The 72089-nt window shown below is 48.5% G+C and overlaps 1 protein-coding gene across 1 annotated transcript; it reads left to right on the top strand.

The window, feature by feature from the left end:
* The first annotated feature begins 22465 nt into the window (after positions 1-22465).
* agtr1a (angiotensin II receptor, type 1a) lies at positions 22466-68731 on the top strand. The gene is made up of 2 exons (XM_048542451.2): positions 22466-22753; positions 67328-68731. Exon 2 carries the CDS (start codon positions 67338-67340, stop codon positions 68493-68495), a length of 1158 nt encoding a protein of 385 aa, XP_048398408.1. The 5' UTR covers positions 22466-22753; positions 67328-67337; the 3' UTR covers positions 68496-68731.
* Positions 68732-72089: the final 3358 nt, after the last annotated feature.

Genomic DNA, 72089 nt, shown 5'->3' with positions numbered 1-72089 from the left:
AGAAATGTATTCAAATATGAAAGATGCAGCTGTGGAGAGAAAGCAGAAATAATGTTTTGGGGTCTGGGATTCTGAAGAAGGGTTACTGGACTTGAAGCAATAATTCTGCTTTCGCTCCAGTATTGCTGGACCTGCTGCGTTTCTCCAGCAATTTCTATCTTTCTTTCAGATTTCCAGCATCCACAGTTCTTTGGTTATTTTCTGTCAGTGATGGGGACAGCATGTTAGTTGCTCATCCCACTCTTCCTTAAAACAATCGGAAAATCAAATCCTTTGTGACTTCCTGTGTGTATACAATAGAGCACAAGTGAATGGAAAATTCCTCACTTATGAAACAACTTATTGTACTAGTGTGTACTCTGTAATTCCAGTCAGTAAACAGTAAACAGAAAGGGAAGAAATACAAATGTCAGGCCTGGAGTTTACGACCAATGTCAATTAGCAGTTCATCAAACACTCTCACTTTATCTGTACTTTATGACCCTGGGAAAAATATGAAGAGTGAGAGATGTGACGTCTGCTAAAAATTACAAAAATTCAGTGCATTGGGACAGAATGCTTTAATCCCTTCCGATCTCATAATTTTTGAAACATTAATTACAAATTCAAGATACAATCAAAGAAGGTGATATCCTTTCTGAGTACCCTAGTCTTTGCAAAATAAAACTGCAAGAACTGCAGATGCTGGAAATCAGAAACAAAAACAGAAGTTGCTGGAAAAGCTCAGCAGGTCTGGCCGCATCTGTGGAGAGAAATCAGAGTTAATGTTTCGGGCCCAGTGACCCCTCCTCAGAATAGGAGTTCTGAGGAAGGGTCACTGGACCCAACAAATTAGCTCTGGTTTCTTTCCCAGTCTTCATGCTTGTACGAAACAGAGAAATTCAGGCCATAGTTATTTAAATTGTTATGCATGGATACTTCTCTCTCTTCCTTGTTGAATCACTTTCTGGTTAAAATGTTTAATTGTGCTCAATATCATTTTATAGGTTTTTACTTTGAATTCAACAAAATACAATTGAATTATGCATGTTACATTTTAAATAAAGATGCAGATAAAATCTAAGACCATAGAAAACACTTTAACAAATGAAATTTAGCCATAAACTAAAAGCCTCTGATGATTCCTTGAATGAATAGCTCTGACAGATGTGAGGTACAGGGAATGTGATAGCCAAGTGGTATTGCAATTGGGTAATTATTCCAGGTACCAACATTAAAGTTCTATGTTTGAATCCCACCACAACAGAGGGAATTTAAATTCAATTTGTTCTTTTTTTAGAAAGACGCCTGGAATTAAAATGGTGACCACGAACCTGTCACTGATTATTGTGAAACCCATCTGGTTCACTATGGTAACAAAGTGTGGAGCTGGATGAACACAGCAGGCCAAGCAGCATCTCAGGAGCACAAAAGCTGATGTTTCGGGCCTCGACCCTTCATCTCAGAGATGAAGGGTCGAGGCCCAAAACGTCAGCTTTTGTGCCCCTGAGATGCTGCTTGGCCTGCTGTGTTCATCCAGCTCCACACTTTGTTATCTTGGATTCTCCAGCATCTGCAGTTCCCATGATCACTGGTTCACTATGGCCCTCTTATGGAAGGAAGTCTGCCATCTTTAACTGGTCCAGCCTAGCAAACTGTTTAGTTGCATCAACAGCTCAAAAGAAAAGAATCAAATTGGACAGACCACCTGAGTTTGACTAAAGCACTCGAAAGGACACTCATAAACACAATCCTCTCACCTCTGTAAGTCCTCTTACTGACATCCGCAAATGAGTGCCAACACTGGGAGAGCTGTCTTATATACAAGTCAAACAGCAGTCTGCTGGTCATGTTTATGGAATCATACCTTACAGACAATGTCCCAGACATCACCATCACCGTCCCTGGATGTGTCCTGCCCCAGCGGCAGGACAGACCCAGCAGAAGTAACGACACAGCGGTCTACAGTCAGAGGAAGCTGCCTCAACATTGACTCTGGACCCATGAAATCTCATGGCATTAGGTCAAACATGAGCGAGTAAACCTTCTGCTGATTCTCACACACTGCCCTCACCAACGCTAAATCTTACCCTCACTGCCCACATCCACACTCCCCCATTGCCATTCTTGGATGACAAATCAGTATTCTCCATGTTGAACAACACTTGGTGGAAGCTCAGAGGGTAGCAGGGGCATAGAACATACTCTGGGTGGGGGATTTCAATGTCTATGATCAAGTGTGGCTCAGCAGCAGCATTACTGATCGAGCTGGTTGCATCCTAAAGGACATAGGTGCTAGAATAAGTCTGCAGTGTGTGGTGAGGGAACCAACAAAAGGGAAAAATAGATTTGACCCCATCTTTACCGATCTGCCGGTTGCAGATGCATCTGTCCATGATAGTATCATAACTTGATCACTGCACATTCCAAGTGGGAACAAAATCTCTCTTTCACCTTGAGATTAACCTTCGTCGTGTTGCCTGGCATTATCGCCCATGGTAACTGAGAGACATTGAAAAAAATCTAGCAATTCAACATCCGTGAGGCACTGTGGACTATCAATAACAGCAAAATTGTACTCCAGCACAATCTGTAACCTCATGGCCTGGCATATCCCCCACTCAACTGTTACCATCAAGACAGAGGATCAACCCTGGTCCAAGAAGACTGCAGGAGGGCATGCCAGGAGCAGCACCAGGCAAATCTGAAGATGTGGTGTCAGCCTGGTGTGGCTACCACACGGGGTTACTGAACAAGCAACAAGTGATGGACAGAGTGAAGCAATCCCACAACCATCGGATCAAGTTTAGGCTCTGAGGTCCTGACACACCCAGTTGTGAATGATGGTAAACTGTGGAGTAGGGCTCCTGTGTTTATGCTTTTTTCTTCCACTTTACATTTACCTTCCTTCACTACAATCAGCAGCAGTGAGGAATACCAGTGCACATTTGAGGGAGCCCAGCATATACATCGTGATGGTCTGTGAGTGGGCCCAGTGCAGATGGTGTGGTGGGCAGTGAGTGGACCCAGTGCAGATGGTGTGATGGTCAGTGAGTGGACCCAGTGGAGATGGTGTGGTGGTCAGTGCGTGGGCCCAGTGGAGACTGTTTGGAGGATGAGGATGGCCCCTACTTCCTTTTCCAAGGTGGACACATGGCCTGAAATTGGAAATAGTAGCTGCTACTTTGGCAGAGGCAACATCGGTGAGGCCGGGCGAAAGACAGTGCCTGATGATCAGTCGCTCCATCATTGGTTGGGTCTGGCACTGGCTGCAGCAAAGCAATGGCAAAAGGGCATCCCACCAACATCGGGGAAGTGCCCAGAGCAAGCATTCTGTTCTCACTTTGGCAGGTCGGACGCAGGCAGCAGTGAGGTGGTGATGGAGGAGAATTTGCCCAGTGATGAAAGCTGGCATCTGAGGATTGGCGACTTCAACATTGGTTGGGCTCAGTGCGGGCAGCAGTGAGGAGGGATCACAGTGTGGGTGTTGTTGATGAGGAGCTGGCTTAGGGCCAATGAGTTCTCATTAAGCTGTATCTGGTTTTATTTTCTTATTCTTAAAATGGTGCCAGATTTTGGTGACAATGGAAAAGCTTTTCAGTCTCCTACTGCTTTTCTCACTGTAAAATACAGGTGACAATAAAATCATTCATTCATTCATTCAACAACTCACTGGAGGAAGAGGCTTCACAAATATCACCATGATCCCAGCACAAGCTTCAGCCAGAAGTGCCTAGTGGATGACCCATTATGACCTCCTCCAGAGATTCCCAGCATCACAGTTACCAGTCTTTACCCGATTCAATTCACTCCATGTGATATCAAGAAACAGCTGGAGGCACTGCATGCTACAAAGGCACTGATCCCTGAGAACATCGCAGCAATGTTACTGAGGACTTGTGCTCCTGAATTTGTGGCACATCTAGGAAAGCTGTTCCAGTACAGCTGCAACGATGGGATCTGCCCAGAATGTGGAAAATTGCCCAGGTATGTCAATTACACAAGAAGCAGGAAAAATAATTAACTCAGCCAATTACTGCCCTATCCGTCTACTTGCAATAAAATGTTAGAAAACGAGATAAATTTAGGGAGGGAAGGTGAAAGCAGCAGTCCTTGGCTGTGTTTGACCAAGTGAGGCATCCAGCATCCCTCAGCATAATGGGAGTCAGTGGAACAAGGAGCAAACCTCTCTGCAGGTTGCAGTTACAACGTGTGACACCTCGTTGGAGTAATGCACTGAAAATGAAGCCCCACTATCCCCAAAGTCACCACAAACATCAAAGATTTTTAAAAGTATCATATAATCCCTATAGTGTGGAAACGGGCCCTTCAACCCAACAAGTCCACACTGAATCAGTAAAAATGGGAACTGCAGATGCTGTAGAATCCAAGATAACAAAGTATGGAGCTGGATGAACACAGCAGGCCAAGCAGCATCTCAGGAGCACAAAAGGTGACGTTTCGTGCCTCGACCCTTCATCTGATGAAGGGTCGAGACCCAAAACGTCAGCTTTTGTGCTCCTGAGATGCTGCTTGGCCTGCTGTGTTCATCCAGCTCCACACTTTGTTATCTTGAAGTCCACACTGAATCTTGGAGCATCCCACCCAGATCCATCCCCCATAACACACCTAATCTACACATCCCTGAACACTATGGGCAATTTCCCATGGCTAATCCACCCAGCCGACACATCTTTGGATAGTGGGAAAGAACTGGAGCACCAGTGAAAACTTCAGACTTCAAACAGACAGTCGCACAAAGCTAGAATGGAACCTAGGTCTCTGACGCTGTGAGGCAGCGGTGTTAATCACTGAGCCACTCTGTAATCAGAGTCTATTTATTTGCAACGAAAATGAATTTGTGTTATGTATAGAAGACTGCTCTGTATTTTGTATCAATCTGTGTCCAAAAGTCAGATAAATTGGATAATTCTGCATACAAGTTCCAGGGGTGGCACAGTAGCCCCGCACTGCTGCCTCACAGCGCCAGGGACTCAGGTTCAATTCCACCCTCAGGTGACCATCTGTGTGGAGTTTGCACATTCTCCCCATGTCTGTGTGGGTTTCCTCCAGGTTCGCTGACTAATTAATAAAAAGTCACTGTTTTCAGCAACTGCTGAAGGAAAAGTAAACTGTTTTCCTTAAGGCTTAAATTGGCTTTTATCACAGAAAACTGAGAGCTCCTGGCCTGCTGGAGATCTCATGGCTTGTCCCTGTCTTACTCACAGCCCTAATCTGTTCAGGTATCCAACAACCAACCATATAGACGTTGGCAGGAGAAAGGCCATTGTCCAAAACAACTCATCACTAGCCCACAGACCAATCAGCTATCTGGTGCTGGCTGATTCTTCATTTCTACACACACTTAGCTCCAGCCCATCTGCACCATCTCCTACTACTGCTTGTACCAGCAGCTGTGCATACAGTGTTTACAATGAGAGTCCAATGACTGGCTTTCAAAAGCAGGCATTAATCCTCCTGCAATATTTCATTTTTAAATCAGTTCTTTTCTCATTTCACAAACTAAAATCTGAAATATAAAATATAACCATTCTTTACACATGGCACAGTGGAAGGTGGCTATGGTTGTTGTAAGCCAATAATTTCACCTCTAGGATCACCCTGCAGGAGTTCCTCTGAGTAGTGATCTCAGCCCAACAATTGTAAATTGATTCATCAATGATCATCCCTCCATGATAAGGGCTGAAGTGGGAATCATTTTCTGATGCAGCAAAACCAAGACAATATTCAGGTTTGGGCTCAGAAATTGAAAGTGACATTTGCCTTGTGTGCTACTATTCCGTAGAAAATGATCTGGATTCATCATATAGATACTGTGGCTACAGGAGCAGGCCAGAGGATTGGTACCACAAAGCCATTCAACTCCTGACTCCTCAAAGCCAGTCCATCATCAAAAAGGCACAAGTCAGGAGTGTGATGGAATACTCTCCACTTGCCTGGATGAGTGCAGCCCCAACAACACTCAACACAGAACAACATCCAGGACAAAGCAGCCCACTTGATTGGCACCATATCCACAAACATCCACTCCCTCCACCACCGACGGTCAATAGCAGCTGTACTATCAACAAGATGCACTGCAGAAATTCTCTACCCTAGCATTTTCTAAGCTGCGATTACTTTCATCTAGAAGGACAAGGCCTGCAGATACTTTGGAACATCACCACCTGAGAGTTCCCCTCTCAGTCACCCACCCTCCTGACTTAGAAATATATCGCCATTCCTTCACTGTCGCTGGATCAAAATCCTGGAATTCCCTCCCCAATGGCATTATGGGTCAACGCACAGCAGGTGGACTGCTACGGTTCAAGAAGGCAGCTCACCCCCACCTTCTCAAGGGCCGGTAGGGATGGGCAATAATCATTTGACTGACCAGTGATGCCCACATCTTATCAATGGGGATAAAAGGCTGCTGCCAACTCATCTCCATTCTTCACCTTCAACAGGGTTGGGGGTGAAACCTCGGGCCTGTTCTTTCTGATTTTGAGGACCAGTCTAGCAAAGTGACATAGGGCAGAGTGAGGGTTGGCCATACTATAACTGAAACCCTGCTTTAGCATCCGTCCAATGATTCCCTCGTGCGTGCACCTCTTGCACTCTGCCTTCCCTTGGGACAAAGCTCCGGATGTGCCATGGTAATGTAGCAGAACGGGGTCCAAAGTTCATAATTCCTGTGTTTACGCTATGTAGAAAATCAACATTTCCTGGACAGCAGGCACAATCCTCCTGCGTGAGTTGAAGGCAGAAGGAATTGCATTTATATAATGTTTCTTGTGACCACCAAATACCTCAAAGTCCTCTGTCACCAATAAAATAAAGCACAGGCACAATCTTATGAGGGAATATTTGCAGGTATTTTGGGCTCAGGAGCACCCACAAGCAGCAATGAGCCAATAAGCAGAGTTAGTGAGGTTGGTGAAGGATAAATCAGAATCACAGAATTGCTATGGTCTGGAAGAAGGCTGATAGGCCCATCGTGTGGGCACTGGCTCTCCAAACAAGCGTCATTACCTAGTGCCAATCTCCTGCCTTTCCGCCCATACCCTCACACATCATTTCTATCCAAATAATCACCCAGTACCCATCTTTAACGTTTCAAATGAACCTGCCCCCACCATATTTTCAGGCAGGGCGTTACAGACCCTAACTACTCACTCAGTGATAAAGATTCCCCACACATTGCTCTTGCTACTGGAAAGGACACTTGATACTGTAGTCCTGCTCATCTTCAAAAATGAATTGTTTACATCCATGCTGCATGTAATATCTACTTGTACTATTTTCTGGGCAATAATTGACACATGCATGTTTAAAATTCCAATCTTAATTAATCTGTGTATTTATCTCTTTGTTTCAAATCGCAACATGATTGCAGTCCATCAGCATAAACTACATTGACCATAATTACATCAAACGGTGCCCTAAATATAATACAAAAACAGAATTAAATTTCTTGAAATGGTGTTATATTTTAGCAGAGAAATACTCTTTGTCTGTCTAAGGATGAAGACAGTATTCCTGCCTCCTTTGTAGTTCTTCCGTTCAGCTCCTACTTTTGCCTCATCTTCCAGTATTGAGGAGTTCTTCACATCTGCCCCTCCTGTATGAGCCTCTCAGAGACTGTCTGCAGTATACAGCACTTTGAGCAATGGCTTTTATCCGAGCTACCTTCTTCAACTGCCTATTGAAGGTACCAAGGATCAGATGGCTGGAAAAAATACCAGGAAGAGAAGAGCTCACTTGAGCTGATATGCCAATGTTGTGGACCAGACCAAACTCCCTCAAAATATATTAAGAAGATAGCCTGGACCCTAACTCTTCCTTATTTTAAAGCTCATATAATGTGTTGCATTCCAGATGCAATTTGATTGGTCAAACTGCTTGAATTTAAGCAGAACACTTTATTTTCATACGACAGTTAAAATACCGATGAAACAAAAATAAAAGAAAAGAATTGGCCTCACTGTAACTCTATCGAAACACTTAACAAAATAATATAAAAATTAGCCACAACTAGTTAACTGTTCCAAGCACGTAAACACACACTTGGCAAAGGCAAATTCAGTAAAATTGATTGTCTCACATGCAATTCTAGCAGTAGGAAAAGAGGCTCAGCTTTTAGTTCTCACAGAGAGAGGAATAAGAACTTTCACTTCCACCTTCAAGACCCCAGTGAGTGTTGGAAACTAGAAATAAAAAATTCTGGTTCTGTGGGAACTTGACCACCCCTACCCCTCCCATCCCCGCTGCTTCTAATGTGCCAAATTTTTCAAAAACCCTAAAGCCTCACAAGCTGTTTACTTTATTGGAATAGACAGCTCTACAACTCCGTCTCAAACTTTCTTCATTAAAGGAGAACATACATCTCTTAGAGCCATAGTATTGTCATTGCCAAGCATCCACACCATTATGAGCTAGCCAATGAGTTAGGCTGGATGTGCAGCCAGAATTCCTGATGTTTACCCACTTTAGGGAATATTCTACAGAGAGCTCAACTCTGGGCTGTGCATTCACAGCAATCAAAGGAATCACCATGGCACTCTGAATGGTTCACTTAGCAGTTTGATATTGAGCTTAAATGTTAGGGGAGGCTGGCCCAGGATCTCTGCACATGATGCAGCAAAGTTAAAAAACAAACTGTACAGCCTTCTATAAATCACATGTATCTCGGGGACAGAGAGAAAACACAAGGAGTGTGGGCCTCCAGCTCACGACGTATCCAAAACTCACTGGCTGCAGCATCCTGTTCTGTTTGCAGTTGAATATTCTGGATGTAGATCAGCATGTACCCACCAAAAGTCCCCAGGTGATAAACCTAGTCATCTTCACTTTGAAAGATGAACAAGCGAAATGGAGCTTTACATCTCTTCTTTCTACCTCCTCAGGAAAAAAACTTTTTGTTCATGCTGCAGTGAAACTGCTGAGAATGCCAGTGTTATCTCAGTGATCTCAATGCATAGTTTCAAGGCTGTGCAGAACTGGATTGAGGAGCTGATGTGACAAGTCTTGCAATGAGCTATATTTCACTTGGATCACAGGCACTATTTTGCAGTGTAAAATATCAGATGGCAATGATGTTGGCTTTTTGTGATTTTAAGTTGACAGAATCTTCATTTTTCTCACTGCCAAAATCAATGGAAATGCAACTATTTTGATGGAAGTAAAAATGGATAAATGTGTATTTGTGGCTGACTCAGAATTTTCACCACTGCACTAACTCAAAATCTACCACATTAAGTTTTGATTGTTCAGTCTCCCTACATGCACAGTTTCATTCATATTTGCTCTGTTCTGTTTTTTTTTCTCAAATGGCTTCTCAATCTTTGAGGTATTTGGACTTCAAAGCTCTGCAACTATATTTCTACCTATTTATCAAATCAAAATCTTTGTCTGGTTGATGTTTCACAGTGGAGAATAAAATTGAAAAGCATTTTGTATCTATTTCTGATCCATTGCAAAAGTGTTGCTTTGACCAATGTCGTAAAAGTGATCACTAAATGACAGGAACATTACAGAAACTGACATTAAGATGATCAAATTCACTTAATTTGTCCACCAACAACGACAGCTCTTATCTTTACTCCCAGATCCTGGCTCTCACAGCCAAGCAGAAAGCATATAATTTATTAAATGAAGTCCTCTTAAGGCAGCTATTCAAGAATAAATTGCGCACAGACAAAGATTTAGGTTAGATAAATTGGTAAATATACAAATGCAGAACTTCAAAGTCCAAGGACCTCAAAGATTGAGAAGATATTTGAGAAAAAAGACTGAGTAGGTAGGAATAAAATTGTGCGTTGTAGAGAAACTGACCAATTAATGTCTAATACAGAAGACTTTGATTTTGTACAATAATGAAAAATGTGGGAAAAATCAAGAGAAATGTATATCAGCCTGTCAATTTAACAACAGGAAAGGTCAACTTGATGTTCCGCATTTTAAAATTTTACACTTTACAGGACTATGACAGGACAGTTACACTAGTATTATTAATTAACAATAATATAGACAATATTACTAGTAGCATAATTTTCACTTGGAGAGCTGGCACAGGCGTGATGGGCTGAATGGAGTCCTCTGTGCCATAACATTTCTATGATTTTGAATCATTTATCCCAATCAGCTTTCATGCAATGCTCATCAACTTTAGCGTTAAGGTCAAGAATGTCACAATGGTTTCGATTAATTCAAAAAGTGTTGGCGTTATTTCACAAGAAGAGTAGCAGAAACTCTTTTCAAGGTTTCCAATACATCTCTGTTAAATTAATGTCAGTGGATTGGCCGCAGCCCAAAGAATATCCTGGAAAAATGTTCAAAAGAGCAGAGATTTTCAAATCAACCATTTTCAGTCATGTTCTGGACACACTTTTGGACCAGATGAGACTTGAACCTGGGTGTCTTCGCTCAGAGGCAGACGCACCACATGTATACCTCAGACTCCCTGTTCAAGCAAGTACAATGTTTTCCAAACAACCTCCTCAGAGATGTTATTACACAACTCTAGAGCAGATGCGACTTGAACCTAGCCCTAAATCCAGGCCAGTGTCAGAGGTCAAATGACACCAGGTCATAATCCAACAGGTTCATTTGAAATCACATTCTTTCAGAGCATAGCCCCTTCATCATGTGAAGTGAGAGGGAAGCACACCGAACACAGAATTTATAGGGTAGAGAAAGATCAATGTCAGAGAGATCAAAATACCATACAAATGGTGTGAGTGAAGTTTCAACAGGCTGAATACTAAGTCCCTGCAGGTGATCCAGAGTGTCAGATGGGGGGAGTAAAGTGTCAACAGCTGAATAACAAGTGAAGGGATGACCTATAATCCAATTAAATGAGGCAGAGAGATAATTACAAAAAATTAAAAATAATGCGGTGCTGGAGGCGAACCAAATGACTTAAATAACATGAAAGGCACAAGAGTCTCATGCCAAGGGTATAATGCTGAAGTTTAAGCAAGACTTCTTTGCTGTGCAGGACCTCCAACCAACACTATACACCAGATACACTAATAACATTTTGTTCCTTTGGACTCAAGGCAAGGAATCACTGAAGCGATGACATAGTGACATCAACAAGTTTCACCTCACCGTCAGACTTACCGTGGGCTACTCTTTAGAATCAGCCCCATTCTCGGATATCCATCAAGGACATGCACCTCTGTACCTCTCTCTACCACAAGACTACAGATAACCTCATGATGTTGCACTTCTCTAGCTTCCACCTGAAACATGTTAACAAATCCATCCCCTATGGACAAGCCCCGCACATACACAGGATTTGCGCAGATGAGAAAGAATGCAACAGGCTCTTGAAGGTTTTGAAAGATGCCCTCATAAAAGCAGGATGTAATGCTCAACTCATTGACCACCAGTTCAGATGTGCCACAGCGAAAAATCACAGCAAACTCCTCAGGAGACAGACACAGGATATGACCAATAGGGTATCCTTCATCATCCAGCACTTCCCTGGAGTGGAGAGACTGCGCCATGTTCTTCACAGCCTTCAAAATGTCATCGATGAAGATAAGCACCTAGCCAAGATCTTCCCTTCACCTCCACTTCTTGGGTTCAAACAACCACCAGATCTTAAGCAGGCCAACATTCACAGCAAACTACCAGCCTTCAGGACAACATCGACCACAACACTACGCAACCCTGCCAAGGTAACCTCTGCAAGACATGTCAGATCGTCAAGATGGACACTACCATCACACGCGGGAACACCACCCACCACATAAACAGCAAATATTCATGTGACTAGGCCAATATTATCTGCCTCATGCACTGTAAGCAAGGATGCCCCAAGGTATGGTTTATTGGTGAGATCATGCATACACTAAGACAACAGACCTCAGTCAGGTATGTTCCCTCCCAGTGGGGGTACACATCAGTGGCCAAAGACGTTCAGCGTCTGATTTTTGGGAAAGCGTGCTCCAAGGCAGCCTTTAAGATATGCAACAACATAGAATCACCGAGCAGAACCTGTTGACCAAGTTCTGTGCTCATGAAGACAGCCTCAACCATTATCTTGGGCTCATGTCGCCCAATATGTGACCCCACCACATTGCTATCTGTAAAACTTTCCTTACCATCCAGTTTTGTCACCATTACTTTGATAAATTGTTATGATCTCTCTAGCCTATGTACAGTTTTAGGTTACTTATTAGTTTGGTTAGACTTTTAGCTATCTTGTACCTATCGTGTTATTCCAGTCATTTGGTTTGTCTCCAGCATTACCTTATTTTTAATTTTTATAATTATCTCTCTGCCTCATTTAATCAAATTATAGGTCATCCCCTCGCTTGTTATTCAACAGTTGACACTTTACTCACACCATCTGACAGTTTGGATCACCTGCAGGGACTTATTATTAGACACTCCACTCACACCATTTGTATGATTTTTTTTATCTCTCTATCTTTGACCTCTCTATCCTTAAATTTTGTGTTTTGTGTGCTTCTCTCTCACTTCAACTGACAAAAGCTTGTGATTTCAATTAAGCCTGTCAGACTGTAACCTGGTGTCATGTGACTTCTGACTTTGTCCACCCCAGTCTAATATTGGCAACTTCACACCCTGGGTCAGAGATAGCAACACTACAATTGCTCCACAAGAACTCCCATTGAAGACAATAAGGCAAATAAGAAATAATGAACATGCAATGACAGACCTGACTTCCAAAATCATGTAGTTGAAAAGAAAATAAAGAAACTGGTGTTTGGAGCAACCTGGCAATGATGTAAGGAAGTTACTCCTCACAGGACATAAATAGCACAGTGGAGGCAGAGTTAGTTGGTGCATGATAGGGATTGGACACAGAGATGGTAAGATCACACATGAGAGAGAGAAGGAAACATATCCAAAGAAGCACTGTCATAGAATGTTTAGTTTTAAACAATATCGCTGATGTAATATGTCTATCAATACTCGAACAGTAAGATCAGAGCCTGGTTTGTCTCTGATTGTCATGCATACTTAATACTCAGTTGTAATAAATGGCAATATTAAGAAGAAACACCTAAGCTCAATCTTTGACCTTGCCTCATCTTCAGCAGGTGTATGGAATTGTGGAACAGATCTGGAATAATGAACAGACTTGAGGGGCTGTTCCTATGTTCTTATGTCCTCTGTTCCTTGATTGGTCTGCCTGGAGCCCAAACTAATAGAAATATAGAAAATAGAAGCAGGAATAGACCATTCAGCCTGATCCACCATTCAATATAATCATGACTGATCATCCAACTCAGTCCCCTGTTCCCAACCCTTTGATCTCTTTAGCCCCAAAAAGTGCATCCAACGCCTTCTTGAAAATGTTCAATGTTTTGGCCTCAATTACTTTCTCAGGTGAAGAATTCCACTGGCTCACCACTCTCTGGTTGAAGAAATTAGCTCAGTCAACCACACAATTTGTTAGTTTAGGTGAGTTAGTTAGTTGACGTGGTGGTCGGTCCCTGAAATGTTTGTATAAGGCTACAAGGATAACAAAGTGTGGAGCTGGATGAACACAGCAGGCCCAGCAGCATCTTAGGAGCACAAAAGCTGTCATTTCGGGCCTAGACCCTTCATCAGAAAAGGGGGATGGGGTGAGGATTCTGGAATAAATAGGGAGAGAGGGGGAGGTGGATCAAAGATGGATAGAGGAGAAGTTTAAACAGCAGAACATAATCAAAAACATGTTAGGTAAGTACAAAAGACAACAAGATTTTAAACACACAGCAAAGCAATTTTTCACCCTGTTCTCGGACTTTATTTATTATATTGACTCAAATCCAGAGAAATTACACCCCTACCTCTACTCTTTCATTTCTATTCAACTGTTTATCTTTTACTCAATTATAGGATATGGATGCCACTAGCTTTATAATCCCTAGTTGCCCCTTGAGAAGGTGGCTGTGAATTACCTTCTTGAGCCGCTGCAGAAAACTGTGAGCTGTGGAAGTAATTGGATGATTATTTTTCAAATCTGCTGACATGAACATTTCCACAAATTTGAGGGCCGAAACTTTCTCAGCTTCAAATGCTAGAGAAATGGAGAGTTAACATTTTGAATCTGATGTGACTCTTCTTCAAAGCTGGATTTCTAACCAAACTTTCCTGACAGTGAAACTTCGCAAATCATGTGACTAGGCCAATGTTATCTACCTCATGCGCTGAGGTTACATGTCCCCTAAAGCACCCAGAACTTCTCCTGGGAGAAAAACTGACCTTACCTCCAACACAAACTTGATGTCTTAAAGTCATAAAGTCACGGAGTCATCTTATGGAAACAGACCCTTTGGCCCAACCAGTCAATGTTGAACATAACCCCAAGCTGAACTAGACCCACTTGCCTGTCCCTGGCCCATATCCCTCCAAACCTTTCCTCTTCATGTAGTTCTCCAAATGTCTTTTAAACATTGCAATTGTACCTACATCTACTCATGAAGTTCATTCCACACAAAAATAACCCCCTTCGTAAAATATTTGCCCCTCGTATCTTTTTTAAACCTCTCTCCTCTCACCTTAAAAATGCACCCCCTGGTCTTCAAATCCCCCATCCTAGGGAAAAGACAACAGTCATTAACTCTATCTAAACCTGTCATTATTTTATAAACTTCTTTAAGGTCTCCTCTCAACCTCCTATACTCCAGTGAAAAAGTCCCACCTTATCCAACCTTTCTTTATACTTCAAACTTTTCCATAGCTGGCACAATCTACTGAATAGAAAATATGCTCAACCTTATATTCTTCTGAACTGCAAACAAAATTAATAGCCTTACAGATTTACCATTCCTTTTGTAAACCCAATAGTAACCTTTTTTTCCCATTCATACCACAGAGGCCTTCCATCACCAACTCTTGGATGAATAGACACTGTTCTATAATGACTCCCTGACATTGTTTTAATTTTAAAGAAAACCTCTCAAGAAGTATTCTGCCTTGATGTTGAAATCTAAAGGCCAGAAACGATGGGAATACATAATTTGCACACCTTCACCAGAACAAAATTAGGACACGCAAGAGACTAGAATTTTCCAGGAAAGGGTTCTAATGCATTTCTGGTATTTCAAAAACCCTCTGTTACAACAGGTACACCTTTATGCATGCAAACAAAGCATTTCCCAGATGAAAGCCCAAATCTTTGTAGTAATTGAGCGATAAAGTGAATGAGATTCATAGGACAATGCATCACCCAGCTCCCATCCATATCTTGTGAAGATGAGGTCAGTAAAAGGTCACATTTTTATGACCACAGATAACAGCCAGGACATGCCCTATGCTAAGGTTAGTTTGGCATTTCAAAATGAACAGTTCGTTGAGGGATCAGCGAAGGCATAATTATTTAATCCTGTTTCATGACTGGCTCTGCTAAGCAGTCGAGTTTAGGGACAAGCAAGATTGCATGATCTGGATAATTAGATTATTTGTTCTGGACCTGTGGCTTACTGCTAAGTGGTTTGTCATGGTTGTAAATGGTTGGAAGTGATAACAGTTGCCTGTTTACAATTTGTGAGCATCATTATCATAGTCAGGATGCCTGTCTCGGAAGCTGTAATTATATTGTGAATTAATAAATCATTTTGACAAGAGAATGGAAAGGGAATTGCCATTATCCCAGTATAAACTAGTAGTTATTGAAAGGGAGGTACCAGCACATTGCAGTACAGACAAAGGAGGTCTCTCTTTCCTTGTTGTGTGTTAAAACAGACTTTTGCAGGTCAATTTGCTTTCTTCTGAGCTGACTACGTGCTCAGAAATGATGAGCTGGCTTTTGAAGTGGGCATTGGGAGCTGGCTGTAGGGTCTGTGCAACCTCTGCACTGCCCCCAAAGCCAAAACCCAATTTATCAGAGTGCTCCACAGTGCCTCCTTCTGGAAGGTAGCTTTATAACTCACCATGTCTGTGTTCAGTGGTGGGTTGGCTCACAGAGCAACTGATCCAATTAGAGCACCCATTGACCTTAGCCACCAAAGCAAAATGTGGGCAGAGAGTGGCAGAGCAGCTTATGAGTGAAAGATAAGCTCCTGATTTTGGGTCCCAGTCAATGGAAGAAAGCACGGCTGGCTAATGCCATAAGTGGCATCCAACGGCCAACTCTAGATAGACCGCCGAAACCATCACTGTTTCTTGCTGTTCCCATTCCCTGTGCTCAAATTAAGGTCATATTCTACAAATTCAATTCCTACCACTCTTTCTCTGAGCTGGTTACTATTTTGCAGTGTGGATTTACACCAACATTTATGACATGCTATGGAGGGAGTGCACAAAGTTTTACCAGACTCCTTCCTGGGATGGCAGGACCGGCATATAAAGAGAGGCTGGATTGATCAGGACTATACTCATTGGAGTTTAGAAGATTGGGGTGAGGGGGTGATTTTTCATAGACACTGTAAATTTCTAACAGGACCAGACAGGGTAAACGCAGGAAGGAAGTTCCCGAAGACAGAAGATTGTAGAACCAGGGGGTAGGTCAGTTAGGACTGAGATGAGGAGAAAGTTCTCCACCCAGAGACTGGTAAGCCTATAGAATACTCCGCCACACAAAGTGGTTGAGGCCAAAACATTGAAGGTTTTCAAGGAGTTAGATATCATTCTCAGGGTTAACGGGATCAAACAGTATGTGAATAAAACAGAGACAGGAGATTGAATTGGATAATCGGTCATGATCGTATTGAATGGCGGAGCAGGCTTGAAGGGCTGAAATAGCCTAATCCTGCACCTTTTCTTTTGTTTCTTCATTTCTAAGACCTCAGGATGTTCCAAGGTATTTTTTTGACGCATGTGAATACAACAAGATCCCACAAATAGGTTTGCAATGATGACCAAATGTGCAGTGAGTGATGTTGGTTGAGCAATAATCACTCGACAACATTCCAGTGGAGTGCCTTGGGATGTTTTACTGTCACAGTAAAGCAGGCTGCTGTTGCTGTTGCTGTTGCTGGGAACAGGGAAATAATAGTTTGAGAACACGTATCTCGTAGTTTATAATGGAGGATCTGTAAGACTTACAGTGGCATCTTTTTGGCAGCAGCCAGGAAGATGACTGTCTAATGAAATGTTTGTAATACTGAAGGGCCCATCATCTGATGACTTTCTATGATAACACTGCAGGTTCAGTACTCAGATTCAACCAATGAGGACCTATGAGTAACGATAACCAGGCCATCAAATCCTGTGGTTGATTTATGAGTACAACAAGCTGCTTTCTACATGCTACAACTTTATCCCTACTTTTTGCCCTGAGTTATCACCAGATGTCATCCCAGTGGTTCACCCTGGTTTCCCCTTGTGCTGTATTGATCAGACCTCTGATGGAGTCGGGGCAGGGATACTGGAGAGTTTGGTGATGGTGGTGGGGAGGAGCCATCAATAGCTAAGAATTTGTTTTTGATTTGTAATCTATGATTTAGAAAATGGCCATTTTGCCATTTGGCCTATGGCAGGTCTGACTTGACACAGGCGTCCTCCCATCTCTCTCCTATCTAATCAGGATATCCTTCTATTCTTTTCTCAGTCATGTGCTGATCTAGGTTCCCCTTAATGTATCTACTCCATCTACCTGAACTGCTCCATGCTTCACTCTTTGTCTATATGGGACCTGAAAGCAGAAATTAAGTCAAAATGGAGTTGATGAATGGTTTCAGAGAGAGATTAGATGAGCAAAAGATAGCTCACCACTTATCAGGACACAGGAAGGAAAATGGGTTGTAGTGCTATAAAGAGCCAGCATTATCATCTCAATGGGCTGAGTGGCTTCAACAATGAACATTGTGGCCACAGAGCAGGGAACTGGGTGATTATTTTTGGGATGGCACAGTGGCTCAGTGGTCAGCACTACTGCCTCACAGTGCCAGGGACCTCGGTTCAATTCCAGCCTCAGTCTGTGTGGAGTTTGCACATTCTCCCTGTGCCTTCCTGCAGGTGCTCTGGTTTCCTCCCACAGTCCAAAGATGTGCAGGTTGGGTGGATTGGCCGTGGGATGTGTGGGTTAGATGGATTAGCCATAGGAGATGCAGGGTTATAGAGATAGGGTAGGGGAGTGTGAGTCTGGGTGAGACCTCTTCAGAGAAATGGCATGGACCTATTGGGCTAAATGGTCTGTTTCCACACTGGAGGGATTCTAGGAGAGTAAGTTTGAAGAGAGTAAGAGAAAGCTTAAAACAAAACATGGATGGAGTCTTACAGGGGCTGGAGCAACATGGACTCTGGTGAGATTTCAGGCAGAATCTAGCGAGGCCTATCTCAAACTGAGGAACAAATTGCTGTATCCTTTACGCTAATGCTGAATGGTGAGGTGATTTGTGGTAAGTTGCTAATTAACACAATTCTAGCTTCTTAAACACCTCATTAATAGCAAAACTTGCCTCACTAACAGTCAACTTCTTATCAAACGGGCAAACATCGCGTTTTCGCAGAAGTACAAGCGAATGCCCAACAATTTCAGTTCACTGTTGGCTGTGAGGAGCCTCCATGATGCTCAGAACCAAACAGCATCTCACAGGGATAATGGGAACTGCAGATGCTGGAGAATCCAAGATAACAAAGTGTGGAGCTGGATGAACACGGCAGGCCAAGCAGCATCTCAGGAGTACAAAAGCTGACGTTTCGGGCCTATGCCCTTCATCAGAAAAGCTTTTCTGATGAAGGGTCTAGGCCCGAAACATCAACTTTTGTACTCTGAGATGCCGCTTGGCCTGCTGTGTTCATCCAGCTCCACACTTTGTTATCTTAGCATCTCACAGGGCACAACCTGGAGACACTGGATGAATGTATCCAAATCAAATGTACGTAATACAGGTCAGAAGTCTAATGTCAGGCGCCCCCACACCCATCCAGACCTTTTCTGCCCTCTTTTTGGGCACAGGGTGTGAGAGCAGGTGAGAGAGGATGTTACATGTGATCATGGGAGTAACAGAGCTTGAGCCTTGCAGTGGCAGAGACACAGTGAGTGTGAGGTAGCAGAGCAAAGAGTGTGTGAGTTATGTTGGTGGAGCAGAGAAGGTCATTGACCTCCATGCAGATCTTCTGGCCACTCCCCGCCACAGATACGACATTGACTGGGACAGTCACCTTGGATCCAGCTTCCAGGGTCCATTATCGTGGCCTCTTCTGCTGGTCCTTCAGGAGAGGGACAGCCCTCCTCTGCATCATCCCTTATATTAGGTCCTCCAGGTCCCTGTTGGAGCTGGGGAGTCATGAATGAATTACAGAGATTTACAGCAGGGAAACAGACCCTTTGGTCCAACTCATCCAGGCCGACCAGATATCCTAAATTAATCTAGTCCCATTTGCCAGCTTTTGGCCCACATCCTTCTAAACCCTTCCTATTCATGAGCCCATCCAGATGCCTTTTAAATGCTATAATTGTACCAGCCTCCACCATTTCCTCTGGCAGCTCATTCTATACACACACCGACCTCTGTGTGACAAAGTTGCCCCTCAGGTCCTTTTTACACAAGTTTGCCCTCACTTTAAACCCCATGTCAGTACTGAACATTGAGCAATCATCAGTGAACATCCTTATGATGGAGGGAAGATCATTGATGAAGCAGCTGAAGATGGTTGGGCTGAGCTGAAGAGCTCCTGTAGAGATGTCCTGGAGCTGAGATGACTGACCTCCAACAACCACGACCATCTTCCTTTGTGCCTGGTATGACACCAAACAGCAGAGAGTTTGCTCCCAATACTCATTGATTCCAATTTTGCTACAAAATAATGCAGATGCACACTGATAATAAGAAAAGTATAATAAACAATAAAGGTCCAATAATATTTTCTGCATTAGTTGGCTGAATTTCCCAGGAGATTCACCAGAGCAAATAGCACAGCTGTCTCTTGACAGCTGAAAGATTTTTTTTAAAAAAGCATCTGCAACTTTATTCTTCTTAGCAAGACACCTCTGAGCAGTTGCCAGGAGCTAAGCAAACGACTGGACTGGGACAGTGGGGTGGATGAGAGAGTAGGTGATAGTAAAACTTTGGTCAAAATTAAAAGATGTTTAACACATTTTGTTCTACAGAGAGAGGTGACAATTCTAAGGTTCGGGACCCGCAGGTTCCCTGAAGTCAGAGATATTCATAGAGTCCTTAAAACAGAAAGAGGCCGTTCAGCCCATTGTGTGAGGACCGACCCCCTGAAGAGCATCCAACCTACACCAAGCCCCTATCCCTGAGACTCTTTATCTATTATAACTAACCCACACATCTCTACAGGGAAATCTAGCACAGAAAAACCCATCTCACCTGCACACCTTTGGACTGTGGGAGGAAACTGGAGCATCCAAAGGAATCCCACACAGACACGAGGGGAACATGCAAACTCCACACAGACAGTTACCCGAGAGCGGAATTGAACCCAGGTCCCTGGTGCCATGAGGCAGCAGTGCTAACCACCGAGCCAACATTCCACTCACAAGGATGGCGCTCATTTTTATCTGATTTCCAGCATCTGGATCTCTTTCCGTTTCTCATTTTAATCTTGCCACCCATGTATAAACTGTGGATGATCGTAATAGAACATTTATTTCTGTCAGTTTTATTAGTGAAAGCAAGTGAATGGTGTGTGGAAAGCTTTTTAATCGTTGCCCCTTTTTGTTCACCTGATGAAGGAGCAGTGCTTTGAAAGCTGGGGATATCAAATAAACCCATTGGACTATAGCCTGGTGTGGCGTGACTCCTGACTCTGATGATCTCAGTCCAACATTAGCAGCTCCACTTCTTGGACAAGCAATGTATTTTACTCACCAGCATTCACACCCCAAACCCATCCCTGAGCTGCCTCCACAAGGACAAGTATTTTCTCTACAGCTGTCTTACAAAATCCTTGCACCACCTTAAACAGCTCCGGCAGGTCACCTCTGTTTGCTAGCATGTAACAGGGTGAAGTATGTCGGCACCAGGGAAACTCAGCACTGACAACACCTCGAAGGCAATTAGGGATGTGCAATAAATGCTGAAATTGCCAGCAACCCAGTGAACGCACGAAATAAATGTACAGTGGCAAAAGGTGAAGCCAAAAGCCAAATGGAAAATAAAAAGACATTGCAAAAACAACATGTCTTGACCGCGTCTCCCGCATTTCCCGCGACACATCCCTCACACCCCGCCCCCGCCACAACCGCCCCAAGAGGATCCCCCTCGTTCTCACACACCACCCTACCAACCTCCGGATACAACGCATTATCCTCCGACACTTCCGCCATTTACAATCCGACCCCACCACCCAAGACATTTTTCCATCCCCACCCCTGTCTGCTTTCCGGAGAGACCACTCTCTCCGTGACTCCCTTGTTCGCTCCACACTGCCCTCCAACCCCACCACACCCGGCACCTTCCCCTGCAACCGCAGGAAATGCTACACTTGTCCCCACACCTCCTCCCTCACCCCCATCCCAGGCCCCAAGATGACATTCCACATCAAGCAGAGGTTCACCTGCACATCTGCCAATGTGGTATACTGCATCCACTGTACCCGGTGCGGCTTCCTCTACATTGGGGAAACCAAGCGGAGGCTTGGGGACCGCTTTGCAGAACACCTCCGCTCAGTTCGCAAAAAACAACTGCACCTCCCAGTCGCAAACCATTTCCACTCCCCCTCCCATTCTCTTGATGTCATGTCCATCATGGGCCTCCTGCACTGCCACAATGATGCCACCCGAAGGTTGCAGGAACAGCAACTCATATTCCGCCTGGGAACCCTGCAGCCATATGGCATCAATGTGGACTTCACCAGTTTCAAAATCTCCCCTTCCCCCACTGCATCCCTCAACCAGCCCAGTTCGTCCCCTCCCCCCACTGCACCACACAACCAGCCCAGCTCTTCCCCCCCACCCACTGCATCCCAAAACCAGTCCAACCTGTCTCTGCCTCCCTAACCGGTTCTTCCTCTCACCCATCCCTTCCTCCCACCCCAAGCCGCACCCCCCGCTACCTACTAACCTCATCCCACCTCCTTGGCCTGTCCGTCTTCCCTGGACTGACCTATCCCCTCCCTACCTCCCCACCTATACTCTCTCCACCTATCTTCTTTACTCTCCATCTTCGGTCCGCCTCCCCCTCTCTCCCTATTTATTCCAGTTCCCTCCCCCCATCCCCCTCTCTGATGAAGGGTCTAGGCCCGAAACGTCAGCTTTTGTGCTCCTGAGATGCTGCTGGGCCTGCTGTGTTCATCCAGCCTCACATTTTATTATCTTGGAATCTCCAGCATCTGCAGTTCCCATTATCTCTGATGTCATTGACAGCATTTATATCTGATAACTTGCACAAAGTTATTAAGTGGTATGCATGTCATAACTGTGTGGATACTGCGTAACAGAGCTGGTGACTACAGGGTTAAAAGTGGATATTTCTTGAGTGCCTGCGACCCTACTTTGTGATCATTTCCGTTACTTTCAGAACTTAATTAATGACGCAAAGGATGATTACAATGAAGCCAGCAATAAGATTTATAGCACAGCTCACTGGAGACCAGTGTTGCACAGTCACTGAAGTGCAGCAGTCTGCAATCAACAGCTCTCAGGAAATTGCACTGTAAATGGCTCAGTGTTTCTGAGTGACAGAGTCAATCAACTCTTGCAAATTGGAAAGGGGGAAGCTCATCACCATCTGTGTTTGGCACTGTCCTCGGCTCCCCGTGGGTGTCAGGGTGAGCATAAAAGAATATCTGCTGTCACTTTTTCTGCAGTTCAGTTGTGGCATGTGTTCACCCCGCTCAGTGGACATCTTCAGATCGCAAACAGGCTGAGACCGAAAGCTCACACATCAGTCTCCAGGTAGGAAAAGCATTATAGCTCTCCTCAAGTCTCTGACGCTGTATTTGTCCCCTTCTTTCCCGTTGCACTTGTAGAATAGTAGCCAGATTGTCTCCGGCATTTCCAGTCCTTGCCCTGGCCACGGAAATGTTTAATCTTGCAATCCTTTTGATTTTTACTACAAAGTTGTGCTCTCACCATGATAACACTGTGGCTTTGTAGTGCTCTCTTTTTTTATAATTATTGAGAGCTCTTTGTTAACGTGTCTCCTTTCCATGGCAAGTTTTATTGACGGGCACAAAAGGAGGGAATTACTCTCATCGTTGTCTCAACCCATTTTGAATTTGTTACAGGTGTCTTCTCAACAAAGGTTTCAGCCAATATCGGGATGAAGAAGCAATTTTTTTGCCTAAGTTTACAGCCAAATATTTGCATTAAGGGTTGCGCTTATTTCTTGCTGGTGATACTGTGATCATGAACTGGGTCTTGGATTAGGTGGAAGAGGTGAGACTTCCTAGAATCCCTACAGTGTGAAAGCAGGCCATTCAGTCATTCAAGTCCACACTGATCCTCTGGACAACATCCTACCCAGACCCAAACCTTCGCCCACCCCCCCCCCCCCCCCACCCCACCAACAAGCCTGCCTGTGCAACCCTGCATTTCCCATGGCTGACGCACCCAGCCTACACATCCGTGGATATTACAGGGCAATTTAGTACAGCCAATCCACCTATGACTGTTACCTCCATCCATAGAAGGCAGTATCATCTTGGCCAGCTGATGATTTCTAAGGCACAAAGATCAATGCGTGAAACTAACATTGACAAAGTGAGAATTCAGATTTCTGTAAAAAGTCAACTGTAAGACACCTATAAAACCACATGCTCAATTTTTCCACCCAATCTAATCAATGGGCACAGGATCACATTGGTTGGATTGTGAGTACACAATGCCACTTGGTCAATTTTCCGTCATGCCCTTCAGGCAAACTTTACAGTAAAAAACACAAAGAGAGACTAAACCTCTAATCTTTAAACGGCTGGTACCCCTGGTGGGAAATGCTTACTGTGATTGTGTTTCCTTTTTAAATGAATGTCATTTTATAATCTGTCATTTGTGTGCCAAAAATATGAAGTGCAGTGAGAAGATGATTGCTAAACATATTTTAATAAGCATAGTTCTCCCTTTAAACTCACTGTTGATAGTCAGTAAGGCTGGCTACTGCTTTATTCTTACAATATTATACTGCTTTAATCTAACAATATTACCCTTGATTGTCGATTAATTGAAATCTTAAAAGTACTTGATACATTAAAAAGTGGACTTGCATTTGTACAGTGCCTTTCACAATTTCAGGATGTCACAAAACCCTTTATAGCCAGCTATGTACTTTCAAACCTGGCCCTATTCTAACCCAGGAAACACAGGGACCAATTTGTACACAGTAAGATCCCACAGGAAGCAATGAGAATATAAACGGATACAAAAACTAATAGCAACTCACAACATGTTGTCCTCTACATTGGGCAGATTGGGCAACCACTTTGCAGAACACCTATGTTCTATCTGCAAAAATGACCCTGAGCTTCCAGTTTCCTGCTGCATCAACACACCACCCTGTTCTCTGGCCAACATCTCTGTTTCAGGCTTGCTGCACTGCCCCAGTGAAGCTCAGCACAAGCTGGAAGATCAGTAACTCATTTTCCACTTGAGAACCCTGCAGCCTTCAGTTCTCAATATCGAGATCAATAATTTCAGAAGATGAACATCTTCTATGTTCTTTACCCAGCCCCACAATCCAGGCCCTGCCATGAAATCAAGATAACAAAGTGTGGAGCTGGATGAACACAGCAGGCCAAGCAGCATCTCAGGAGCACAAAAGCTGACATTTCTGGCCTAGACCCTTCATCATCTTGGATTCTCCAGCATCTGCAGTTCCCATTATCCCTGCCATGAAATGGACTGCTCTTAGCAGAGCCAATCCATTTTCACAAACTCATTGCCTGCACTATCAGCTCTTCTCCTTCCCTGACACGCTGTCAATTGCCTCTTTGGCTCCCTCACTTTCTTTCTCTATCTCTGGGCTCGATCTCCACCTATCTACTCACTCCTTCACTCCCTCCATCACAATACCTCTGACCCCCTGTCATCAGCATGAACGCCACATTTCCTGAGCTATTATTAGTCCTGAAGAAAGGGTCACTTGATTCAAAAGGTTAACTCTGTTTTCTCCCCATGGATGCTGCAAGATCCGCTGAGTCTCTCCGACAACTTCTATTTTTGTTTCCAATCTTCAGCATCCACACTTCTTTGTTTTATTTAGTGATAACCGGATGCTCTGTCGTATTTTAGTGATGTGGGCTGACGTATAAGTATTTGCCCTCATTATTAGTGAATTCCTCCACACTTCTTTTAAATAGTACCATTAGATCTTTTACACCAAATGGAGAGATCAGTTGGGTCTCAGTTTAATGTGCTATCTTAAAGGAGGCATTGGGACAGTGCAGCACTCCTTTGGTACTACACTGAGTGTCAGTCTGGACTTTACGCTAAAGTCCCAGGAAAAGAACTTGAACTTAAAAACATTCAGAGATAAGAGTGCTATCACTGAACCACATCTGACATTTGAATCCTAGATTATTACTGAAGGAAATGAATTTGTAGAAGTGAAGATTAGTAATTTTTTAAATTCATTCATGGGATCAGGGTGTCAATAGCCAGGCAGCATTTATTGCCCATCCCTAATTGGCCAGAGAGCAGTTAAGTGTCAGCCACATTGCTGTGGGTCTGAAGTCACATGTAGGCCAGACCAGTTAAGGATGGCAGGTTCCTTCCCTAAAGGACATTAGCGAACCAGATGGGTTTTTCCTGACAACTGACTCATGGTCATCATTAATTCCAGGTATTTATTGAATTCAAACTCCACCATTTGCTGTGGCAGGATTGAAGCCAGGTCAACTAGGCATTATCTGGATCCTAGATTAACAGTCCAGCCATAATACCATTAGGCCATTGCCTCAACCTAGTCAGAGAATCCTGTTTTGGTGATGATTTTCTGAGGCTTCAGTCCCCACTGTCAGTGTGATAGGCATAAACCCCTTAATGTGCACACCATTAGCAACAATCCAGATAGGGAGCAAAGTTTCACAGTGTTATTGTGGAATATGGACAAATATGCACTGAGGTGGATAAAGTAAGTATGTAGATGGGATTATTGAACATTTCTTGAGATAACCCAATCAAGGCAAAAGTGACACTGAATCATAGAAATATCAGCAGAGAAGGATTGGTGGTTTATATCTGTGCTGCTCCTCAGCCCATGTCAGAACTCCCTAATGTGTTCCCATTTCCCTTCTAATGCTGTTTAATAGCTTGGTATTTCACTGTCCAGAAAGGCTTTTAGTGAACACATTCCTTTGAAGTTTCCTGTCAATCCCTCCTATGCAAAACCCAAATGAATTTCCTCATTATTAATTCACTGTTCAGGAGAAAAAAATCTTAGACTATTTAAGAACGTCTATAAATTTGAGGACATATTAGATCCTCATTCCAAGTAATTAGCTACACATTAAATTCCACTGCCCCAAAGCTAAACAAAACACTCCATTACACCTTGAAAGAATTTGCCTACAAATAACCGATGGGGCCACTTCTACAACATTGCACACAGAGTTCAGCGTTTGACTTTCAAAGGAATATTCTTGAGTTGGGAACGGTTCAACTAAAAGCAACAAAAAGATTATTCTGGAATGTAGTTTTGACATGAGATTTCCACAGCTCTGGGATCTTTGACCAAGAGTAAATTTGGGAGACAATGATGTGTTGCATGTGTTTAAACTATAGACAGCCTTGAGCAACTAGTACAGAAGCATTTGGCACAAGTTGAAATGAATGAACCTTAAGTGAGGATTAGAGGATACTTGTTTCTTCACAGAATGGCGAATTCATGGACAAGACTTCCAACAAGTATAGTTGGAGCCAGTTTCAGAAATAAACTTAGGAAGAATTGGATTAGGAAATAAGTTGAGTCTTTAAGGTATGAAAGTAAACATCCAGATGATCAAACAGTTAGGAGCAATATTGTGCTGGAATGTGCAACTGTCATATTATGTAAGGGTTTTTTTGTATTTTTGGTGCTAACCCTTTCTTCTATTCCTCGGAAGTAATGTCAATTAACCCTTTAGAGAATATCACAATTGTTACAGCACAGGAAGAGGCCATTTGGCCCGTCATGCCTGCACTAGCTCTTGAAAGGAGCATCATCACCTAGCGCCAATCTCCTGCCTTTTCCTTCAGACATTTGCAAATCACTTCTATCGAAATAATCACCCAAAGGCCACTTCAATGTCTCATTGAATTTGCCTCCACCTCTTGAATCCATTCTGATGAAGTTGCCCATTCCTGGAACCATTCTTGTACACCGCATCTGCGTTCTCTCTGGTACATTTATATCTTTTGTTCAAACTGGCATCTACAACAGCACACAGTACTCCAGCTGAGGTCTATCAAGTGTTTTGTACATTGTAATGTCACCTTTAGCAGCATCAAAGCCATTGTCTTTTGCAAGTGATGCGATTTGAATCGTAGAGGTGTAGATGTAGAATGCAATTCTGCAATGGCACTTGATTTTACTTAGAAATCAAAGAGTTATTATGCAGGAATTTCTTTTAGCTGATGAAGTGGGTAGGGTCAATTGTGTTAATTATATAAATTAAGGCGAGTGTCTACAAAAGGATGAGGGAAGCCTAATTGCATAATAACCTGTGCATATGTAATGGTACTCCGTGAAAATAGTATGGCACAATGAGCAATGTCCCTGTTTCTGGGTTCAAATCCCATCCCAGGACTTGATAGCCAAGGAAGGTCAGCCTATAAATCCTTCTACACACTCGAGACAAGACTGGAAGAGGTTGCGAGTCAGCCACGAGATGGAAAGAAAATTGGAACCTCCACTGTCGCTATTCATAGCTCCAACTACACCATGCAAATAGAAAAACAAGTAGAAAGTGAACTGGAAGAGCAAACCATGCTTGTCAGGTGGGAGACTAAAATTACAGAATTATTATGGTGCAGGAGGAGGCCATTCAGCCCATTGTGCCTGAACCAGTTCTATTACCTGGTGCCTATCTCCCAACTTTTCCACATATGCCTACACACATTAAAACAAGTTTACTAAGCATTCAGAGAGAGTAGGAACTGCAGATGCTGGAGAATCTGAGGTAACAAGGTATAGAGCTGGATGAACACAGCAGGCCAAGCAGCATCAGAGGAGCAGGAAAGCTGATGTTTCGGGCCTAGACCCTTCTTCAGAAAAGGGGGAGGGGAAGGAAGTTCTGAAATAAATAGGGAGAGAGGGGGAGGTGAATAAAAGATGGATAGAGGAGAAGATAGGTGGAGAGGAGACAGGCAAGTCAAAGAGGCAGGAATGGTGCCAGTAAAGGCAAGGGTAGGTGGGGAGTTAGGGAGGGGATAGGTCAGTCCAGGGAGGACGAACAGGTCAAGGGGGCGGGAAGAGGTTGGTCGGTAGGAGATGGGGTGGGTCTTGAGGTGAGAGGACAGGATAGGTGGGAGGAAGGAGAGGTTAGGGAGGCGGGGACGAGCTGGGCTGGTTTTGGGATGCAGTGGGGGGAGAGGAGATTTTCAAGCCTGTGAGGTCCACATTGATACCATTGGACTGCAGGGTTCCCAAGCGGAATATGAGTTTCTAATCCTGCAACCTTCAGGTGGCATCGTTGTGGTACTGCAGGAGGCCCAGGATGGACATGTCATCTATGGAAAGTGAAGGGGAGTTGAAATGGTTCACGACTGGGAGGTGTAGTTGTTTATTGAGAACTGAGCGTAGGTGTTCTGCAAAGCGGCCCCCAAGCCTCCGCTTGGTTTCCCCGATATAGAGGAAGCCACACCGGGTACAGCGGACGCAGTATACCACATTGGCAGAGAAGGTCCAGGTGAACTTGAGGTTGGGGTGGAAGGTGTTGGTGAAGTGGATGAACTGTTTGAGCTCCTCTTGGGAGCATGAGGCAGCGCCGATACAGTCATCGATGTGCAAGGTGCAGGAGAATCTCTTTCACATCTATTTCAGTATCTATCATTTAAGTTCATTCTTCATACAATGTCAAAAATGACCTCTTAAAGATAAAGAAAGGAACCGGCTGCTTGGGCAAAATGAATATTTTCATCTTATGCTTTGTTCTTATTAAACCAAGTTAATATCCACAGTTAATGTTCTCCAAGCAAGATGTTATTGATAGGCAGTTTCACAGACATTACATTGAAATTGTGTCTTAGTAATTATTAGTCTGTTCATCGTTCCTCTGCAGATAAAGTTGCCAGAATCCTACCAGGCCATAGTGCTGCTCCCCCAGTAGAGAGAGAGATGACTGGTGGTGGTTTAACCTGAGAGTCACAATGCCTCAGGTGAGGGGGGAGGTTGAGAAGGAGTGTCCTTCATAGTTGGTGTGGAAACAGAGTGCACACTGTTGGCATCACTCTGCATTGCAAACCAGCCATCCAAACTAACCACACCCTTCCTATATACCTGATGGGAAGGTGGTAAAAGCAGAACAGTCTCATGTCCTCCATTCTGCAGAAAACAATGGCAAATCATTGCGAGGCTTTGCCAAAATAAGCATGCACTAATGCAATGGAACTGTGTGGCCACCAAAGAGCTCTAAGGGAATGGCACTGGATGGAGGAGGGACTAAAAGGTTAGCTTTCAATGATGAGGCTGTGCCAGAGTCAAGAACTTTTCATGTGTCAATAACGGGTGACTCGGTAATGGAATACGAGCCTTTGCAGAGTCATTTCAATCAGAGTGCTGAGTTGTTGAGCCATAATCAGATTCAATGCGAGAGCAGGCTTGAAGGGCTGAATGGGCCATCCTTTTCCTACTTTCTATTTTTTATTTACCTTCCTTGTCACTTTGCTGAACCTAATGCTAGATAATGTCACGAATGGTCCAGGAACTTGTCTTCTTGATGTTGATTACACAAAACGTAGGGTTTGCAATATTTCCATCATCAGACCAGACTGAGGAAATGGAAATCCATCTCCACCCGGTTTCCAGGAACAAAGTGGAGTCCGGGAAATCCATTCCTCCCGAGCCGGTAATTTCTGAAGCAATATCAGCCATCAGACTATATAGTTGGAGACAAGCCTACTATTACATGCTGTCCTTAAAGGGGATGGTCATCCACACTTCATAATTTGAACTGTGACAATGAACAATGAACTTGGCCTCTATTTGTATCTAATGACGTAATGTTAATGTTAGCTCCCCTAACATGAGGACGTGGGAAACATGGTACTGAAAAAGTTTGACAGATATTTTTTACAACTCCAGACATAGAGATAAATTACATGCATGGCATTTCCGCCACTCAGTTACAAACTGCAGCACACTTTCATGAGAGTGTCATGCTTCAACTGACCCCAGTTAAGATGGAATCTGAGATTTTCAGGTCACATGCAATGGTGAAGCAATGACTTCATGAGCCATTTAAATATAAGCCGCATACTGACAGTGTGACTTCACTGCTGTATCTCCTGCCAGTGTAATGGGATGGCAAGATGGAGCCACTAAAATCATTTTTTTCCCTTCATTCATTTATGGGATGACGGTGTCACAGGCCAGGCAGCATTTATTGCCCATTTCTAATTGCCCAGAGGGCAGTTAATAGTCAATGACATTGCTGTGGGTCTAGAGTCACATGTAAGCCAGACCGGGTAAGGATGGCAGCTTCCTTCCCTGAAGGACCTCAATGAACCAGATGGGTATTTCCCCAACAATTGACACGGTCACTATTAGATTCTTCATTCCAGAATTTTATTGAATTCAAATTCCACCATCTATCACTGTGTGATTTGAACCCAGGTCCCCAGAATATTATTTGGATTAACAGTCCAGCGATAATACCACTAGGCCATTACCTCCCTTGTATACCCACTTTGTAGTATGCCCTTTGTTGTTGCCTCTAGCTTGCTGTTTCATCTCTGCTCCACTCATTGCAAAATGATTCTGTATTTGTATGTTTCACTGCTTATAGCAGCCTGTGCTACTGTACCTTCCTTACAATTTATATCTGAATGTATCTCACCACTTGCTGCTCTCCTCAGCACTCCAGTCCATTCTCCTCCGAAGGAGCAGAGCAATGAGTCAGATAAAAGGTGAGGCAGTGACCAGTACTGTACATGGTACTCGAGATGAGGTATCACCAGTGCCCTGCGTTATTGAAGCATAAACACCCTACTTTTGCATTCAATTTCCTTTGCAATAACCAATAATATTTTGTGATCTTTCTTCATTATTAGTTGAACCTGCAGACTAACCTTTTGTCATGAATGCACTCGGACATCCAGATCAATCATCATGTCAGACATCCACAATCTCTGTCTAGAGATAATGGGAACTGCAGATGCTGGAGGATCTGAGATAACAAAACGTGGAGCTGGATGAACACAGCAGGCCAAGCAGCATCTTAGGAGCACAAAAGCTGACGTTTTGGGCCTAGACCCTTCATCAGAAAAGGGGGATGGGGAGAGGAGTCTGAAATAAATGGGGAGAGAGGGGTAGGCAGACTGAAGGTGGATGGAGGAGAAGATAGGTGGAGAGGAGCGTGTAGGTGGGGAGGTAGGGAGGGGATAGGTCAGTCCAGGGAGGACGGACAGGTCAAGGGGGAGGGATGAGGTTAGTAGGTAGGAAATGGAGGTGCGGCTTGAGGTGGGAGGAGGGGATAGGTGAGAGGAAGAACAGGTTAGGGAAGCGGGAATGAGCTGAGCTGGTTTTGGGACCATCCTGGGCCTCCTGCAGTGACATAATGATGCCATCCGAAGGTTGCAGGAACAGCAACTCATATTCCGCGTAGGAACCCTGCAGCCCAATGGTATCAATGTGGATTTCACCAGCTTCAAAATCTTCCCTCCCCCCACCGCATCCCAAAACCAGCCCAGCTCGTCCCCGCCTCCCTAACCTGTTCTTCCTCTCAACTATCCCCTCCTCCCACCTCAAGCCGCACCTCCATTTCCTACCTACTAACGTCAGCTTTTATGCTCCTAAGATGCTGCTGTGTTCATCCAGCTCCACACTTTGTTATCTCACAATCTCTGTCTAATGTTTACCTTCATTGGCAAAATGGGCAATTTCATGTTTTCCCACTTTATACTTCATTTGCCCAATCTTTGCCCACTAACTTAGAGTCATAGAGGCAGGCAGCGCTGAAACAGGTCTTTCGGCCCAACTCGTCCATGCCAACCAGGTTTCCTAAACTGAACGAATCCCATTTGCCTGCAATTAGACTATATCCCTCGGAACCCTTCCTATTCATGTACCTGTCCAAAAGTGTTTTAACTGTTGTAATTGTACCTGCCTCTACCACTTCTTCTAACAGTTCATTCCATATGTGCACCATTCCCTGAGGAACCTTTTAAATCTTTTGCCTTCTTATCTTAAATCTATGCCCTCTAGTTTTGGACTCCCCTACCCTGGGAAAAAGGCTCTAGCTATTCACCCAATCCATGCCCCTCAAGAGCTTATAAACCTCTATAAGGTCACCCATTTGTGCCTATCCAGTCTCTCCTTATAACTCAAGCTCTCCAGTGTCAGTAACATTCCTGCAAATCCGTTTTCCAGTTTATAACATCCTTCCTTTAGCAGGGTGATCAGAATTGTACACAGTGCTCCAAATTTGACCTCACCAATGTCTTATACAGCTGTAATGTGCTCCAACGAATGAAGACAAGCGTCCCAGATGTCTTCTTCACCACCTTGTCTACCTGCAACTCCTTTCAAGCAACAGGGAAGATGTAGAAGCGGCGGGAAGGGTGCAAAGGAGATTTACCAGGATGTTGCCTGGAATGGAGGGAAGGCCTTATGAGGAAAGGTTGAGAGAGCTAGGGATTTTCTCTTTAGAACGACGAAGGGTGAGAGGTGACTTGATAGAGGTATGCAATATGATCAGAGGTACAGATAGAGTGGACTGCCAGAGACTTTTTTCCTAGGGTGGACATAGCTATTATGAGGGGACACAGTTTTAAAGTGAGTGGACGTAGATATCAGGGAGATATATGTTGGTTATCGTCACTCCGAGGTGCTTGACACTCTCGCCCTCTCAACTTTAGCTCTGTTAATGAGGATGGGTGTGTGTTCTCCTCTTGTGGGGCCTGACACAGCAAGTCAATGCAGTGTCCAACATCAGTCCAGTGGATGAGCCAGCCCCTCAGGGTGGCCATATTAGAATGCCGTCCACATAAGGCGTAAGGAGCCAGACGTTGGCAGCCCACCATCTGTCATGGCTCTTTCTGCCCTGTTGGGGGCCGTTTTCTCCTGGAATGAGAGGGGGGCAGATATTCTGGGAGATTAACATGGGTGTCACAGCTAACACATTTTGGTGCAGTTATCCTCAGTGAGAGTAGGCAGCACAAAGGACAGGCAGAATTAGTGGTCTTGGGTGTTAGGATGAGTGACCGCATATGAAGGAATATGTTGCACACGATATATTTTCCAACTCAGTTTGTTAGCACTTCTGCCTCACAGCACCAAGGACCTGAGTTCGATTCTACCCTCAGGTGACTGTCCGTGTGGAGTTTGCACGTTCTCCCCATGTCTGTGTGGGTTTTCTTCGGGTGCTCCAGTTTCCTCCCACAGTCCAAAGATGTGCAGGTTATGGGTGGATTGGCCATGCTGATTTGCCCGTAGTGTCCAGGGATGTGAAGATTAGGTGGGTTAGCCAAATGTGCAGGGTTACTGGAACAGTTTGGGAGTGGGCCCAGGTGGGATACCCTCAGGAGGTTCAGTGCAGAATCAACAGGCTGAATGGCCTCTTTCTGCACTGTGGGGATTTGTTGAGAATTATGCAGAACATTCATACCACTGTCTGACAAACTCCCTATCTCAACAGCCAATCATATCTGACCAGTTCTCTTGCAAGTTGGTGTAAGCCAGGCTTGTGATCTCTCACTTAAAAATGGACTTTGTAGCAAACCTTATTAAATCCAAACGCCGCATTACTGTCCCCATATCCCACACCACAGCCCTAATACAACCAGACTCCACACACCTACCATCATCTTGCTCATGTTGATATGCCATCTTTATGTGCGCTCTGGGTTTAAAGGGAGACAATCTTCCTATTTCTTTTTGTAGTTTCCTCATGTCCTCTTCACAGTGTATTCCCCAACCCTACCTTTGAGCCATCAGCGAATTTAGCAATCAGGCTTCCAGTCCTTTCATCCAAGTCAAATTGGGAAATGTCGTTGCTCCAGCACTTGCTCCCTGAGCAGACTGTTCAATACATCTTGACAAGTGGAAAATGACATATTTTGCATATTTTTCTGTTTCCTGTTAATGGGCATATCTTCTATCCATGCCAATATGTTACACACCATACATTTATTTTCTGCAATTATCTTTGATGTGGCACCTTATCAAATGCGTTCTGGAAATCCATGTTCTATACTTCCACCCTTTTATCCACAGCACATGCCAATTCCTCAGAGAATCATAGAATCATAGAACCCCTACAGTGCGGATGCAGGCCATTTCAGCCCATTGAGTCAACATCAACCCAGAAGAGCGTCCCATCCTGACAAACCCCTGCTACCCTATCCCTGTAAACCCACATTCCCCGTGGTTAATCAACCTATGCCACACATTTCTTGAACACCATAGGTAATTTAGCACAGCTGATTCACCCAATCTTTGGACTGTGGGAGGAAACCAGAACACCCAGAGGAAACGCACAAGGAACTCCAATGAATCAATTAAACAGACTTCCACATGGCTCTGACACATCTTCAGTCAAACATCCAGTCTCCGATGATCGAAAGATTAGAAGATTTGGCCCAATATTTATCATTAAGTGGGAGGTGACGGCCTAGTGGTATTATCACTAGCTGTTAATCCAGATACCCAGATAATGTTCTGGGAACCAAGTTCGAATCCAGCCATGGCAGATGGTGGAATTTGAATTCAATAGAATATCTGGAATTAGGAATCTAATGATTACCATGAATCCATTGTCAATTGTTGGGGAAAAACCCATCTGGTTCACTAATGTCCTTTATGGAAGGAAATCTGCCATCTTCATCTGGTCTTGCCTGCATGTGACTCCAGACCCACAGCAATATGATTGACTCTGAATTGCCCTAGCCAATGATGCCCTCAGCCCTCAAATGAATTAAAGCATAATTAACTTTTCTGATTCAGCCTCAAGCACCCTTTGTGAGTGCTTATTCCCCTTCTGAAACAAGAAAAGAAATAACAAACTATGCCTCGAGGTACCCAAGAAGACAGCCAGGCTGTGGACACAGTTCAATATCAAATGATAAGAATGACCACCCATTGGAGGCTGCAGAATGCCTTCTAGCCTTCATTCAAAGCGACAAAGAGAGATTCTCATCAAAACAGTGGCAGCAACATAGAAGCAGAGTATTGGGGAAGCCAATCCTGCTTCAGGTTTATTCTAGTATCCAGCCAGAATGTGACTGATCTTCGTTGAGACTCTGGCTACCTACCTCTGTATCACGCCCTTTACCTCTTCAGGCTAAGAAAAATCCAGCAGTATGTTTGGAAACTTTATGCGGGAGAGACAACTCCATATTTTCTCTTGGTTTTTCAGATGTCACTCCCTAAATGATAGAGTTTTCATTTTAAGTTCATACCCGGCATGTACTGGGCTCCTTCACTCAATTTTTTTTAAATCTATCCCTATTGAATTATTTAATCAGCCTAAACACTACAATTTGATTGGCCCAATAATCTCCTATAATCAAGGGAATACAAGTTGTATCAGTTGTAAAATGGACCTTGAAGAAGTGAAATACTCCCTGAAATTACACCCAGGACACACAGGCACACACATAACGTATAGGGGTAGAATCAGGCCATTCTGTCCATATAGTGGCTGATATATTTCTCGGCCCCATTCTCCTGACTTCTTGCCATAACCTTTGATCCTCTTACCAGTTAAGAAGCTATTCATTTCTGTCTCAAACACACTCAATGATCTGGCCTCCACAGCCTCTGTATCACTGAGTTCCAATGTTCTACCACTGAAGAAATTCCTCCTCACCTCAATTCTAAAGGGTCACCACTTCACTCTGAGGTTGTGCTATTGGGTCTTAGTCTCTCCTTCTAGTGAAAATGTCTTCACATCCACTCTAAACAGGCTTCTCAGCATTCTGAGATAACAAGGTGTAGAGCTGGATGAACACAGCAGGCCAAGCAGCATCAGAGGAGCAGGAAGGCTGACGTTTTGGGCCTAGACCCATCTTCAGAAAAAGGGTGTTTTCTAATGAAGGGTCTAGGCCCGAGACGTCAGCCTTCCTGCTCCGCTGATGCTGCTTGGCTTGCTGTGTTCATCCAGCTCTACACCTTGTTATCTCAGATTCTCCAGCATCTGCAGATCCTACTACCTCTGAAACAATTTGAACCCCTTCTCAGTATTCTGTAAGTTTCAATAAGATATCCCCTCATCCTTCTAAACTCCATCCAGTACAGATCCAGGGACCTCAACCACTCCACATATAACATGCCCTTCATATCTGGGGTCATTTTGGTGAACCTCCACTGGACTGATTCCAAGGCCAGCACATCCTTCCTTAGATACGGAGCCCAAAATTGCTCGCAATATTCCAAATGGCCAGAGCCTTATACTGCCTCAATGGTATATCCCTGTTCTTGAATTCCAGCCGTCTTGATATGAATGCTAACATCGCATTTGCCTTTATAACTGCCAAGTAAACCTGCATGCTAACCTTTAGAAAAATCCTGAACTAGGACTCCCCGATTTCTAAAGCAGCTCCCCATTTAGCAAATAGTTTCAAAAAGAGAATTCAGGCTGCTTTCTGGATCACGTAAAGAGTTCATAGAATCAGATAATCCCTACAGTGTGGAAGCAGGCCATTCAGCCTATTGAGTCCATACCACCCCACCGAAGAGCATCCCACCTGAACCTCTACCCTAACCCAGTAACCCAGCAATTTTCCCATAGCTAATCCCCGAACACTATGGGCAATTTAGCATGGCCGATACACCTAGCCTGCACATCTTTGGGCTGTGGGAGGAAACCGGAGCACCCAGAGGAAACCCACACAGACACAGAGAGAACATGACAACTCCACACATAGTCACCTGGGGGTAGAACTGAACATGGGTCCCTGGTACTATGAGGAAGCACCATTAACAACAAAAGGATGAGAATAATTCAAAGTCTGGTTAGACTATAAGTTAATAATAAACAGGAATGCAGTTATGCTGTCTCTCGAGCCTGCTCCACCATTCAGTAGGATCATGGCTGAGCCAACATTCCTATGTCCACTTTCCTGCCCTTTCTCTGTATCCCTTGATGCCCCGACTGATCAAGAATCTATCTGAGCCTTAAACAAACGCATGGGCTCTGTCTCCATAGCAGGCAGGTGATGGCCTAGTGGTATTGTCACTGGATTGTTATTCTAGAGACTCAGATAATGCTCTGGGGACCCGAGTTTGAATCCCACCACAGCAGCTGGTGGGATTTGTATTCAATAAAATATCAGGCACGAAGAGTCTAATGATGACCGTGAATCCATTGTCAATTGTTAGGAAAAGCCCATCTGGCTCACTAATGTCCTTTAGGGAAGGAAACTGCCATCCTTACCTGGTCTGGTCCATAAGTGGTTGACTCTTAATTGCCCTCAGGGTAATTAGGGATGGACAATAAATGTTGCCTGGCCAGCGATGCTCTCATTCTGTGAACAAATTTTTAAAAAAAGCTCCTGTGGCAGGGAGTTTCAATGGCTCACAAACTGCTGAGAGAAGAAATTCCTCTTAATTTCAATCTTAAATTGGTGCCCCTTTATTCTGAGACTATGCCCTCTGGTCCTAGGCGCTCCCATGAGGAGTGATACTTTTCCACTGAAAGAGCAATTAGAGACGCCCTCTATTAACTGTTTGTGACCTAAGTTCTTAAGATGCTGAGTTCAAATTGTACCTCAGATGTCTTCTCGATTATTTTAAAAAATGTCATTTTATAAACAAGACATTTCTTGAAGAGTTTCCTCTGGGTGCTCCCTCACACAGTTGTTTGGGATAGCCTGACTACAAAGTAAACTGCCCGATTAAAAGTGGAATTTTCTGCTAAGCATAACAATGGAAGTTATTTGATGACATTTTTTAAAATAATCGAGAAGACATCTGAGGTACAATTTGAACTCAGCATCTTAAGAACTTAGGTCACAAACAGTTAATAGAGGGCGTCTCTAATTGCTCTTTCAGTGGTAAAGTATCACTCCTCATGGGAGCGCCTAGGACCAGAGGGCATAGTCTCAGAATAAAGGGGCACCAATTTAAGATTGAAATTAAGAGGAATTTCTTCTCTCAGCAGTTTGTGAGCCATTGAAACTCCCTGCCACAGGAGCTTTTTTTTAAAATTTGTTCACAGAATGAGTTCCTTTACATTTACCAGGGCTCCAGCCTGTCAACACTATTCTTTCCCATCGTTTCTGGCAAGTATCTTCAATGGAACTGGTGGTGGGCTGGAAACAGCCTGCCACCTTGTGGTTTATACTAAATAGAGCAAGACAATGTCAGCAAGTGATGGAGGATCACAGGCCAGTCTGTCACACATAAATTACAATTTGGTTGGAGCTCATAACTCTTTTAAAAGTAGATAATGTGTGAGATCCTAGAAATTTACTAAGAGAATACAGTTGAACAAACAATTATAAAGTTTACTAACACAATTTTAGAACAGTAATACAATCGATAACATATCTCTTTTATAAATATTCTAGCACCCAGAATTAACTTGTCGCACATCTGGGTAACCGACTAGGTTCAATTATTCTATAGCATGCATCAAAAAGTTTAAGCAATCAACATAAACAGATTTCTTGCCAATTCCCCCAGAAAGGCAAACCAAGGCAGTACTTAAACATTTAATGGTGATTGGCCAAATGCTGGAAAACGGGCCTGGATCAGTTTAGGATATCTGGTCGTGTGGACTGAGGGGTCTGTTTCCATGCTGTATAACTCTACAATTCCATGTTAATAACACAATAGACCATCAAATTTTCCAAAGAATTTTCTTTTTCATCTTCTCCAAACTGGCTTTGAAATTCCTCCTCACAAGCTGTTCCATCACAGACTACCTCAATGACCACTCCCATTCGAGTTTGGTCACCCTCTTTTCCCAGGTCTCCTCGACTGCACAAACTGCGCTCCTATAGTCATCCACAGGCACAACTCCAACATTTCACCAACAGCTAGCCTCACCAAACTAGAACTGCCTATGGGCCTTTTTCTTGAGCTCTAACCTTATTCAGTTGCATCGGGCAAATGTTGCCGTTAAGCTTTTCAAAGCCTCACTCACGGCTGTATTGAACTAATATTGACACACAATCTTCTTCTGAGCCCTCACCTCCCAGGACTTTTCTAGGACCTTGACTTTATTATTTAGCTACTCACTAAATCATCTGTTAAAAATACTGCCTGAATCCTAACAACACAAAGATATCTAATTGTGCTTGGAACTTCTCACTGAGTACCCTACACAAATCTGGATAGCTCATTTGTCTTCCCAGCAATAGAGCTAAAAGTCATACTGTCTTACACAAAGTCTACTCTCTCTCTTTATTTCAAACGCACATACACAATAACTTTCACTATCATTGTCTGTCAACTTTGACTCCTCCATGGTGAATTTGAACTGCCCTAAATAACCTCATAGAAACTGTGCACTGAGCCTCCACTACTTCTAAGCAGAATTAAATGTAACTAATATTTTGGAACAGCCAAATGTAACAAGCCTGTGGAACCAAATGTTCACCAAATATGATTTTCTCTCAGTGTTGTCTCCTGCTGTACAAAAAGTGTTTACAAACAAAACCAATACTCAACTCAACAGTGCCTGGGAATCTGAGGTTATAAATGTTGTCCATTATCACCGGCTGAAAAAGGGAAGAGGTGAGATTCGTAAATAAAAATCGAAAGGACTGCGGGTGCTGTAAATCAGGAACGAAAAACAGAAGTTGCTGGAAAAGCTCCCCTGGTCTTGCAATATCTGTGAAGAAAAAAATCAGGGTTAACGTTTCAGCACCTGTGTCCCTCCCTCAGAACAGGTGAGATTTATATCAGGGCAGCACGGTGGCTCAGTGGTCAGCACTGCTGCCTCACAGCACCAGGGACCTGGGTTTGATTCCACCTTCGGGCGACTGTCTGTGTGGAGTTTGCATATTCTCCCTGTGTCTGTGTGGGTTTCCTCTGGGTGCTCCAGTTTTCTCCCACAGTCCAAAGATGTGAAGTCTATGTGGGTTAGCTGTGTTAAATCGCTCTTCGTGTTCAAGGATGTTTCGATCACTTTCAGGGTTACAGGGATAGGGTAGGGGAATGGGTCTTTGGAGAATCAATGTGGACTTGGAAGGCTCAATGGCCTGTTTCCACCCATTACGTATTGTATCTGCCAAAACATCTGTGAAAAGGACAGAGCTCTGCCACGAAGGCAAGAAAGCTTGATTCTCTTGTTCATGCAACAACGACCATGTTCATCTTCTGGAGGTTTTGGTAAGGTTTTGGTGGGAATGTAGGTGACTGTTTAAATTGGTACATGCCTGAAAGGTTCTACAACCAGCAGCGTAGGATAACCGGGAGGATGGAGTTTTAGACGAATTGTTGCCTCAGGGATTCCTCTCTTTGTACTTCCCCTCAATCTCTGGCATACTTTTACTTTCAAATGACTGCACTGTTTGTTATTTGGTTGTGGTAGGCTCAATGTGTCTGGCTAAAATTCTCGAACAGCTCCCCAGCTGATAGTTCAGCACCAAAGTGTCCTTTGACGTACCTTGTCAGGCCTCCTTTGAGTGCCGTGAAGACACAACTTACTCAATCTCCATCAAAGATCCACGTCAATAATTGGGTGGGGGGGATCAGACACTTTTAGCTGCATGGCCAGCTCCCCTCAGCTGTGACTGGCCCACTGCGCTCTGGATGCTCAGCACATTAGTTCAGTTGAGCCCCTCAGAGTCTGTTGTTCTGTCCCACCATCTGATGCAGGACATTTTTGTTTTAGAAGGCGTTTGAAAGTATCAACAATGATACTCTTTGCACTTACAGAGCATTTTGCTGCATCAGCTTATCTCAAGTGTTTCACAGAAATAAGAAATGCCTTTGTAAGTTTTTGTTAGTTTGATATCAGTTTGCACTGGGAGCTAGTGAGCATGATACCCTTGAGGGATAGTGTGCAAAATCAGATTTTCTGTTAATTTGGCAATTGTTTAAACACTGGACTACAATTCAAGAGAAGTTAAGTTTTATTGCAGTCTCAAATCAGACGTTTACAAGCTCTGAGAAAAACTGTAGCTAATCAATTAGTGGCTGATTTAATCCAGCTTTCTGGGGATCCAGATTCGAATCACGCCACAGCAGACGGTGGAATCTGAATTCAATAAATACCTGGAATTAACGGTCTAATGATGACCGTGAATCCATTGTCAATTGTCGGGAAAAAAATCCATCTTGTTCACTGATGCCCTTTAGGGAAGGAAACTGCCGTCCTTACCTGGCCAGGCCTAGACGCGAATCCAGACCCACAGCAATGTGGTTGACTCTTAACTGCCATCTGGGCAATTAGGGATGGGCAATAAATGCTGTCTAGCCAGCGATGCCCTCATCCTGTGAATGAATAAAGGAAAGCTTGAGTCAGTTGTTTTTGAGAAGTATGAATCGTACAATGCAGCCTTGCGAGTGTGCCTTCAGTCGTACAGAGTGTGAGTTTGTCATAGAATCCCGACAATGCAGGAAGAGGCCATTTGGCTCATTGAGTCTGTACTAAACCTCTGAAGAACATCCCATCCAGACCCAGTCCCCTAATCCCTATTTAACATGGCCAACACAACTTGCCTGAAGCAAGATACTTACACAGACACAGGAAGAATGTGCAAACTTCACACAGGCAGTCCCCCAAGGCTGGAATTTATTCTGAATCCCTGGCGCTGTGAGGCAGCAGTGTTAACCACCGAGTCACTGTGCCACCCTAAGTTTGGGGGAGAGGAGACTTATTTTCAGCAAATTTCAGCCTCTTGTAGTTGCTTCCTCCTTCAGTAGGGAGGACAGAACTAATGTGTGGGCACTGGTTAAGTTCAGTGACTGTAATTGCCCCGGAATGCTGACATTACACCTTCGTGATGCCCATTCTGCTCCACTATGCGCCCCTTGTTACTGCACTAACTCTCCACCCTCCCATAGTCTACCATCCCCCCATACTGTGAGACAGCAAGAACTGCAGATGCTGGAGTTAGCGATAACACAGTGTCGAGCTGGACGAACAACCAGGCCAGGCAGCATCAGAGGAGCAGGATAGTCGATGTTTGCCTTTATCAGGACTGACCCTTCACACATCTGATGAAGGGTCTTGACCTGAAACCTCAGCTTTCCTGCTCCCCTAATGCAGCCTGACCTGCTGGGTTCCTCCAGCTCCACGCTGTGTTGACTAAGTCCATGTGCTATTATATTTTAAATGTGGGACAAGGATGTCGCTGGCTGGGCCATCATTTGTTGCCCATCTCCTAGCTGCCCCTGAGAACATGGTGGTAAATTTGACACCCCCATTCACCTTGAATTACCCACCTTCGCCATCGAAATTCTCACGTCACGGCTCTGCTTACACTGCGCCCCCCCCCCCCCCCAGCAAAGACTTTCCCTAAACAATTCACACTGACCATAACACTGTGAATACTGCGCGTCACTTTACAATTTTAATAAAGATTCCCTTTCTCTTTCACGGCTTCTACCGATGAATCCTAATTGCTGAGGCCTTTGTGCATTCATGCTTTCTTGGAAGAGTGATTTGATAGAAAGGGCTCTGTGTATTATATCAATTCCCATACCCAGGGGAAATCTCAAAGTTCTCCAGAGGTAGATAGCTCTACCTCATTATGTGTGCGTGTGTCTATATCGGGAAAGGATGCTACAAGAAAATTAGGTGAATTTCTTAGAGCAATGCAGTACAACTGCTTAACACATATGGAAGAATATCTACCAGGCTAAGGCTAAATTCTGGTGCCAGTGAAATTAGCTCAGTATTGGCCGTTCTATGTAAGTTCATGTTTAGCTGCAGAAAGTATACAACAATGACCAGTCCGGTCCCCATCATGACAGTATGCCTTAACTTCGATCATGATTACAGCCTCCATAAGAAATGGGGTCAGGAGTAAGCCATTCAGACCTCTGAGACTATTTAATAGGATCATGGCGGATCCAACATTCCTCAACTTTCCTGCTCTTTCACCGTAACTCTTGATTCCCCTACTGATCATCAATCTATAACTGTAACATTACCCTTACTCATTAAAGAGAAAGGTGGTGGCTTAGCCCGAGAGTCACCACACTTCAGCTGAGGTTAAGAAAATGGGACCTTCGCAGTAACCTTAGCCGGTATGAGAGTTGTACCCATATCGTTGGTATCACTGTGCATTAGTTTAGATTAGATTCCCTACAGTGTGGAAACAGGCCCTTTGGCCCATCAAGTCCACACCGCCCCTTGGAGCATCCCACCCAGACCCATCCCCCTATAACCCACACACCCCTGAACACTCCGGGAAATTTAGCACGGCCAATCCACCGAGCCTGCACATCTTTGGACTGTGGGAGGAAACCGGAGCACCCGGAGGAAACCCACGCAGACACAGAGACAATGTGCAAACTCCGCACTGACAGTCGCCCAAGGCTGGAATCGAACCCGGGTCCCTGGCGCTATTAGGCTGCAGTGCTAACCACTGAGCCACCGTGCCAAAAAAGCCAGCTGTCCACCTAGCTGAGCTACAAAAGCAAAGTTGCTGGAAAAGGTCAGCAAGTCTGGCAGCATCTGTGAAGGAGAAAACAGAGTTAACGTTTCAGGCCCGGTGACCCTTCCTCAGAACTGATGGCGGCTGGGAAAATGTCAGTTTACATGCAGAGAATAGGGCAGTGAGTGGGGTAGGGAATAAATGACAGGATAGAGCCCAAAGAGAGAGAAAGACAGTTGGACAGACAAAGGAGACGCTAACGATCAGGCTGGGAGGGTCAGTAGTTGTTAGTGGATACTGTTAGTGATTAACAACAGGGGGTGTGCAATGGCAGGCTATGGGCTAACAAGGCCTGGTGTGTGGGGTGGGGGCTGGGACATGGGGGAGTTTAGGCCCTAAAATTATTGAACTCAATATTGAGTCCGGAGGGCTGTAGGGACCCCAAGCAGAAAATGAGGCGTTGTTCCTCCAACTTGTCCCTCCGCTGCATCTGCTCCCAGGACGAGGCATTCCACACCTGCACATCCCAGATGTCCAAGTTCTTCAAGGACCGCAAATTTCCCACCGCAGTGGTCGAGAACACCCTTGGCCGCGTCTCCCGCATTTCCCGCAACACATCCCTCACACCCAGCCCCTGCCACAACCACCCTAAGAGGATCCCCCTCGTTCTCACACACCACCCCACCAACCTCCAGATACAACGCATCATCCTCCAACACTTCCGCCATCTCCAGCTTTCGCCCGCCTCCCTAACCTGTTCTTCCTCTCACCTATCCCCTCCTCCCACCTCAAGCCGCACCTCCATTTCCTACCTACTAACCTCATCCCGCCTCCTTGACTTGTCTGTCCACCCTGGACCGACCTATCCCTTCCCTACCTCCCCACCCGTACTCTCCTCTCCACCTATCTTCTTTTCTCTCCATCTTTGGTCCACCTCCCCCTCTCTCCCTATTTATTTCAGAACCCTCTCCCCATCCCCCTCTCTGATGAAGGGTCTAGGCCCGAAACGTCAGCCTTTGTGCTCCTGAGATGCTGCTTGGCCTGCTGTGTTCATCCAGCTCCACACTTTGTTATCTTGGATTCTCCAGCATCTGCAGTTCCCCTTATTTCTATTAGAAAGGCTTCTTCTGTGTCTTGGCCAAAGCCTCTATCTCATATAGTATCAGTAAAAGCAAGCTATCACATTGCTGCTTATAGAAGCCTGCTGTGTGTAAATTGGCTGTTACCTTTCTCGCCTCGCAATGATGACAATCTTTTTCACATAAAGGCAACAAATCTCAGCAGAAAAATGCTTCAGGACAGCTCTCGGGTCATGAAAGGCGCTATATAAAGTCTTTCTTTCCTGTCTATCTCTTTCCTCTTTTCTTTCCATCTAGGAGCTTATCTCTTCAAAGAGAGACCCTTGATCAGGATTCCAATATGGCTTCCCATTAACGACCAGCAGAATTCTCCTGAGAAAATCAATCAGTTAGTTTCTTCCGGAATCTCAATCAATGTCTTAATGGCTGGCCACTCATGGTTAAAACATATTTTGAAAACCTGCCAAAAGCCAGAAATTGTTAATTAAAAAATACAGATTCTAGGAACACTCAACATCTAAGAAGAGAAAATGACAATTTGGGAAGGCAGCCTCTCATATCGTACCAGCTGGGTTTTCCCAGCAACATCACCATTTTTTACAATTGTTCGTCACACAGTAAAATACCCAAAGGCAGAAACAAAATGGGACCAGCCCAAAGAAAGTCGTGTAGGACAAGAAGTCAAACTATAGTCAATGCGAAACATGTTGGGAAGCATCTTAGGGGACACAACAAGGTTCAAAGTTGAAGAATGTAGTGCTCAGACATTGAAAACTCACTGCCAGTGCCGAGGCCACAACTGCAGAAGCGATTCTCCGAGTGTTGCAGACAAGTGGAGTTTACAGACACAAAGCTATTTTTAAGTTTGTAAATTTTCCGATTATCATTCATCTGATAGAAATTGTTACGGATGACCATTAAAAATGCAAGAATGCATCTAAAAGGTGCCCACACCACAGTTCTAATTGGTGCTATGCAACTAATTTACATATCGATGTCAACTCCAGAATTTTGTTTTTAATTCATCCATAGGACGTGGGCATCACTGGTCAGGCAAGCGTTTATTGCCCATCCCTAATTGCCCTGAAGTTATGAGTCGACCACATTGTTGTAGGCTTGGAGTCACATGTAGGCCATACCAGCTTCCTTCTCTAAAGGACATTAGCGAACCAGCTAGACATTATCCCCCAATAAAACGACAATTGTCATTTTTAGGCTCTTAATTCCAGATTTTTATTAAGTTCAAATTCCACCATCAGCTGTGGCAGGATTTGAAACGGAGGCCCCAGAACACTCCCTGCTCTGAGGAAGGGTCACTCGACCTGAAGCGTTAACTCTGACTTCTCTTCACTGAAGCTGCTAGACCTGCTGAGCTCTTCCAGCAATTTATGCTTTCATCCCCAAAGCATTACCTGGGTCTCTAGGTTAACAGACCAGTGTTAACACCACTAGGCCATCACCTTCCTTAACTGTGCAATAAACAGCGCAGAAACTCTATTCTGTAGGATTCAGTACCATCGTGCCAGAACACAATACAAGGGTCAGATCCAGTGCTTTTGGTGGCGGCACTTATTTTTCTGTCTTTTTTTTAACACTGCCAGAACAAATATCATGTCGAGATAGCTGCTCCACAGAAAGTTTAACTCCCTTTCTTTTTAAAGCTTTTGCTTTGCGTAAGCGATAGGATCAGAAATAGCTCACTCAGGCAAACAGGGCTGGGTAATTAACAGGAAACTGATCAGAAGGCTGACTGGTCCTGTCAAACTGGAGCTAAAAACTGTCACAGGTTAAAAATACTTCTCTCGCAGCACTGCATCAAAAATAGCTCAGAAACATAAAAAGCCAAACTGAGAATTACATAATATCAAACTTTTCTTTTCATAGATTATTCAGCTGGAATAGGATTCTACCGTTAATCATTAGGAAATTTGAGTAATCACTTTCACAGAGTGTCTTGGTGTATTTATAAATGAACTATCAAGTTCAACCATTTTCCTTGCAGCTTTGACCCAAACAACACAAATTGTTTTGAATGCGGCATTTATTCAGCTGTTTTCCATTATGGCTTTTCACACATCCACATGAATAATATGCCAAAAGCCCTTGAGGTAGCTTGACCTTTAAACATTGCTCAAGGAACCTGCTTGTGTTTATTGCTAATGGTGTGCCATGTTTTGGTGAAGCCTTCTGCAGTGTTGACATGTAGAGCTTCCCAGTTCGGCTAAACAGCACAGGATCCCCAAGGGGACTTGTTTCAGGCAGAGCTAAAACAGGTTCAAAGTTCTGTGCCGCACAATAGGATACAACCTCACTTTTACAAGAGGTCAAAGAATACTCGGGGGGATGTACTCAGGGGGCGATAGCCCACGGACGAGGTTAGAGGAAACTTATTTTCACATTTAAAGAGTACAGCTTGGAAATGGTTTTGTTCAATATTAGTGTACTAATAGTTACACAGCCATGTCAAATAAGTTTGAAAGAAAAAAAAGACCTTCAATTACATTGCACCTTTCATGGCTATTGTGCTCCAAGGGCCAAATGAGGAGGTTGTCATATGAACCTTAAAAGTTGTAAGAGGTCTGTATATGGTAAATGCAGGAAGGACATTCCCAATGACTGGGAGAGTAAAAGTAGTCGATCTGCATAAGGATAATTTAAAGATACAAAATGGGCCATTTAGGACTGAATTGAGGAGAAATGCCTTCACCCAGAGAGTGGTGAGCCTCTACCACAAAAAGCAGTTGAAGCCAAAACGTTGAATATTTTCAAGAAGAAAATAGATTTAGTTCTTAGAAGTTAAGAGATTAAAGACAGCCCATTTCTGAAGAAGGATCTTGGCTCGAAACCTCAGCTTTCCTGTTCCTCTTATGCTGCCTGGCCTGTTGTGTTCCTCCAGCTCCACACTGCGTTGTCTCTTGACACCAGCATCGGCAGTTCTTACTATCTCTGAGTACTGCTGGAATGAAGTGTCAGCCGTGATTTTTGTGGTGAAGTTGTCCTTGAACTGCTGACGCAGAGCTGTGAATGACACCTCTTTTATTGTGTGGTTTCATACCACAATGTGTTCAGGTGCAAGACAGACCATTTGGTAAGAAGGCAAAGTCAAGAACTGTCTTCAGACTTAGACTTCAGGTGACTATTCATTAATACTGAACATTGCTGCACATGGTAAGCGTGGGTATACCAGGATCTGATCTTACCTATTAAGGCAAGGATCTTGCCTTCAGGGGGAGAAGCAGAAACTTGTCCTCTTCGTATGGTCATGCACATGGGTACATGTGCCTCTTCCAAAGAACCTTTTATGGAAGTGTCTGTTGCAGGCTGTTCTAACTACACTGATACTGTACTACTTCCACTCAGTGATATGCAGCTTTCCTGCTCGTGAGATGCTGCTCGGCCTGCTGTGTTCATCCAGCTCCACACCTTGTCACTTCAGCAGTCCTGTCTTTTTAACAGCCCTTCCTTTTGGATGAAATGTAAAAGTGAGGTCTTCTCAGTTGGTTGTAAATAGGTATCATTTGGCTCTATTTTTAAGCTGAATTGAGAATTACACCTGGACTCCTGGCCGGTATTGATTATTCATTGAGCACCATTGGTACAGAATGTCTGGTCATTATCACTGTGTGGTCTACAGGAACTTGCTCTGCAAAAAAGACTGGCCACTGTGTTCCTTACAATAAAGCATTTGCAACTGCACTCCACAAAATACACTTAACATAATTACAAATATACTGAGGTCATTAAAGGTACCATATAAATACAAGCTTTTCCTTACTAGGTCTGGGAAAACACATGAAGCGTGCAAATTTATTCAACATATTTATTGCTTCCAGTCAGTTTCATGGTGGCAGATAGCTTTGTTAATTCATTTAAGGGATGTGGGTGTTGCTGGCTAGACCTGCATTCATTGTCCATCCTTAATTGCCCATAGGGAGTTTAGAATCAACCACATTGCTGTGGACCTGGGGTCACATATAGGCCAGACCAGGTAAGGATGGCAGATTTCCCTCCCTAAAGTGAAACAGATGGGTTTTCTTCCCAAACAGTCAAGAGTGGTTTCATGGTCATCATCATCCTGTTAATTACAGGTTTTTAAAAAAGAAATGAACTCAAATTCCACCATGGTAGGGTTTGAACCTAGGATGTTTATTACTGGATTGATAGTCTAGGGATAACACCGCCAGGACTTTACCACCCCACCACCCCAACATTGCAATCACCAGGAGGAGAGCAGCATCAATAAACGAGATGCAATTATCCCAGCCTCCAAACAAAGGTCCTGCTCTGATGTCCTTGGAACCTTCCAGGACGAACATTCAATGAGTGCCTTAAACAACTTGGCTGCAAGCCCTCTTGATGGTAATTCATTGGAATTGTAACAGTTTCAATATTGGACAAGACTAACCACACTGTGCAGGACCATTCCCATTAATACAACCTTAAAGGCAATCTGTCTTTGTGTCAGAAACTTTGGGGTGTTGTTTACCATTAACCACAATGTTTCAAATCTAGGATTAAGGACCATTCGATTCGCCTAGACTATTAATATTATAGATACACATTCATTGCAGAGATCTACAAAGCACTATAGTGTTTGTCAAGCAAGAAGGAATCAGCAAGGTGGATGGTGTTTCAGGTTGTGTGTTGCCTGGCCCCTGTACGGCGCTTATGCTGTTCGTATGTAGTGTTGTTTTTTTAAGTTAATGATAGAAGAAATCAAATGAATGCTCAACCTAACGGTATTACAGGTTAACAGGGCCCTATAGGTAAAGGAAAAGCACCCATTTATTTTCACATCAGCACAGCATTTGTTTGAATTATGGACATATTGCACCCTGAAGTATAATTTCAGCTTGGCTTTATGGGTCACATGTGGAAAGGAATTTACCCTCCACCATTTGACACCAATAAATTATCGTGACATTTTGACAGCAGTTTAATACAAAAATTTCTGTGATACTCCCGGGACATCATTAATCGTAGGCTTTCACTAACCCAAAAGCAGGCTGCACTCAAAAAAGCGCCTGTTATGATACAAATCTGCATTCTACATCAATGGCCCTATAATGCAGTGCTAGGAAATGAAGAAACATTGATTTATTTTATTAGATGATGGTGCATATGAATGGCAAAGCCTCTTTTCACTTTATTAGAACATTACGTACAACAAATATAAAACTGCATTGGGCATTAGAATGAAAATTAGCTGCATTGTCACATGTGCTCACATGAGGTACAAAGATACCGGGGTACAGAAGCTTAGGTACAAAGCAAAAAAATAGAGAAACAAGGTCAAAAAGTTAAACTTTACAGTCTTTCTTACTAAAAAGTGGAAAACAAAGAAATACAGTTAACAGTTTAACACCACAGCCCATAAGAACCTGGCCATGGTGAGGTCACACACACTGCACAAGGGCTCGACCTCACCTGCTTTGGGCTCAAACTTAACTCCGCTACACCTCGGGGCAACCTGTTCCCTCGCTCACTGCTTCGGGACAGCCTGTTCCCTCTCTCACTGCCTCGGGGCAGCCTGTTCCCTCTGTCACTTCCTCGGGGCTGCCTGTTCCCTCTCTCACTGCCTTGGGTCTACCTGTTCCCTCTCTCACTGCCTCGGGGCTGCCAGTTCCCTCTCTCAGTGTCTCGGGGCTACCTGTTTCCCCTCTCTCCACCTCGGGGATACCTGTTCCCTCTCTCACTGCGTCGGGGCTGCCTGTTCCCTCTCACACCGTCTCGGAGCTGCCTGTTGCCTCTCTCACAGCCTCGGGGCTGCCTGTTGCCTCTCTCACCGCCTCGGGGCTGCCTGTTCCTGCTCTCACCGCCTCGGGGCTGCCTGTTCCCTCTCTCACCACCTCGGGGCTGCCTGTTCCCTCTCTCATTGCCTCGGGGCTGCCTGTTCCCTCTCTCACCGCCTCAAGGCTGCCTCTTCCCTCTCTCACTGCCTCGGGTCTGCCTGTACATGCTCTCACCGCCTCGGAGCTGCCTGTTCCATCTGTCACTGCCTCGGGGCTGCCTGTTCCCACACTCACCGCCTCGGGGCTGCCTGTTCCCTCTCTCACCGCCTCGGGGCTACCTGTTCCCTCTCTCACTGCCTCGGGGCTGCCTGTTCCCGCACTCACCGCCTCGGGGCTGCCTGTTCCCTCTCTCACCGCCTCGGGGCTGCCTGTTCCCTCTCTCATTGCCTCGGGGCTGCCTGTTCCCTCTCTCAACGCCTCAGGGCTGCCTCTTCCCTCTCTCAGTGTCTCGGGGCTACCTGTTCCCCCTCTCTCCGCCTCGGGGATACCTGTTCCCTCTCTCACTGCGTCGGGGCTGCCTGTTCCCTCTCCCACTGCCTCGGAGCTGCCTGTTCCATCTCCCACTGCCTCGGGGCTGCCTGTTCCCTCTCTCACTGCCTCGGGGCAGCCTGTTGCCTCTCTCACAGCCTCGGGGCTGCCTGTTGCTTCTCTCACAGCCTCGGGGCTGCCTGTTCCCGCTCTCACCGCCTCGGGGCTGCCTGTTCCCTCTCTCACCACCTCGGGGCTGCCTGTTCCCTCTCTCATTGCCTCAAGGCTGCCTGTTCCCTCTCTCATTGCCTCAAGGCTGCCTCTTCCCTCTCTCACCGCCTCAAGGCTGCCTCTTCCCTGTCTCACTGCCTTGGGTCTGCCTGTACATGCTCTCACCGCCTCGGAGCTGCCTGTTCCATCTGTCACTGCCTCGGGGCTGCCTGTTCCCTCTCTCACCGCCTCGGGGCTGCCTGTTCCCTCTCTCACCGCCTCGGGGCTGCCTGTTCCCTCTCTCATTGCCTCGGGGCTGCCTGTTCCCTCTCTCACCGCCTCAGGGCTGCCTCTTCCCTCTCTCACGGCCTCGGGGCTGCCTGTTCCCTCTCTCACTGACTCGGGGCTACCTGTTCCCTCTCTCACTGCCTCGGGTCTGCCTGTACATGCTCTCACCACCTCGGAGCTGCCTGTTCCATCTCCCACTGCCTCGGGGCTGCCTGTTCCCTCTCTCACCGCCTCGGGGCAGCCTGTTGCCTCTCTCACCGCCTCGGGGCAGCCTGTTCCCTCTCTCACTGCCTCGGTGCTGCCTGTTCCCTCTCTCACCGCCTCGGGGCTGCCTGTTCCCTCTCTCACTGCCTCGGGGCTGCCTGTTCCCGCACTCACCACCTCGGGGCTGCCTGTTCCCGCACTCACCGCCTCGGGGCTGCCTGTTCCCTCTCTCACCGCCTCAGGGCTGCCTGTTCCCTCTCTCATTGCCTCGGGGCTGCCTGTTCCCTCTCTCACCGCCTCAGGGCTGCCTCTTCCCTCTCTCACGGCCTCGGGGCTGCCTGTTCCCTCTCTCACTGACTCGGGGCTACCTGTTCCCTCTCTCACTGCCTCGGGTCTGCCTGTTCCCTCTCTCACTGCCTCGGGGCTGCCTGTTCCCTCTCTCACCGCCTCGGGGCTGCCTGTTCCATCTCCCACTGCCTCGGGGCAGCCTGTTCCATCTCCCACTGCCTCGGGGCTGCCTGTTGCCTCTCTCACCGCCTCGGGGCAGCCTGTTGCCTCTCTCACCGCCTCGGGGCAGCCTGTTCCCTCTCTCACTGCCTCGGGGCTGCCTGTTCCCTCTCTCACCGCCTCGGGGCTGCCTGTTCCCTCTCTCACTGCCTCGGGGCTGCCTGTTCCCTCTCTCACCGCCTCAGGGCTGCCTCTTCCCTCTCTCACTGCCTTGGGTCTGCCTGTACATGCTCTCACCGCCTCGGAGCTGCCTGTTCCCTCTCTCACCGCCTCGGGGCTGCCTGTTCCCTCTCTCACCGCCTCGGGGCTGCCTGTTCCCTCTCTCACTGCCTCGGGGCTGCCTGTTCCCTCTCTCACCACCTCAGGGCTGCCTCTTCCCTCTCTCACTGCCTCGGTTCTGCCTGTACATGCTCTCACCGCCTCGGAGCTGCCTGTTCCATTTCCCACTGCCTTGGGGCTGCCTGTTCCCTCTCTCACCGCCTCGGAGCTGCCTGTTCCCTCTCTCACCGCCTCGGGGCTGCCTGTTTCTTCTCACACCGCCTTGGGGCTGCCTGTTCCGATTCTCACTGCCTCAGGGCTGCCTGTTCCCACTCTCACTGCCTCGGGGCTGCCTGTTCCATCTGTCACTGCCTCGGTGCTGCCTGTTCCCACACTCACTGCCTCGGGGCAATCTGTTCCCTCTCTCAACGCCTCGGGGCTGCCTGTTGCCACTCTCACCGCCTCAGGGCTGCTTGTTCCCGCACTCACGGACTCGGGGCAGCCTGTTGCCTCTCTCACTGCCTCGGGGCTGCCTGTTCCCTCTCTCATTGCCTCGGGGCTGCCTGTTCCCTCTCTCACCGCCTCGGGGCAGCCTGTTCCCTCTCTCACCGCCTCAGGGCTGCCTGTTGCCTCTCCCATCGCCTCAGGGCTGCCTGTTCCCGCACTCACCGCCTCGGGGCTGCCTGTTCCCACACTCACCGCCTCGGGGCTGCCTGTTCCCTCTCTCACCGCCTCGGGGCTACCTGTTCCCTCTCTCACTGCCTCGGGGCTGCCTGTTCCCGCACTCACCGCCTCGGGGCTGCCTGTTCCCGCACTCACCGCCTCGGGGCTGCCTGTTCCCTCTCTCACCGCCTCGGGGCTGCCTGTTCCCTCTCTCATTGCCTCGGGGCTGCCTGTTCCCTCTCTCAACGCCTCAGGGCTGCCTCTTCCCTCTCTCAGTGTCTCGGGGCTACCTGTTCCCCCTCTCTCCGCCTCGGGGATACCTGTTCCCTCTCTCACTGCGTCGGGGCTGCCTGTTCCCTCTCCCACTGCCTCGGAGCTGCCTGTTCCATCTCCCACTGCCTCGGGGCTGCCTGTTCCCTCTCTCACTGCCTCGGGGCAGCCTGTTGCCTCTCTCACAGCCTCGGGGCTGCCTGTTGCCTCTCTCACCGCCTCGGGGCTGCCTGTTCCCGCTCTCACCGCCTCGGGGCTGCCTGTTCCCTCTCTCACCACCTCGGGGCTGCCTGTTCCCTCTCTCATTGCCTCAAGGCTGCCTCTTCCCTCTCTCACCGCCTCAAGGCTGCCTCTTCCCTGTCTCACTGCCTTGGGTCTGCCTGTACATGCTCTCACCGCCTCGGAGCTGCCTGTTCCATCTGTCACTGCCTCGGGGCTGCCTGTTCCCTCTCTCACCGCCTCGGGGCTGCCTGTTCCCTCTCTCACCGCCTCGGGGCTGCCTGTTCCCTCTCTCATTGCCTCGGGGCTGCCTGTTCCCTCTCTCACCGCCTCAGGGCTGCCTCTTCCCTCTCTCACGGCCTCGGGGCTGCCTGTTCCCTCTCTCACTGACTCGGGGCTACCTGTTCCCTCTCTCACTGCCTCGGGTCTGCCTGTACATGCTCTCACCACCTCGGAGCTGCCTGTTCCATCTCCCACTGCCTCGGGGCTGCCTGTTCCCTCTCTCACCGCCTCGGGGCAGCCTGTTGCCTCTCTCACTGCCTCGGGGCAGCCTGTTCCCTCTCTCACTGCCTCGGTGCTGCCTGTTCCCTCTCTCACCGCCTCGGGGCTGCCTGTTCCCTCTCTCACTGCCTCGGGGCTGCCTGTTCCCGCACTCACCGCCTCGGGGCAGCCTGTTGCCTCTCTCACCGCCTCGGGGCAGCCTGTTCCCTCTCTCACTGCCTCGGTGCTGCCTGTTCCCTCTCTCACTGCCTCGGGGCTGCCTGTTCCCTCTCTCACTGCCTCGGGGCTGCCTGTTCCCGCACTCACCGCCTCGGGGCTGCCTGTTCCCGCACTCACCGCCTCGGGGCTGCCTGTTCCCTCTCTCACCGCCTCAGGGCTGCCTGTTCCCTCTCTCATTGCCTCGGGGCTGCCTGTTCCCTCTCTCACCACCTCAGGGCTGCCTCTTCCCTCTCTCACGGCCTCGGGGCTGCCTGTTCCCTCTCTCACTGACTCGGGGCTACCTGTTCCCTCTCTCACTGCCTCGGGTCTGCCTGTTCCCTCTCTCACTGCCTCGGGGCTGCCTGTTCCCTCTCTCACCGCCTCGGGGCTGCCTGTTGCCTCTCTCACCGCCTCGGGGCAGCCTGTTCCCTCTCTCACCGCCTCGGGGCTGCCTGTTCCCTCTCTCACTGCCTCGGGGCTGCCTGTTCCCTCTCTCACCGCCTCAGGGCTGCCTCTTCCCTCTCTCACTGCCTTGGGTCTGCCTGTACATGCTCTCACCGCCTCGGAGCTGCCTGTTCCCTCTCTCACCGCCTCGGGGCTGCCTGTTCCCTCTCTCACCGCCTCGGGGCTGCCTGTTCCCTCTCTCACTGCCTCGGGGCTGCCTGTTCCCTCTCTCACCACCTCAGGGCTGCCTCTTCCCTCTCTCACTGCCTCGGTTCTGCCTGTACATGCTCTCACCGCCTCGGAGCTGCCTGTTCCATTTCCCACTGCCTTGGGGCTGCCTGTTCCCTCTCTCACCGCCTCGGAGCTGCCTGTTCCCTCTCTCACCGCCTCGGGGCTGCCTGTTTCTTCTCACACCGCCTTGGGGCTGCCTGTTCCGATTCTCACTGCCTCAGGGCTGCCTGTTCCCACTCTCACTGCCTCGGGGCTGCCTGTTCCATCTGTCACTGCCTCGGTGCTGCCTGTTCCCGCACTCACTGCCTCGGGGCAATCTGTTCCCTCTCTCAACGCCTCGGGGCTGCCTGTTGCCACTCTCACCGCCTCAGGGCTGCTTGTTCCCGCACTCACGGACTCGGAGCAGCCTGTTGCCTCTCTCACTGCCTCGGGGCTGCCTGTTCCCTCTCTCATTGCCTCGGGGCTGCCTGTTCCCTCTCTCACCGCCTCGGGGCAGCCTGTTCCCTCTCTCACCGCCTCAGGGCTGCCTGTTGCCTCTCCCATCGCCTCAGGGCTGCCTGTTCCCGCACTCACTGCCTCGGGGCTGCCTGTTCCCTCTCTCACCGCCTCGGGGCTGCCTGTTCCCTCTCTCACTGCCTCGGGGCTGCCTGTTCCCTCTCTCACCGCCTCAGGGCTGCCTCTTCCCTCTCTCACTGCCTCGGGTCTGCCTGTACATGCTCTCACCACCTTGGGGCTGCCTGTTCCCTCTCTCACTGCCTCGGGGCTGCCTGTTCCCGCACTCACTGCCTCGGGGCTGCCTGTTCCCGCTCTCACTGCCTCGGGGCTGCCTGTTCCCGCACTCACTGCCTCGGGGCAGTCTGTTCCCTCTCTCACTGCCTCGGGGCTGCCTGTTCCCACTTTTGCTGCCTCGGGGCTGCCTGTTCCCACTTTCGCTGCCTCGGGTCTGCCTGTACATGCTCTCACCACCTCGGACTGCCCCGGGGGTGCATGTTCCCGTTCTCACTGCCTCGGGGCTGTCTCTTCCCACTCCCACTGCCTCGGGGCTGCCTGTTTCTTCTCACACCGCCTCTGGGCTGCCTGTTCCGATTCTCACCGCCTCGGGGCTGCCTCTTCCCGCTCTTACTGCCTCGAGGATGCCCGTTCCCTCTCTCACCGCCTCGGGGCTACCTGTTCCCTCTCTCACCGACTCGGGGCTGCCTGTTCCCTCTCACACTGCCTCGGGGCTGCCTCTTCCCTCTCTCACTGCCTCAGGTCTGCCTGTACATGCTCTCACCGCCTTGGAGCTGCCTGTTCCCACTCTCACCACCTCGGGGCTGCCTCTTCCCTCTCTCAGTGCCTGGGGGCTGCCTGTACAAGCTCTCACCGCCTCGGAGCTGCCTGTTCCCACGCTCACTGCCTCGGGGCTGCCTGTTTCTTCTCACACCGCCTCGGGGCTGCCTTTCCGATTCTCACCGCCTCGGGGCTGCCTCTTCCCACTCTCACCGCCTCGGGGCTGCCTGTTCCCGCACTCACTGCCTCGGAGCAGTCTGTTCCCTATCTCAACGCCTCGGGGCTGCCTGTTGCCTCTCTCACCGCCTCAGGGCTGCTTGTTCCCGCACTCACGGCCTCGGGGCTGCCTCTTCCCTCTCTCACTGCCTCGGGGCTGCCTGTTTCTTTTCACATCGCCTCTGGGCTGCCTGTTCCGATTCTCACCGCCTCGGGGCTGCCTCTTCCCACTCTCACCACCTCGGGGCTGCCTGTTTCTTCTCACACCGCCTCGGGGCTGCCAGTTTCTTCACACACCGCCTCTGGGCTGCCTGTTCCGATTCTCACCGCCTCGGGGCTGCCTGTTCCCGCTCTCACCGCCTCGGGGCTGCCTGTTCCCGCTCTCACTGCCTCGGGGCAGTCTGTTCCCTCTCTCAATGCCTCGGCGCTGCCTGTTGCCTCTCTCACGGCCTCGGGGCTGCTTGTTCCCACACTCATGGCCTCGGGGCTGCTTGTTCCCTCTCTCACCGCCTCGGGGGTGCATGATCCCGCTCTCACTGCCTCGGGGCTGCCTGTTTCCACTCTCACTGCCTCGGGACTGCCTCGGGTCTGCCTCTTCCCTTTCTCACTGCCTCGGGTCTGCCTGTACATGCTCTCACCGCCTTGGAGCTGCCTGTTCCCTCTCTCACCACCTCGGGGCTACCTGTTACCTCTCTCACAGCCACGGGACTGCCTGTTCGCTCTCTCTCACTCCCTCGGGGCTGCCTGCTTCCTCTCTCACTGCCTCGGGGCAGCCTGTTCCCCCTCTCACTGTTTCACGGCTGCCTGTTCCCTCTCTCACCGCCTTGGGGCTGCCTCTTCCCACTCTCACTGCCTCGGGGCTGCCTCTTCCCGATCTCACCGCCTCGGGGCTGCCTGTTCCCGCACTTACTGCCTCAGGGCTGCCTGTTCCCACTCTCACCGTCTCGGTGCTGCCTGTTCCCTCTCTCACTGCCTTGGGGCAACCTGTTCCCCCTCTCACTGTTTCAGGGCTGCCTGTTCCCTCTCTCACCGCCTTGGGGCTGCCTCTTCCCTCTCTCACCGACTCGGGGGTGCATGATCCCGCTCTCACTGCCTCGGGGTTGCCTGTTCCCTCTCTCACCGCCTCGGGGCTGCCTCTTCCCACTCTCACTGCCTCAGGGCTGCCTGTTCCCCCTCACACCGCCTCGGGGCTGCCTGTTTCTTCTCACACCGCCTCGGGGCTGCCTGTTCCCGCTTTCACTGCCTCGGGACTGCCTGTTCCCGCTTTCACTGCCTCGGGATTGCCTGTTCCCGCTCTCACCGCCTCGGGGCTGCCTGTTCCCACTCTCAACGCCTCGGGGCTGCCTGTTCCCTCTCTCACCACCTCGGGGCTGCCTGTTCCCTCTCTCACCGCCTCCGTGCTGCCTGTTCCCTCTCTCACCGCCTCGGGGGTGCATGATCCCGCTCTCACTGCCTCGGGGCTGCCTGTTTCCACTCTCACTGCCTCGGGTCTGCCTCTTCCCTTTCTCACTGCCTCGGGGCTGCCTGTACATGCTCTCACCGCCTTGGAGCTGCCTGTTTCCTCTCTCACCGCCTCGGGGCTGCCTGTTGCCTCTCTCACGGCCTCGGGGCTGCTTGTTCCCGCACTCACGGCCTCGGGGCAGCCTGTTGCCTCTCTCACTGCCTCGGGGCAGCCTGTTGCCTCTCTCACCGCCTCGGGGCAGCCTGTTGCCTCTCTCACTGCCTCAGGGCTGCCTGTACATGCTCTCACTGCCTCGGGGCTGTCTGTTCCCTCTCTCACCACCTGGGGGCTGCCTGTTCCCACTCTCACTGCCTCAGGGCTGCTTGTTCACACTCTCACTACCAGAAGTCTGCCTGTTGCCTCTCTCACTGCCTCAGGGCTGAATGTTCCCACTCTTACCGCCTCGGGGCTGCCTGTTCCCTCTCTCACCGACTCGGGGGTGCATGATCCCACTCTCCCTGCCTCGGGACAGCGAATTCCCACTCTCCCTGCCTCGGGGCTGCCTGTTTCCACTCTCACCACCTCGGGGCTGCCTCTTCCCTCTCTCAGTGCCTGGGGGCTGCCTGTACAAGCTCTCACCGCCTCGGAGCTGCCTGTTCCCACTCTCACTGAGTCGGGGCTGCCTCTTCCCACGCTCACTGCCTCGGGGCTGCCTGTTTCTTCTCACACCGCCTCGGGTCTGCCTTTCCGATTCTCACCGCCTCGGGGCTGCCTCTTCTCACTCTCACCGCCTCGGGTCTGCCTGTTCCCGCACTCACTGCCTCGGAGCAGTCTGTTCCCTATCTCAACGCCTCGGGGCTGCCTGTTGCCTCTCTCACCGCCTCAGGGCTGCTTGTTCCCGCACTCACGGCCTCGGGGCTGCCTCTTCCCTCTCTCACTGCCTCGGGGCTGCCTGTTCCCTCTCACATCGCCTCTGGGCTGCCTGTTCCGATTCTCACCGCCTCGGGGCTGCCTCTTCCCACTCTCACCACCTCGGGGCTGCCTGTTTCTTCTCACACCGCCTCGGGGCTGCCTGTTTCTTCTCACACCGCCTCTGGGCTGCCTTTTCCGATTCTCACCGCCTCGGGGCTGCCTCTTCCCGCTCTCACCGCCTCGGGGCTGCCTGTTGCCTCTCTCACGGCCTCGGGGCTGCTTGTTCCCACACTCATGGCCTCGGGGCTGCTTGTTCCCTCTCTCACCGCCTCGGGGCTGCCTGTTCCCTCTCTCACCGCCTCGGGGCTGCCTGTTCCCTCTCTCACCGCCTCGGGGGTGCATGATCCCGCTCTCACTGCCTCGGGGCTGCCTGTTTCCACTCTCACTGCCTCAGGTCTGCCTCTTCCCTTTCTCACTGCCTCGGGTCTGCCTGTACATGCTCTCACCGCCTTGGAGCTGCCTGTTCCCTCTCTCACCACCTCGGGGCTGCCTGATCCCTCTCTCACAGCATCGGGACTGCCTGTTCGCTCTCTCTCACTCCCTCGGGGCTGCCTGCTTCCTCTCTCACTGCCTCGGGGCAGCCTGTTCCCCCTCTCACTGTTTCACGGCTGCCTGTTCCCTCTCTCACCGCCTTGGGGCTGCCTCTTCCCACTCTCACTGCCTCGGGGCTGCCTCTTCCCGATCTCACCGCCTCGGGGCTGCCTGTTCCCGCACTTACTGCCTCAGGGCTGCCTGTTCCCACTCTCACCGTCTCGGTGCTGCCTGTTCCCTCTCTCACTGCCTTGGGGCAGCCTGTTCCCCCCCTCACTGTTTCAGGGCTGCCTGTTCCCTCTCTCACCGCCTTGGGGCTGCCTCTTCCCTCTCTCACCGACTCGGGGGTGCATGATCCCGCTCTCACTGCCTCGGGGCTGCCTGTTCCCTCTCTCACCGCCTCGGGGCTGCCTCTTCCCACTCTCACTGCCTCAGGGCTGCCTGTTCCCCCTCACACCGCCTCAGGGCTGCCTGTTTCTTCTCACACCGCCTCGGGGCTGCCTGTTCCCGCTCTCACTGCCTCGGGACTGCCTGTTCCCGCTTTCACTGCCTCGGGATTGCCTGTTCCCGCTCTCACCGCCTCGGGGCTGCCTGTTCCCACTCTCACCGCCTCGGGGCTGCCTGTTCCCTCTCTCACCGCCTCGGGGCTGCCTGTTCCCGCTTTCACTGCCTCGGGACTGCCTGTTCCCGCTTTCACTGCCTCGGGATTGCCTGTTCCCGCTCTCACCGCCTCGGGGCTGCCTGTTCCCACTCTCAACGCCTCGGGGCTGCCTGTTCCCTCTCTCACCACCTCGGGGCTGCCTGTTCCCTCTCTCACCGCCTCGGGGCTGCCTGTTCCCTCTCTCACCGCCTCGGGGGTGCATGATCCCGCTCTCACTGCCTCGGGGCTGCCTGTTTCCACTCTCACTGCCTCGGGTCTGCCTCTTCCCTTTCTCACTGCCTCGGGGCTGCCTGTACATGCTCTCACCGCCTTGGAGCTGCCTGTTTCCTCTCTCACCGCCTCGGGGCTGCCTGTTGCCTCTCTCACGGCCTCGGGGCTGCTTGTTCCCGCACTCACGGCCTCGGGGCAGCCTGTTGCCTCTCTCACTGCCTCGGGGCAGCCTGTTGCCTCTCTCACCGCCTCGGGGCAGCCTGTTGCCTCTCTCACTGCCTCAGGGCTGCCTGTACATGCTCTCACTGCCTCGGGGCTGTCTGTTCCCTCTCTCACCACCTGGGGGCTGCCTGTTCCCACTCTCACTGCCTCAGGGCTGCTTGTTCACACTCTCACTACCAGAAGTCTGCCTGTTGCCTCTCTCACTGCCTCAGGGCTGAATGTTCCCACTCTTACCGCCTCGGGGCTGCCTGTTCCCTCTCTCACCGACTCGGGGGTGCATGATCCCACTCTCCCTGCCTCGGGACAGCGAATTCCCACTCTCCCTGCCTCGGGGCTGCCTGTTTCCACTCTCACCACCTCGGGGCTGCCTCTTCCCTCTCTCAGTGCCTGGGGGCTGCCTGTACAAGCTCTCACCGCCTCGGAGCTGCCTGTTCCCACTCTCACTGAGTCGGGGCTGCCTCTTCCCACGCTCACTGCCTCGGGGCTGCTTGTTTCTTCTCACACCGCCTCGGGTCTGCCTTTCCGATTCTCACCGCCTCGGGGCTGCCTCTTCTCACTCTCACCGCCTCGGGTCTGCCTGTTCCCGCACTCACTGCCTCGGAGCAGTCTGTTCCCTATCTCAACGCCTCGGGGCTGCCTGTTGCCTCTCTCACCGCCTCAGGGCTGCTTGTTCCCGCACTCACGGCCTCGGGGCTGCCTCTTCCCTCTCTCACTGCCTCGGGGCTGCCTGTTCCCTCTCACATCGCCTCTGGGCTGCCTGTTCCGATTCTCACCGCCTCGGGGCTGCCTCTTCCCACTCTCACCACCTCGGGGCTGCCTGTTTCTTCTCACACCGCCTCGGGGCTGCCTGTTTCTTCTCACACCGCCTCTGGGCTGCCTTTTCCGATTCTCACCGCCTCGGGGCTGCCTCTTCCCGCTCTCACCGCCTCGGGGCTGCCTGTTGCCTCTCTCACGGCCTCGGGGCTGCTTGTTCCCACACTCATGGCCTCGGGGCTGCTTGTTCCCTCTCTCACCGCCTCGGGGCTGCCTGTTCCCTCTCTCACCGCCTCGGGGCTGCCTGTTCCCTCTCTCACCGCCTCGGGGGTGCATGATCCCGCTCTCACTGCCTCGGGGCTGCCTGTTTCCACTCTCACTGCCTCAGGTCTGCCTCTTCCCTTTCTCACTGCCTCGGGTCTGCCTGTACATGCTCTCACCGCCTTGGAGCTGCCTGTTCCCTCTCTCACCACCTCGGGGCTGCCTGATCCCTCTCTCACAGCATCGGGACTGCCTGTTCGCTCTCTCTCACTCCCTCGGGGCTGCCTGCTTCCTCTCTCACTGCCTCGGGGCAGCCTGTTCCCCCTCTCACTGTTTCACGGCTGCCTGTTCCCTCTCTCACCGCCTTGGGGCTGCCTCTTCCCACTCTCACTGCCTCGGGGCTGCCTCTTCCCGATCTCACCGCCTCGGGGCTGCCTGTTCCCGCACTTACTGCCTCAGGGCTGCCTGTTCCCACTCTCACCGTCTCGGTGCTGCCTGTTCCCTCTCTCACTGCCTTGGGGCAGCCTGTTCCCCCCCTCACTGTTTCAGGGCTGCCTGTTCCCTCTCTCACCGCCTTGGGGCTGCCTCTTCCCTCTCTCACCGACTCGGGGGTGCATGATCCCGCTCTCACTGCCTCGGGGCTGCCTGTTCCCTCTCTCACCGCCTCGGGGCTGCCTCTTCCCACTCTCACTGCCTCAGGGCTGCCTGTTCCCCCTCACACCGCCTCAGGGCTGCCTGTTTCTTCTCACACCGCCTCGGGGCTGCCTGTTCCCGGTCTCACTGCCTCGGGACTGCCTGTTCCCGCTTTCACTGCCTCGGGATTGCCTGTTCCCGCTCTCACCGCCTCGGGGCTGCCTGTTCCCACTCTCACCGCCTCGGGGCTGCCTGTTCCCTCTCTCACCGCCTTGGGGCTGCCTCTTCCCTCTCTCACCGACTCGGGGGTGCATGATCCCGCTCTCACTGCCTCGGGGCTGCCTGTTCCCTCTCTCACCGCCTCGGGGCTGCCTCTTCCCACTCTCACTGCCTCAGGGCTGCCTGTTCCCCCTCACACCGCCTCAGGGCTGCCTGTTTCTTCTCACACCGCCTCGGGGCTGCCTGTTCCCGCTCTCACTGCCTCGGGACTGCCTGTTCCCGCTTTCACTGCCTCGGGATTGCCTGTTCCCGCTCTCACCGCCTCGGGGCTGCCTGTTCCCACTCTCACCGCCTCGGGGCTGCCTGTTCCCTCTCTCACCACCTCGGGGCTGCCTGTTCCCTCTCTCACCGCCTCGGGGCTGCCTGTTCCCTCTCTCACCGCCTCGGGGGTGCATGATCCCGCTCTCACTGCCTCGGGGCTGCCTGTTTCCACTCTCACTGCCTCGGGTCTGCCTCTTCCCTTTCTCACTGCCTCGGGTCTGCCTGTACATGCTCTCACCGCCTTGGAGCTGCCTGTTTCCTCTCTCACCGCCTCGGAGCTGCCTGTTCCCTCTCTCACCGCCTCGGGGCCGTCTGTTCCCTCTCTCACCGCCTCGGGGGTGCATGATCCCGCTCTCACTGCCTCGGGGCTGCCTGTTTCCACTCTCACTGCCTCGGGTCTGCCTCTTCCCTTTCTCACTGCCTCGGGTCTGCCTGTACATGCTCTCACCACCTTGGAGCTGACTGTTCCCTCTCTCACCACCTCGGGGCTGCCTGTTCCCTCTCTCCCACTCCCTCGGGGCTGCCTGTTCCCTCTCTCACTGCCTCGGGGCAGCCTGTTCCCCCTCTCACTGTTTCACGGCTGCCTGTTCCCTCTCTCACCGCCTTGGTGTTGCCTCTTCCCACTCTCACTGCCTCGGGGCTGCCTCTTCCCACTCTCACTGCCTCGGGGCTGCCTGTACATGCTCTCACCGCCTTGGAGCTGCCTGTTTCCTCTCTCACCGCCTCGGAGCTGCCTGTTCCCTCTCTCACTGCCTCGGGGCCGTCTGTTCCCTCTCTCACCGCCTCGGGGGTGCATGATCCCGCTCTCACTGCCTCGGGGCTGCCTGTTTCCACTCTCACTGCCTCGGGTCTGCCTCTTCCCTTTCTCACTGCCTCGGGTCTGCCTGTACATGCTCTCACCACCTTGGAGCTGACTGTTCCCTCTCTCACCACCTCGGGGCTGCCTGTTCCCTCTCTCCCACTCCCTCGGGGCTGCCTGTTTCCTCTCTCACTGCCTCGGGGCAGCCTGTTCCCCCTCTCACTGTTTTACGGCTGCCTGTTCCCTCTCTCACCGCCTTGGTGTTGCCTCTTCCCACTCTCACTGCCTCGGGGCTGCCTCTTCCCACTCTCACTGCCTCGGGGCTGCCTGTTCCTCCTCACACCGCCTCAGGGCTGCCTGTTCCGATTCTCACCGCCTCGGGGCTGCCTCTTCCCGCTCTCACCGCCTCGGGGCTGTCTGTTCCCACTCTCACCATCTCGGTGCTGCCTGTTTCCTCTCTCACTGCCTTGGGGCAGCCTGTTCCCCCTCTCACTGTTTCAGGGCTGCCTGTTCCCTCTCCCACCGCCTTGGGGCTGCCTGTTCCCTTTCTCACCGACTCGGGGCTGCCTCTTCCCACTCTCACTGCCTCGGGGCTGCCTCTTCCCACTCTCACTGCCTCGGGGCTGCCTGTTCCTCCTCACACCACCTCAGGGCTGCCTGTTCCGATTCTCACCGCCTCGGGGCTGCCTCTTCCCGCTCTCACCGCCTCGGGGCTGCCTGTTCCCACTCTCACCATCTCGGTGCTGCCTGTTTCCTCTCTCACTGCCTTGGGGCAGCCTGTTCCCCCTCTCACTGTTTCAGGGCTGCCTGTTCCCTCTCCCACCGCCTTGGGGCTGCCTGTTCCCTTTCTCACCGACTCGGGGCTGCCTCTTCCCACTCTCACTGCCTCGGGGCTGCCTCTTCCCACTCTCACTGCCTCGGGGCTGCCTGTTTCTTCTCACACCGCCTCGGGGCTGCCTGTTTCTTCTCACACCGCCTCGGGGCTGCCTGTTCCCGCTCTCACTGCCTCGGGGCTGCCTGTTTCCTCTCTCACTGCCTTGGGGCAGCCTGTTCCCACTCTCACTGTTTCAGGGCTGCCTGTTCTCGCTCTCACCGCCTCGGGGCAGCCTGTTCCCACTCTCACTGCCTCAGCCTGCTTGTTCCCACTCTCACCACCTCAGGGCTGCCTGATCCCGCTCTCATCGCCTCGGGTTTGCCTGTTCCCTCTCTCACTGCTTAGGGGCTGCCTGTTCCTGCACTCACTGCCTCGGGGCTGCCTGTTCCTGCTCTCACTGCCTCGTGGCTGCCTGTTCCCGCTCTCACTGCCTCGTGGCTGCCTGTTCCCACTCTCACCGCCTCGTGGCTGCCTGTTCCTACTTTCACCGCCTCGGGCTGCCTGTTCCCACTGTCACCACCTCGGGGCTGCCCTTTCCCTCTCTCACCGCCTCTGGGCTGCCTGTTCCCAATCTCACTGCCTCTGGGCTGCCTGTTCCCACTCTCGCCGCCTCGGGGCTGCCTGTTCCCTCTCTCACCACCTCGGGGCAGCCTGTTCCCTCTCTCACCACCTCGGGGCTGCCTGTTCCCTCTCTCACTGCCTCGGGACAGCCTGCTCCGGCTCTCACCCCCTCGGGGCTGCCTATTCCTGCTCTCACTGCCTCAGGGCTGCCTTTTCCCTTTCTCACCGCCTTGGTGCTGCCTGTTCCCACTCTCACCGCCTCGGGGCTGCCTGTTCCTTCTCTCACCGCCTCGGGCCTGCCTGTTCCTTCTCTCACTGCCTCGGGGCTGCCTGTTCCTGTTCTTGCCCCCAGTGGGCTGACTCCCATCAATGTCAGGGACCCCTCTTGCCACCATGTTGGGCTACCCCTCCCCACACTGGCTCCAATTCCTCTGCCCGGTGCATACATACACCACACATAAAGCAAGCACATTACACTAAGCCAAAAAAAAGCCGTGAAAAATTGTCAAAGTATGAGGAGCAGGAGCGTACGCACTGTGCTTCTACTCCGCTGCGATATCTCGCGGATTTTGGTTATTAATAACTTACTGTTTGTGCCTGTTCAGTGTAAAGCTTTTCGAATTTAGGATGTGGATAATTGGTCTCAGCTCACATAGTACACCCCATTCCTGACCCCACACTTCAGGAATGAGGTCATGTTCTTTGAGGGGGTGTGGAGAAGATTTTATTTTTTCATTTTGTAGGAAGAGGGTGTCACTGGCTGGCCAGCATTTATCGCCCATCCCTAGTTGCCCCTTGAGAAGGTTGGGGTGAGCTGCCTTCTTGAAGCACTGCATTCGTCCTGCTTCGGGTTAACTCGCAATGGCCTCAGAGAGGGAATTCCAGGATTTTCACTGATCAGCATGCCATCGCTGCCAATTGTTGGAAAACGCCATCTGCTTCACTAATGTCCTTCAGGGAAGGAAATGTGCCACCCTCACCTGGTCTGGCCCACATGTGACTCCAGTCCCACAGCTAAGTGATTGACTCTCAATTGCCCTCTGAAATGGCCTCACAAGCCTCTCAGTTGTACCAATCACTACAAAGTCTCAAAGATTGATCAGAATGGTTCAAGACACGAACAGTTTTCATCAGAATTTTGGATTCCCAAAGTTGCCTTGTTCTCTTTGAAGCAGAGGTGCTTAAAGGGAGATTCAATTGAGGGGCACAACCTCATGACAACATTATGAACCGCCAGTGGATCAGTTGAATTATTTCTGTACTTTTCCTGCGTCTAGAACAGTTGACTTTGTAAAGCTTGTCTCTTTTCTCTCTTAAAAATAGTGATGTGTTTCCCTAAACATTGTTTGTGAAGTCCAGTTTTCAAAATAACTCTCAACAAATTCATCCAGCTGAAACTAATGTGTGATTTATTACTTCACGACTTGGGAGAGGGATGGTTCACAACATGCATTCACATAACGACATAGGGAAATAAGAAATCAAACATCAGGATAAAGTTGAAGGACATTTGATCATGTTAATTGAAAATAGGTTATATTTTTTATAAAATGCAACAAAGAACTGCAAATACTAGAAATCTAAACCAAAAAAAAGAGTGCTGGAGAAACTCAACAGATCGGGCAGCATTTGTGGAGAGAAAGCAGCATTAACATTTCAAATCCAGCCTCTGAAGCAGATCACCGGACTTAAAATTTTAACCCTGTTTCACTCTCCAAAGATGCTACCAGATCTGCTGACTTTCTCCAGCAATTTCAGTTAATACGTTAATCATAATAATGTATTCGGAATGTCATGGAAACATTTAGACCCGTTAACACTAAAGGCTATTAATACATAAGAATTAAAACAAAAATCAAATGTGTCCTAACACAGAAACAAATTTTATGTTGTTTTCCAGAAGAAATTAAAATGCGTACACACAGACACATACAGGCACACATACACGCGCACATTTGCATGTGCACATGCGCATTTATACACTTATGTACACACGTATGCATGTATGCGCACACACACACCACACACACACACACACACATACACATATGCAGACGCACGCGCACACACATACACGCACACACACACATGCATACACACACACACACACACACACACACACACACACACACACACACACACACACACACACACACCTCAAAGGACTGTGAATCTGTAGAATTCTTTTCTGCACAGAGCTATCGAGACTGGGTCATTTTATTTAAGGCTGTGTTTAGACAGGCTTTTAATCAGTAAGGGAGTCAAGATATATGGGGCAAAGGCAAGGGAGTGGAGTTGTGGGTTATCAAATCAGCCATGATCACATCAATGGACTGAATGGCCTACTTCTGCTCCTAAATCTTATGGCTTTACACACGGATGTGAACAAATGAGACTAAACTATTGTCTGTGAGGAGAGATGACTGATGTGATGTTGAAGTGACTGCAGCATTTTGTCTTACAGAAGGGAACTATTGTATTATCCTGAAGGAGCCATGAGGAAAACAGATAAAGTAGTCCATCTGCCTTTAACAACTTGCTAACATGCTCCTCTTTCTGCCTGCAGAATCCCAGACATGAATTGGACACAGATGGCTTCAAACTCCAGTGTATTCCACAACTTAACATCTGACCTTGCACTGGGCATTGAAGAAACCTTGCTGAACAATTCCTTGGAGAATCCTATCGGAAAGACTAACCTGACCTGCACCATTGGTGGGAGGCATAATTACATCTTCCTTATGATCCCAGTCATATACAGCATCATCTTTGCCGTGGGAGTTTTGGGGAACAGTATGGTCGTCCTCGTAATTTATCGCTACCTGAAGCTGACAACCGTGGCGAACATCTTTCTGCTGAACCTGGCCCTGGCGGACCTGATCTTCGTCATCACCTTGCCACTCTGGGTGGCTTACACAGCTCTGGAGTACGACTGGCCCTTTGGGATCTTTCTGTGCAAGATTGGTGCCACTGTTGTGCAGTTGAACATGAATGCCAGCGTCTTCCTGGTCACTTGCCTCAGTATTGACCGTTACCTCGCCATAGTGCACCCCATGAAATCGAGGACAAAGCGCACATTAGTCCACGCGTGGGTGGTTTGCACAGTTGTGTGGATCTTGGCTGTTTTAGTGAGCCTGCCCCCGATGTTTCTCCGCAAAGTTTTTCACTACAAGGAGTGGAATAAAACCATCTGTGCTTTCTATTACCCAGAGAAGCACAAGACTCAATGGATACTTGGCATGGCCTTGCTGAAGACCCTTCTGGGTTTTTTAATTCCCCTACTCATTATTTTGATCTGTTACACTCTAATTGTCAAGAGCCTGGTGCAGGCCTTTCAGATTGAAAGAAGCAAGCCAGCAAACAATGAGGCATTTAAACTGATTGTGGCTGTCGTGGTGTCTTTCATTTTGTGTTGGCTTCCGTTCCAGATTTTCACGTTCTTGGATGTTCTTTCACGGTTGAAGATTATCGAACATTGCCACATCACTGAAATAATCGACACTTCCATCCCCTTCACAATCTGCGTGGCCTACTTCAACAGCTGCTTGAACCCCATCCTCTACGGCCTGGTAGCACGAAACTTCAGAGGGAAATTCTTCCTGCTTTTGAGGTGTGTGCCTCCCAAGATCAGATCCCACCCGAGCCTGTCGACCAAAATGAGCTCACTATCTTATCGTACCATTGAGCCACTGAGTGCAATAACCAAGAAACCGGTGTCTTCAAGCCAGCTATAGTTGCCATCCACTGTTTTGGTGACAAGTTGGAACAGACTAACCAGGTTCGTAAAAATCAAAGGTCCTATCACCGGAAATGAAATTCTGCACTGCCGCCTATTTCAGTGATTAATTTCGCAGTTACAAGGGATCCCCTTGCTTCAAGGCTCTCGAACCTGCTGAGGCACAGGCTCCCAGTAGAGCCAGGTACTTATCCTTTGATCAAAGAATCCATCTGAATGCAACATCACAGCAAAGCCCAGCTTGTTCCTGATCCACTGTCCACCCAAGTACAGGTGTCAATGGATCGTGAAACAGGATTTAGAATGTAAACCAATTGAAGGAGCATGCTGCGGTCCACTGCAGTGTCTAACCTCCAAATAACTCAGCTGTCTTCCTGGCTCACTCTCATCGTGTACGCTTGCAACTTGAGGCCACAGATAGGAATCTCAAATTGTACCTTAAACCTCACCACCTAATTTCATAACTACCACACCCTACAGACTCAAAGCATCAACAAAGTAACACTCAACGACTTTCAGTATTCTGCTTGAGTCAGATTTGGACATGGGCCAGTATGACATATGAAACTTCATGTGAAGTTCAAAACAAGCAGACCATGGCATGTTTGGTTTAATGCTCCCATATTCAACTAATGTGAAGGAGAAAGAAAAGTATATAGGCTGCAAAAACAGAAGGATGAGATATTCCTCACACTGGACAGACAGAAGGAAGATTCAACTTCATCGCAATTGACTGACCCTTTCTTAGAATCTGGTAACTAGTGACAGAAAGGGGGAAGTCACACCTTGCTGCTACCTTTTTCCTGCCAACTGAAGGAGTTACAACTAGCAAGCCGACATTTCCCCGGGCAACAGACTCCACCGTTTTTGCTTTCAATTACAAGAAGGGAAAGCCATCTGAATGAAGGGCTTCACTAGCATGTGGTGATGGAACTCAATATGGGTTTCCCAGCGCTGAATCAATTGGAAAGTAGTGACCAAAAACCAGAAACTATGATTTGTCTATTCATCAGAACGAGCCTGGCCTCTTGTTGGAATTTGACAGTCGGATGTTTATTAGGAGGCACCCAGATATGATACAAACCCACAATTCCTTCACTCATGTGGGCATCCATAGAATCTCTACAGTGTGGAAACAGGCCCTTTGGCCCAACAAGACGACGCCGATCCTCAGAAGTTCCCATCAAGACCCATACAACCCACCTATCCTGCACATCCTTGAACACTATGGGGCAATCTAACATGGCCAATCCACCTAGCCTGCACATCTTTGGACTGCAGGAAGAAACCCACACAGACACTGGAAGAACATGCAAATTCCACACAGACAGTCGCCCGAGGCTAGAATCGAACCCGGGTCCCTGGAGCTGTGAGGTAGCAGTCCTAACCACTGAGCCACCATGTTTTAGAAAAGATCAGTTTGAGTCAAACTGATCTGGTACCGGAGCAGGATTCCAAAAATCTTGACACTCGCCAAATTGCCAAAGCCTATTCACATAAAACTTGGAAGGAAGAAGTATTTAGATTTTTTGACTATTTACCAAATCCAAGGCAGGCAGAGACAGGATGCAAGCAAGGAACAGGTAGTGTGAAAACATGACTCAAGATGTGTGGTTTCCTTTGCTGTTACAGAATTTCATTAAAAGCCTTTAACAACCACTAGTATTTATATGACAATATTAATGCTGTAATATGCCCTAAGGATTCAGGAACTGTAATCATTACAGTGTTGACATATAAGGACATTGTTGAGTTCAGTTGTTCAATGCTTCCGTGTTTCAAATCAGTGCTCTCTGTGAATGAGTATTTAAGGCCAGATATAGTGCCTTGAAAAAGAGAAATTAGACTGCAGTTATCGAGCCGTCATGGTGCCGTGGTAGTGCCCCTGCCTTTCAGTCAGGTGGCCTGGTTCAAGTTTCACCTACTCCAGACATAACATGCCTGAACAGGTCGCTTAGGAGAGAAAATAAAAGACTAAATTCATCATTAAACCATGGCCACGCAGCTAAAAGTGTGAGAGCAGACACCTTAAAGTATATAAATAAAACAATGTTCAAATATAACCTGACATGTATCATCTCTGCACATGCCCAAGGCCTAAAGCACAGGAGAAATATCAGGGCAGGTGGTCAAAAAACAAGGTTAAAGGAACGGGTTCCAACAGGTGTGGTATAGAAAGGTGGCTTGGGTTAGGAAGAGAATAGATTTCAATAGCTGAGGACGTAGTATCATAGAATCCCTACAGTGTGGAAACAGGCCCTTTGACCCAACAAGTCCACACTGACCCTTGGAGCATCCCACTCAGACCCATCCTGCTATAACCCACCTAATCTACACATCCTGAACACTTTGGGCAATTTAGCCTGGCCAATCCACCTAGCCAGCACATCTTTGCACTGTGGGAGGAAACCGGAGCACCCAGGGGAAACACACGCAGACACGGGGAGAATGTGCAAACTCCACACACAGACAGCTGCCTCAGGGTGGAATTGAACCCGCCTCAGGGCAGCCTGTTCCCTCTCTCACCACCATGCTGCCAAGATGACTGCTAAAAGTAGAATGACCAAAATTGGGAATCCTCAAGGGGTTAAAACTGAATCGATAAATTACATTGGACTTCCCACACACAGACGTTGGGTAGCCAGGTCAGTGGAGTGGCTGTGCACTGGGCAGGTAGGGTGTTAGGGGTGGTGTGGAGGAGGAGGGGGGCAGTCTGATACATTAGGATGAAGTCCGGGAAAGGGTGAGTGTGGTTGGGATCTAATATTTGGGGTGGTAGAGAAGTTGCAGTGGTAAAGAGGAAATTAGTAAAGCCAACCCAATGTTTCTGTGGCTGCACCTCCAGTACTGTCTAAGAATTGAAAATGCCTTGCTGTGGGAGCCCAGCACTCACTGACTCGGTTAGCGACTTCAACTGAATTGCAGGAGGCCCCAGGCAACAAGATATGACTAAGGGTTAAGTTCATCATCATGACATTGTACCTGTTACGTCTTTTTCTTGAAAAATACAATCAAATAACCAGCTTAGAGATAGTAGGAACTGTAGATGCTGGAGAACCTGAGATAACAAAGTGTCGAGCTGGATGAACACAGCAGGCCAAGCAGCATCAGAAGAGCAAGAAGGCTGACATTTCGGGCTGAGACCCTTCACCGAAACGTCAGCTTTCCTGCTCCTCTGATGTTGCTTGGCCTGCTGTGTTCATCCAGCTCTACACCTTGTTATCTCGAATAACCAGCTTGTCGAGTGCAAGTTCAGCTATTGCTCTATCCCGCGACCCCCCCACCCCCCACCCCCACCCATCTCCTCATTGAGGTATTCAATTTCTTGTTCAAATTGTGGCACATACAAATTAAGAGCAAAAGTAGATTCTTCAAGTCTGCTCCATCATTCAGTTAGATCATGGTTCATCTGTACATGTTCCAATTTTCATGTTCTCCTACACCTTCCAATCACTTTTTGATTCCCTCGCCTAACACCAATTTCCCTCCACCTGAAAAATATTTAAAGATCCTGCTTTCAGAGACAGAGCATTCCAAAGTTGCACAACCCTCCAAGAAAGAAACCCTCATCTCTGAACTAAAAGGGTATTCC

This window comes from Stegostoma tigrinum, chromosome 14 (genome assembly GCF_030684315.1).
Source record: "Stegostoma tigrinum isolate sSteTig4 chromosome 14, sSteTig4.hap1, whole genome shotgun sequence".
Lineage (NCBI taxonomy): Eukaryota > Metazoa > Chordata > Chondrichthyes > Orectolobiformes > Stegostomatidae > Stegostoma > Stegostoma tigrinum.
This window is presented reverse-complemented; position numbering and strand designations above follow the sequence as displayed.

Excerpts from the sequence above, each read along its gene's own strand:
- agtr1a (XM_048542451.2), top strand. The coding sequence starts at position 67,338 with ATGAATTGGACACAGATGGCTTCAAACTCCAGTGTATTCCACAACTTA.